We start from the raw sequence: 72089 nt of genomic DNA, 5'->3' as shown, positions 1-72089 counted from the left end.
GAACCTCAATTTCATTTTTAAACCCTTTCATCTTCTCCATCTCACCATCCACTAACCTCTGATACAACCAATAGTGTTTTTTAACTAAACAGATACTCAAGAAGAAGAAAAATTTATATTTCAGTTTCAAAAGGCTAAGGAGGGCGCTCTCGCACTTAGAAAGTGTCAGCTTAAAGATTTAAAAGTTGTATCAAGTAGCCATGGATGAGAGAAGACATACCTTGATACTGTCCTGAAAGTGAAAAGAGATCTCTTTGTCAAAATTATCAGAAACTTTGAAATATAATACAAGGCTGATACCTTCGCCATCTCCATCACCAAGGAATATGGAAGCAGAGTATGTTGGCAACTGATACAAAACCACAAATTATGTTATAAGACATTCTTTTACTTTATTTTCTTAACAGAAAAAACAACATCCATAGGAAGATAGACTTCATCAAAGGACAGGGTATAGTTTATTTCAGTTTGAAAATCAAACCTGTATATTAACAATAAGAAGTGAGGGTACTTTCTCATGTCCTTTGACAGATGGAAGTTCAAGATGCTGAGCAATGTGATTGATCTTCTTTGGGCATACAAACAAATCCACACCTATTGGAACATAAGCACTACAGTTTGGAGCTGGACACTTTTGCTTGTCACTGCAAAATTAATAGCATATTAAGTCCAAGCTTCTACGGAGACAAAATAGTTAGAAAAACAAAATACTAGATATGGTAGTCATAAACATTTAAGTAAAATTTGACAGAAAATTTTATGACATGCCTGAAAAAATTCTTCCCCCGGAGCCTAAATATGGAGGGTGAGATCATAGACCAGGATCCAGGCAATGGCTTCTCTAGAGATGAACACTGAATTTGAAGCCCTGCTCTGGGATGGTAAAGTAATCTCTCAGAAGCACCTGTCATCCATTCATTTAATATCATAAAAGCTGAGTAATGTATATGTGTTTGAAAAATTTATCTAAAATCAGTAATTGGCAACCAAGAAACCTTTATTTTCTTCTGCAAAAATTTTATGTACTTACGTAATCCAGTCTTTTCATTTCCATCAACGGATTTTCTTGTGACAGAAACCATGATAACTGTTGATTGTGTTATTTGTGATGTCTGAGGACTCGCTGCTGCTGGGGAATGATTTATGTCATTAAAATTGACTGAAGGAATCAGAACAGGCAAGCAAGCCTTTGAGTTCTTTTCTTGAATTTTCTCTCCATTCTTATAGTTACCCCCATCTATTTTGAGGTAACTCTCATAGAAACCTTCATATGTATTACACCCTGAGTTTCCAAAGCATGATGCACTTTCATATTGGAGTAGCTGAGTATTTGGGACACTCCCCAAAGTATTTCCCGCAAAAGGAAAACAATCTGCTGGCCGCAGAAGTTGAATCAGAAAGATGGCATTGGCAGGAACATATCAAAGTCACAGACGAAAAATAAATAAGGGACAGATACACTACCTACCTCCATGCACACTGATGAAGTCATCATCTGAATCAGATTCTATCATACTTACTGAGTCATACCATGCTTCCTCTTGGCACATTCCTAAAAAACATGCATTGCTCAACATGACTACAAGCTTTGTCTCTATCAGATAACATATATCCCCAAGTCATTGGCATCCAAGAATATGAGAGAGAGAGAGAGAGAGAGGATACCATTTCCATCAATTTGACTATGACTGTGATATTGTAGCTGGGTGAGATGAAATGTCATGTTGGAAACCTCAGACCTACAACCCTTGTCAAAGTCCAAGAGGACAAAGTCACTGAGAGAAAAATCACCAACATGATTTCCAGCATTGCTGAGTCTTTTCAAAGACATATCAGCAACTCCAGTGGGTATGTTTCCATGGACATTGCCATGTTTGTGCTTGTTTCTCCTATGAGCTTTGCTCTTCCTTTTTGATTTCAAGGCACAGCCCCCCATTGAAATTACCTTTTTCACAACCGTTAACATCCAATTTTTTTTCATGTAGTGTCAACTCTATTGAAATATCAGGCACGGTGTCTTTAGTCTCCCAGAGAAGCAAGGACCTACCAACCATGTCAAGTTGCCAGCAATGGAATTTTCATCAAGAAAAGGAAATGCTGAAGAATTGACCAAAACAAAGTTCAATGGCAGAATTCCAAATCTTTCGTTTTTTATGACTATTTCCCCATGCAATTAGGTAATGATTCAAAAAGTAGATTAACACAATTGATCCACTATCAGCTGCCCTTAGACTACCTGGCCTTAAGTCAACATACAGGTGGAAGAAACGAACAGTTAAAAGAAATTCTGGTTCATCCTAGGCTGCTGGAAAATCAACTTTCATGAGCTCTTTCCCCAGATTTCATATGAAACATTACCCACGAACTCTCTCTCTCTCTCTCTCTCTATATATATATATATATATATTTCCCTATTTCCCTAATAGAGCACGTACCTTTAACTGGAAGAAGCACATTTCAGAGAGAAGCATCGTATATTGATCCAAGATCAATACCCGATGGCATACAATAATCTTCTCTTGAGTATTTACATCGAGGCCGTTTATGTACACCACCAACTATGGAGAAACCCTGAACGCAGTAATGAATGAATAAAAATCAAGTAATAAGTTCTTTTAAAGGGGAAAAATATTGGCACATTTTAATAAAAACCTGTCCGAGAATTCTGGGTTGAACGGCGTCAACATGTAGGCCCAACTTCAATGATGAATCATAGCAGCAATAGAAAAAATAAATAAATAAAATAAATGGATACTATTCATTTCATACATGTTCGGCTGGCAGAGAATCCTTGTTTTGAACAGTGAAAAATCAAACATATCAAAAATGGAGAACATGATGCTGTTGAAGATTCCTTAATATAGACACATGAAATACTTAACAGAAGTGGGCCATTAATGCTTGATAAATAGGAACACCTTACAAGCACGATGAGCATCTCATATGAAATTAAAATCGACTGAGAGTATAAAATAATGAGACGCCTTTAAAGGCATATCGTCAAATACAACACATGCATGATGAAGACTAGAACCAAAAGAAAAAAAAATAAGCTAAAGCGTCTTTCTGATTCATGATGAACAGAGATGTTGGGAGCGAGCGAGAGAGAGAGAGAGAACCTGAGGGAAAGTTTCAGCATGAATGAGGAACCTCGTTCCCAGAAAGGAACTCGGATTCCTTGCGTATATGAGTTGCTCTGTTCTGGCCTATGTGGTTTTGAAGGGGAAAATCGAGAGAAATATAGAAGAAGAACAGAAAAAAGTTCTGGTTCAAATCGGATAAAGATAGAGACAGAAAAAGATTACAAAAGTTCACCAAACTCCGTTGTTTTCGGATCCTGCATGGTTGTCACTCTTCTTCAATTCTCTCCAATTCAATTTCAATGCCTCTGTCTGTCTGTCTGTCCATCTCTTCCTCTGTTTTTGGATGCTCACGAGAAATTACGCTTTGTTTTTTCTTTATAAGGGGAAAAAAAAAAAAAAAAGCAGGAGGAAGAAGAAGATTTTGTTAATGTGTTGACTGTTCACTTTTTCCCTTTCATTTCGCCGGCAAAATGATACTACCATGAGCTGCTCGTCCACGTGGCATCATGTCAGAGCTTCCATGTGTTCTGAAACACGTGGGAATTAGATGCCACGTGTTCGTGTACGACGACCAGATTTTAATGCAAAGCCTGATCACTTTTGTTTACCCCAATAAACCAACACCTAACATAAGTTCATTTATTAATTACTGTTATTAAAGGCACTTAAATCCGGACAATGCTTCACGCTTGGACCATAATTTTACCCAAGAATGTCTCAATATTTACATATAAATAAAATGTTTTTAATGAAATATCATGTACCAATAAAATTTTGTTATTAATTGAAAACACATAAAATTATAATAAATTTAATTTTATTTTTAATAATATGATAATTAATATTATGATAGTAGGTAATAAAACATATAACTAATATTTTCTTCCCTTCTCATAACCGAGACAAAAATATTTAATTACTGAAAAATATAGTTAAATTAAATATATGATCGATTGTAATTAAATTAAATATATCAACCAAGTGTGATGACTTGTGGATCACATTGTTAAATGTTAATCTTTCATCTTATCTTATTTAAGAACAATTGAGTGGCTTTCACTATATTTCTTTTCAAAAAAATTAATTATTCAATATTAATAATTTTTGACTCAATTATAACTTAATTACTAAGTTTTAATTCATTATAACTTAATTAGTAAAGTTTTAACTTTATTATAACTCAATTCTTAAATAATTCGCTACAACACAATTCTTATATTTTTAAGTATGTAAAATATTTGCCCTTGTATCTTGAAAAAAATTCTAAGAATTAAAATTACATTGACATTTAGGACCTTATTTAAAATTACTAAAAATTTTAACTTCATAAAGATTATTAAGATTTAATATTTGCAATTTTATTTTCTAAAATATTTTACTAATGTTTTAAATAATTAAAACTATAAAAATTAAATTATATTGAATTAAAATTTTTAATTAAGTTAAAATTTTATGGATTGAGTTATAACTCAATTAAAATTATGAGAACCAAGTAATTAATTTTTTTTAAATTAATTTTAGCGTAAGGCATATATTATCTGGGGAGGAGGAGAAGAGAATGATAACAGGAGCAAGAAGAAGAAGCTTGAAACGATAGTGAGGCAACTGATCGGCAATAGCTTCGGCTTGCTGACACGTGTCCCCGAGGTGAGCACCTGACCACTACTACTGATTACGACTTTTCCCAAATATCAGGTTTTTTTGATTAAAAATAATAATTTAGCCACTTGTATCTACCTCATTTTATTTATATTTTGAATCAGCTAAATTAAAAACATTACTCCTGAAAAAAATAGAAAATCGCACACAAGTATTGCTGAAACATGTTATGTTGGTTTTTTGGAAACACATACAGCAGAATAAAATTTAAAAAAAAAAAATCTAAGATTCCAAATAGATTCATTGATTTTGCTTAAATCGAATTAGAGAGATGAAACTTACCAAATTGATTGAGGGATCCAATCTTCATTTAGCAGCTAAGAACATATGTGTTGTTCATCGAACAAACACCCGTATCCACACAAACAGAACTACGAACACAAATAGCACTGCTTTTCTCTTATGTTTTTCTTGGTTTTTCACTATTTCATTATTTCAAGAATTCTAGCTTCCAAGATGAGCTCTTAGGTCTCATTGAAGAGTAAATTGTTTGAAAAATTATGTAAAGCATATATACGTTAATTTTCATTCACCAATATCTTTAATAATATTTTATAATTTTATTTAAAATATTCATTTTAAATTATGAACTCTTCTAAAGATATCATATTTCAAAATAAATCTTCTAAATATTTTACTTCATAAATTAAACTTAATATTATTATTGTCAATAATGATAATAATATATTATTTTACTATAAATAATATTATATTTTTCTAATTCAAATTAGAACATCTTTTAATATGCTCTATTTAAAAAAAAAATAGACAACTTTTTAAATTAAATGAGGACATTTTATATTTATTGATAGATTCAATAAATTTGGATATTTTTGTAATGACCTTCGTCATTAATTTCAATTAATTTCACTAACTAATAATCCTTAATTATAAGGATCAACTATGGCATTAAAGTTTTATAGTATTAATAATAAGTTCAACCTTAAAACTGGGATTCCAAAAATATTTGAAAAGATAAATATAATATTTTTGAGAAATCAGGGTATCTGAAAACATGTGAAAACATGAAATACACTACTTAGCATTAAGAATGGAATAAAAAGAGGTAGAACAATCATTTAGGAAAATTGCACTAGTTCATTTGCCCTCGTGATATGAAGCTAAGAGTGCCTTCGTTATGGCCAACCACGAATCCACACACACACTACGGCTTATGTCATGGTCTACAACTCTACTTGTCGCAGCCCACACGCACACACCCACTCGCCACGACCACTTTAGTTGTTTACCACAACAAATCCTATTATTAGCATAATGAACAGCATGCATAAATTAACTTCAAACTCGTATAATTAATCGTTCAAACCTCCAATTAGGGCTATCCAAGCATTTACACAGATAATTGAAATGTCTAACTACTTGTGCTACTTATTACTTAATTCGGTGCCAAAAGAGTATCATGAAACACTAAATGCCAGTATGAGCATTTAAGCTCCATGCACAAACACAAGTGTCTCCCTTTTATTATCAACTTGAAACTTTGACTCAAAAGTAATAACCATCATGCATGACAAATATTTCTTTAAACATATCAAAGTATAATCATAGGTCAACCATAAACATCCACACATTTGCATCATAGGCCTTTTCTCAAAATATAGGCCACCCAACAAAATCTCCAGGTCTACAAATGGGGCACACATGCAATGATCTATAATTCACCATATACAAGTAAGCATGATTAACTCATGATGTTGGCAAAAATATGATATGATTCATTACACAATGTAAGCGACTAGAAATTACAATACTATGTTCTAGCACTTGACCTCAGAAGCTTTCCCTTTGTCATTTGCCTTATCGTCACCTGAAAAAATTGAGTACTGGGAGTGAGATTAAACAATCTTAATAACTAAGAACTTAATGAAATCATATTAAAGTGTGGTAATCATATTCATAAAGGCAATGCATAACATATAGGGAGAATGAGAAAGAAGCTCCAAAAGAATTAATTAATTTAAGTTAGGTTTCAAGTGCCAAACTCCAAAAATTTACAACTTAATCTCTCAATTTTATAACTGCATTGTGATAACTTTGTAATATATATTCCAAATTTAACATGGTTGAATAATAATAAAAATTTATTTTTCCTATTAAAATTTAGGGTACAGGTTGCAAATTTATCACAAAAGAGTTGTAACATTGAGAAATTAAGCTGCAAATTCCTAAAATTTAATGCTTAAGACCTAACTTAAATTCCTAAAAGGATGTAAGCGGGTGGGTATGGGCTACTCGTGGCCGTACCTGTTACCTACTTGTTTATGGGTAAATAAATGGCCACCCACTCATACTCGCATATAACCGTTTGCACCAGTTTAAAAACGAGTGCAAAAAAGTATGGGTGGGTACAAGCGAGTCTGAGCCACCCATTTACTTGCAGCACCCACTTTTTAAAAAAATAGTCAAAACATATGATTTTCAATCGAATGTCCAATCCAATATATCATTCAAATGTACTAAAAGGGAACCTATTTCAGGTATTTCACAAATTCAAAAATCACTCATCACTCATCAGAACTTCAAGATCATGGCAAAATCATGAAAAAAAAATAAAAAGTAGGTCTTCACAAAATCACAATGGTGCACAAATCCACTAAACGCCATCATTTACAAATATTCTTTATTTATAATCAAAGATTGTCTAAGCAAAATGTGAAAGATAATGAGAGGAAGCTGGAGTTAAAGTCATTGCACTAATTGATTTAAAGTCTTGATGAAGTTAAAGCTAAAGGTCAACAAGGTTGATGAACAACGAAGCTAAAAGCTCTCTCATGACTTAGGCAAATAAGGGAGAAGTTAAAGAACAAGGCGAAGTGTGACTGGCGACTACAAATGGCAACACGAACAAGTAGACCTCTCTCGTGACTATGACTCAAGTCAACAAGGGAGAAGTTAAAGAACAGGGTGAAGCGCATCATGTGAGTGGCAACTGGCAACTGCAAATGGCGACATGAATAAGTGAAGCTCTCTCATGATCATGACTTAGGCAAACAAGGCAAAGTGCGAAGTGCAACTGGCGAGTGGTGACTGTGAATGAGTAAAGCTCTCTCGTGACTCAGGCAAATAAGGGAGAAGTTGAAGAACAAGGCGAAGCAGTGAAAGGTGAAGTGCGACTGTAAAGTGAAAACAACAGAACCAGTAGAGTCAATCAAGACTTAAGGCACGCACTCACCACTCAGTCACTCATGCGATGCAGAATTGCAGATCTAGATCGCACGCAAAGGCAAGTCGACAATGGGTGTTTTTATTTTTTTGAACTTTAAATTGAAGCCAAGACTTGGGCGAAGTGGGCACGCAGAATGCACGGGCCTGGGCTTTTGCTTTTATATTTTTGACCGTGGGCTAGTGTTTTCTTTTTTTTTTAATATAAATTCTAGGTTGGAAAGTGGAGACTAGTGTGGGGTTTTCAGGAGACTAAAAAAATAAAGATACGTAGTATAAATGGGCAGGCACAGTGGCCTTACCCATTACCCATCTGTTTATTCATATATAGGTAAATATCTGCCCATACCCATTTTTCTTCCTAATTGAATGGATATGGGTTGACCCGTTTTTGAACGGGTCAAGCGAGTATAAGTGAGTTTGCGGATCAATGGGTAAAATGCACACCCCTACTTGAATTAATTGGTCCTTTTGATACCTCTCTATCATTCTACTTAACATATATCTCAATTCATTACATAATCACATATATTCATATATATCAATGGTTTATGATATAAGCAACTATCTTATATCCCTCCTATATCATTTGACAAAACCCATAGGCTAATAACTTTATAGAACTAAACCATGTAACTGGATTAGCCTCACTTTTCAATTGTGAGAGATTACTCAGCCAAAGACTTCCACACTTACTCTCAGAATATGGGTTTTCCTTTCTCAAATTTTAGAGTGTCACAAGTGCTCAATCCACAACATCCAATTTAAGATCAATGATACTAAGCACCATGCTCAACCCATGCCATATCCGTAAGTTATTGGTAATACTAAGCACATTAATAATGAAATATGCCAACCAATGTACACAAACTCAGTAGAAGCTACATCATGTAGATTTTATCATTCTAACCTTCTACTTCTCTAGGGTGAACTCCCACCCTCATGCTCATGCCAACTCAATTTAACTTATGCAAATCTACTCATGCATATTACAATGGCCAGCCTATACTTAAACAATAGAACTTACAAATTACCACAGCTTATGCAACCACTTAATCAACACACCTCATGATCATATTAACAATAAATCCAATCTTGGCATACAAACCATCATAAACATCATCAATGATTCATAGCTAATACAAGCATACATTTCATCATATAACATTATCAATAAATTATAGTCAATTCAGGCATGCATTCTATTACATAACATCATTAATGACTCATAGACAACCTAGGCTGACAATTCATATTTCTTAATCACATAATATCTTTACCAATATAATTATCAAACAAGTATCATTATTAGGCATACTTTACATTTAACAACAATCTCAAGTTCACAGTCTCCTAGCAAATTTATGCTACTCATTTTATATCACTAATCACATAGCAATTTGATCACAATTATATGCAATAATAAGATTCCTAATTACCTCCACTCTTGGATTACCATCCTAAAAGTTTAACCAACAAAGGTTGAGTCTAATAAAATGGATTGGTTTCTCCCAACATAGTAAACCAATAAAGTCAAATCCTGTTGGGAGAGATTCCAACATTAAGCCTCCCTTTTTCAAAGAGTTGTCTAATTTATAATATTTAAAATCCTCAAATACTCAAAACAATTAATTTATTCACATTACCAAAATTTAGAAAATGTATTTAATGACACTAAAATAATTTGTTTGTTAAATAAGGACTTTCTAGACGTGCCAATATAAATATTTTTTTAATATGCCGTATAGAATATCATTGTGATTAAAATATTTTTTGCCAATGCAACAGAAATCAACAACAACGGACAACTAAACAAAAGGAAGAATTCTATGTAAGCAAATATCAAAGAACTTGAATTTTATTCTCAATTTTTTGTGCTAATAAGGTGAGTGGGGAGTCATCTGAAAGATACTCTTAAACTTAAAAATCATTTGTTGAATATCATGCAGAGATATTCTCTTTTTATTTTTATCTTTGTGCACGCACGCATATATATAGATATATATACACACATGTATATGCGCATATGTTGGCAAGAAAAAAGCGCGTGGATGACAGAAAAATCTACTTTAAATATACAAATAATAATAAAGTCTTACGAAATATAATAATCCTTCCCACATCCTTTAGAACTCCTTTGACATTAATATTTTTTGTAAAATGATTATATTATCGCTAATTTAAATAAAAAAATGGATCAATGATTAACCAATTGGCGAAATAGAACTTGTCATTTGCTATTTCAATTGGCGAAATAGAACTTGCCAGTTGCTATTTCATTATAATCATTCCTAAAAGAAAATAATTGTTACTTAAATCAAAATAATCATTAATACTTACAACACTTTGACCTTTAATGATTAAAAAATTTACGAAAGGAGAGTTGTAATTACTTATTTCATTTTAATTATTGCTAAAAAAGTTAATAGTTATCAAAATAATTACTGATATTTATAATATTTGAACTTCAATGATTAAAAAATTGGCAAAGTAAAATTTATCATTTGTTATCCCCTTTTAGTCCATACCAAAAGACAAATAGTCATTGGCCAAAAGAAAAAAAGATAAATAATCATTATTCAAATTAAAGCAGTCACTAATATTTTATTTTGGAGTCATTATAGTTATTTTACAAAAAAAAAACATTAATATCATAAAGGTCCCAATGAACTTAAGAACAATTATGAAGACTTCATTGTTATTTGTATTATGTATATTTCAAAGAGATTTTTCTATCATTTTCTTTATATATATACATACTTATATATATTGCCTTTTTAATATATATATATATATATATATATATGTTGGGTCAGTTATCACTTATCATAAATAAGAATAATTTATCAAGAAAAAAAATAGCATACATGCTCCTTCATCCTTCTTCCACCAAAAACTTAAAACTAGTTGGTCTACCTACTTATTTTATACACCAACCTATTTTGAAAAGTTATATCGGACTAGTCCGATTGTCGAACTATATAGATGTAAAGCTATTTTCTATGTTATTTTTTCTATTTTCAAAGGGACAAAACTTATATGCTTACTTTTATATATTTAATATACATTCATCCAATCAAATTATGACAAGTAAATTTTAATATGTTAGTCATATTAATAATAAAATTTTATTATGAAATAAATAATCTATAATAAATATATATGTTTTAATTTAATTAAAAATAAGATTTTAAATATATAAGGTTTAATATATAAAGTTTTCCTGGAAACTCAAAGTGGAGATATTAAATAGGGAAAATTATAATGAAGGACTCATGGAAAATAATATTTATTCGACAGGATCTTAAATATAGTAATCTGATTATTTTATTATTTTGATATCTTCATTATCATTTCTCAAATCTTTATATTCCATCTAATATTATTTTGATATTAGATACTGATTACAATTGTGATATGATTTAATTACTATTTTTGTCATTATTATTAGGGAAAATGATAATATAATCTTTTGAACTATGAAAATCATATTTTAGTCCTTCAAAATGCCATAATTTTCTTAAAGTTTTTAGAGACTTTTCTATCATTAATGAATTAATATAAAAGATCAAGTTGTCTTTGATTGAAATAAAAATTTCAAACCTTAGAATAGATATTTCGTGCCCTTGATTCGCAAGGTTTATTTTAAAATTCATAATTTTTCTTGCTAAAATCGCAATAATTCAACATTAATTCGTAAGTTCATATTTAAAATCTTGATATTATTCAAATGTTGCAAATATTAATTGTCATTCATAAACTTGATCTACGATTTACAATTTTTTCTTTTTAAATTTGTAAGAATTTAATAGCAATTCACAAGTTTGCTTTTGAAATTTTGATATTTCTCAAGTGTTGCAAATATCAATTGCCATTCAAAAGTTTTGTTTTAATTTTCACAATTTTCTTCCTAAAATTACAAGAATTCAACAGCAATTCGCAAATATCTATTATGAGGCTTGGGATATTTACTTCAATTAAAGGTAATTTGGTCTTTTATATTAATTTCTTAATAATAGAAAAGTTCATAGGGATTTCAGAGAAATTCTGACATTTTGAGATATCAAAATATTATTTAAATAATTTAAAAAAATTTTAATATTATTTTGCCTTATTATTATCTTCATATTAAAGATCTTTTTAACTTTTTTATTTATTTTACTGATGTAAAACATTTTTCTATTTTCATTTTTATTATTTTACATTTATTTTCTAGTTGTTATATTTATAACTTTCTTATTGTAAAATATATGTCTATTTCCCATTTTTATTATCTTTATTGTTCATTTTTATCATTTTATATTTTTTATATTTTTTATTTTACTTACTTGAATGAATGTTCTAGTTGCTACATTTATTAACTTTCTTATTGTAAAATATATTCTATTTCCCATCTTTATTATCTTTATTATTTATTTTTATCATTTTATATTTTTTATAGTTTTTATTTTACTTACTTGAAAGAACAGATACCCAATCATCTGAACCAATTTTATAGCTGGTCATTGTCTGTTTTGATTTTCAATATGTGAAGTTGCATGGAAAATCATCTTCAAGCTATTTTAAATGAATGATTAATTAATTAAACGATGAACTAATCAATTGCTTGAAAGAAAATTAAAAAGAAGCCAAAAAGGTTCAAGTTCAAGATATTTTAATTGCAGAGTGCCAACTCAATCATTGTGTTTTAGGGACTAAGCTGGCAAGCTGCTTTCATAACAATGTTGTCTCCCACAAAGCTCTTTGTCTTTCATTTGTTAACACACCAAACCCACTTCATTGATCTTAGAAAATATTAGGGAGAATAACAATTACTCCCTCCATTCTTATATATAAGAAAGTGTTAGCATATTTTTTAATGAACCAACTATTATACTTCTATTAAATTGAAAAGAAAAAAATAAGTACTCTCATTAATTTACTTTGAAAAAAGAGATTCATTTTTTATTTACAATAATTATCGGCAAAATTAAAATGTTATTATGCTTTTAATTAGATAGTTAACTTTTATTGATTTACATAATTCAATTAATAATATCTTATATATAGGGACAAAGGGAGTAAGTCCCAAAAGAAAAAATTAATGACAATTAGGTTCTTGATAAATTTTTTAAAAAAATCAGTTATATATATCGATTCAAACAATTACAAATTTAAAAGTTTCAATTACAGATATAATATTTAAATTCTGAATATAACAATGAGTTTCTTGATAAATTTTTTAAAAAAATCAGTTATATATATCGATTCAAACAATTACAAATTTAAAAGTTTCAATTACAGATATAATATTTAAATTCTGAATATAACAATGAGTTTGCGATTCAGATTTCTCTTTATAACTATTTGAATTTATATTTATAATGTATTTTAAAAAAAATTATCAGAGACTTAATCATCATTAATTCATTCTTTTGGGATTTTATTGTCATTCTCTCAAAATATTATTTAGACGTGACTACTCTAAATCAACTTATTTAGGACTCACTTTTCGACTATTAAATCTACTTTTTAATGTTTATTTAAGAAATCATTTGTCAGTGCACTGCCATTTTAAAAATGTTGATAAAATATATTATGTTGAACTCATCGTGAATCTCACCGAAGAAAACTACTATAAGAAAAATATAATTACTTAACGAGTTATCAACAAACTAGCTATAAATATTAAATAATCATGGCACAAAAAACTTGGCGACTAAAGGTTTAGAACAGATTTTGTATTTGATTTCTTCAGTAATTATTAGTTGTACCCGATTGGTTAATTTGTAGACATATATATTTAATAAGATGATGAAAAATAGCTAGGAGACTTTTTCTCCTTAGCTGTGGTATTTTGCATTTATGTGATAGCATTTTGAATAATCTATATTTATGTATTATTATTTTTTTATTACTCAAGATATCTCCATAAGTGGGCCGTTAAAATAATTCTTCAAGAAATTTATAGATCAGGTAACGGATTATCATCTCTCAAACAATATTTTTTTCATACAGATATTCAGGAATTCAATATTAAAATGATGCTTAAGGGGGTCAAAATACTACCATCTATGTCACACTCACTTGGTATGTATTAATATATTTAAAAAAATAATATAATTCAGGCAAAATAATAAAGAATCCTTTCTTAAAAAATAAGATTGATAGGAAAGTATATAAGTTTTACTTAAAAAATTGATCCAATTGATATAAAGACCAATTGGCATGTATTAATTATATAAGTTTTTTTGCCAAAAAATTAAGTTTTTTGGGTAAACTAATATAAAATTTATCAATTTATGGCATGTACTAATTTAAGTTTTATTCTCATGAAAATATATTGACAATAAATTTTTGATTGTTCAAGTATAGGTAGACTTGAGCTAAAGTATAAAGTCTCAAATCAGATAAATTTAAACTTAATAACTAATACTTTCTTTATTCAAAAACATAAAGTATTTTTTGAAGGATTGAATGTTTAAAAATCTAAAATATTTTTAATTTTTTAAAGTATAATTATTGCTTTTTTCTAAAAGTATCCTTATTAAATAAATCATTTTATACTTATTTTAGGGTTAAATACCCTATTAAATAGGGATAACTAGGATAAGATGAAGTTAGTTAAAGACAAGTAACTACTTTATTAGGTGTGAGATTCGATTAAAAATACCTTATATTTTTTAATAAAGGGAGTATAAAATAAAAAAATATAAACTTGAGTCTTAAATTTTTGAGTTAAAATATAATGTAATTCAACTTCTCTTGCTTGTTTGTTCTCCCTCTATTTCCAAGCTGTCTTCTCCATGCCTAACAACTAGATTTTACACTAGGTGCAATGCACGGGAATATTGACACATTATTTAGATTAAAAAAATCTGCAAAAAAAAAGGAGAAAATGAGCTCATTTTTTTAAAAAATGATAAGTGGTGCTACAAAAATTTAATAAAGACTAGGTATAAGGAAAAAGACTGAGAATAATCAATTAAAAATAATTTAGGGTAGGTTATTTCAGCTTATTTTATGGAAAAAAATCAACTTTTGAAAAAAAAAATTTGTGAGTTTTTATAATGTTTGTTTAAACTTTTAGAAATAATCAGAATTAAAAAAATTATATTTTTTATTATTTTAAGAAGTTACTTTCATATTAATTTAAAAATAATAACCAACTAATTGAAGATATAATTTAATTAAAAATGTCTTTTTTTAACAAAAGTAGTATAATTTATTTTAGTTAAGAAGATGTTCAAATTTATCTTTTTTACCATGATCTTATCACATTAACTATCCAATTTTATTATGAGTTCCAATCTATATTTGTAATCATGGATCCCGCATTCTTTTAACTTCTCTTAATCATATAAAAATAAAAATCTAAAAGAAAAACTAACCATAAAAAAAACCATGAAAAAGTAAAATAAAAATTGATGGAGGTTTACTGTTCAAACCACTGTTGATGGACTCTAAACAGATATATAGATAATAATATGTAAATACATTTATAAGTTTTGTTAAAGTTATAAGTCCTACATAAGTCTCAATTATATTTTTTGCAATCCAAACTCACCTAAAAAACATTTGTTTCAATAGTAAAGAATTTTTTTGTTAAAATTAAAAGTTAGATACATTGTTCACTTTAATTATCAATTATCATATGATGATGACCGCGAAAAATGATTGATAATTTCAAATTTTGCAAATTCATATGACAATAAACCATTCTTATACAGACTAGTTGAAGTTAAAATTTATTCAAAATCACTTAATCGAATGGCTGAACTAAGTTATTTTCCTTCAAAAACATGTTCGAAGCCATTACCTCACAGTATTACTTTACTTATTTTTTTCCTTTTTCAAATTATTTACAAAGCTAGTAGATTATTTTTAATAAAAACATGCAAATTATATCAGATGTTACAACATTAAAGGTAGGAATTGTGTGTTGGAAAATAATAAGAAAATATAAAAATTAAAAAAGTCGTATCATATTCACAATCAATTTTTTCAGATTTCATGCATTCACCGATTCACGTGATAACTTATAAAATAAGTTGTTTTCAGAAACATAATTGAAGCTATTACCTCACATTTAGTTTACTTGTATTTTTTTTTCGTTCTTCTTTCAAATTATTTACAAAACTAGTAGATTATTTTTAATAAAATCATGCAAATTATATCTGATACAAAAGGTTGGAATTGTGCATTGGAAAATAATAAGAAAATTTAAAAATCCATATTCCCTCCCTTTAAAAATGTGAAATATTTTTTGAGAAATTAAATGTTAAAAAAGGTATTTTTAGCCTTTTGAGGTGTAATCATCTTTTTTTAAAAATACTCCTATTGATAATAACTTTATATTTATTATAGGGTATTTAATAAAAATAAATATAAAAATATAAGATTAGTTAAAAAATAAATAACTATTTTATTAAAATTGAGATTTAATTAAAAATATTTTATATTTTTAGATGGATAGTATATCATTATTCATTCACAATCATTTTTTTCAGATTCCATGCATTCACGTGATTAGTCATGAACTATGTTGTTTTCAAGTTCAACTACACACACATATATATATATTTTCAAATCTCATACAAAATATTGGGCCCCACACATCAAGTTGCAAAGTGCAATAAAAATAATACTAATAAGCAATACGTGCTCTTCAAGTCATACAATGTGCGTAAGAAATGGGAGACAGCTACCTTATTACTAATGAAGTAGGACCACATTAATGAAGGTGTCCCTTGCAGGTTCATGGAGAAGGAAAAAACTAATCATTTCAACTTATAATTTTAATTCAATTAAAATTTAATTTTTGAATTTTGATTTATTGTAATTCAATATTTATGTTTTAATTTTTTATAATTTAGTTTATTAATTTTAATTTGGTGCAACTCAATTCCTTTAATTTTAACTATTTAAAATATTAGTTTTTTTATATTTTTTAAAAATAAATTATAAGAATTAAATTTATTTCTTAAAATTTGAGGATTAGATAACTAATTTTTTCAATAAAAATGGCAGACCGATATATTTACAATCATTAGCCTTACTTATTTTTAAATGGAATTATAATATAATAACTACAAAACTTAGTTGAAAACATTTAATGTTTTGATTTTTTTTGAATTTCAAACAAATATGAAGCTCAAATATATGATGGCTGTCCATCTATTATCCTAGGAGACGGTGCTTTCCAATGTAACCAGAGAAAAAAAAATTAAAATAGTGTTTATTAATTTTACAAAAAAAAAAGAGTAACATTTATTAACATTTTTATATAATATACCCTTATTTACTCTAACAACTTCAAAAAAGGTTTTTTGAAGCTTTAAGGACAAATCTGGCAATGTCCTCAATATTTGTACAAATTAATTTCATTTTTAGAAACTTTAAAAGACAAAATATTTTAAAAGAGAGTAAATATAAGTTACAACCTAATTATCAAAAGTTTGTTTATTGAAATGAGATTTTTAAAGTGACTTTCTAATTTTTTTTTTAAGAGTTCAATAATTGCGTTGCGTTGCTACTTTTCACAAAAGGTCTTTTAGTATGCACAATTTTTTTTTCTTTCACGCTGTCTATATATATATATATTTTATTTAAAAATATAAAATATTTTTAACTAAATCTCACCCTCAATAAAATAGTTATTCATTTTCTAACTAATCTTATTTTCTTATATTTACATTTATTTAATAAAGTATTTTAATTTAAAATAAATATAAAGTAATTTATTCAATAGGAAACTTAAAAAAAACAATGATTATACTTTGAACAACTAAAAATGCTTTATATTTTTAATGACTAATCCCTTAAGGTGTGTTTAGTTCGAGGAGAGATGATGAAAACAAGAATTTTAATGTTACCTTATTTGATTTTGTTTGAGGGAGGGGAGCGGAGGAGTTGTTAATGATCCTTTGTTTGGTTTAGGAGGGAAGATAATAACTAATTTAATATCATATCCCTATATATTAGTTTAAAATTTTTTAAATTTTTTCTTGTAGAAAATAATTTTACAACTCAATTTAAATTACATAATTTTTTTAAAATTCACTCTCATCCTATCATATTATCAATATGTGATAAAAAAATTAAACCAATAATTATAATGATAAATTTTTTTTATAAAAAATAAATAATTAAATATATAACAAAATATGATGAAATATAACTTTAAAAAAAATCCAATGAGGTCAGTCTAAGTTTGAGAGTGAAGTATAATCTGATATAAAAAAAATTTAATTATGAGTATACTTAAAATATTAAAAATTAAATAAAAAAAATAATAAAAAATTAGCTCCCCTCCGAAAAATCTCAATTTCAAGGGGAGCAGTATGAGGAGAGGGAATGGTTATTTTAGCTCCCCTCTCCTTCAAAATTTCTTAACCAAATGAGGGAAGGGAAGCATCTTCCTTTACCTCTCCTCCAAAAATCTCCAACTAAACACATTCTTAAAAATATTTTATATTTTGTAATGAAGAAAGTATATTTTTAAGAATAAGGAACATGCTATGCTACAGTAAATGATAGCTTCTCCAAAATATTGAGAATAATGGATAAACATATTTTTTAATTAAATAAATTGTTATATATATATATATATATATATAAGGGTTGGGATTCAAATTTCCAACCATTTATTTAAGTAATAAGGGCCTCAACTAGTTACAGTATAATAATCCTTTTGAACTCACCAATTCCAAACTATATATTAATTTTTTTTATATTTTATATAATTTAAGCTCCCACTAATTTACGTTCTTGCATTCATAGTTGGTTATGAATGAACACAAAACTTGGTTAAATTCGTAAAGGGGAATTACTTCACAAAGTGGTGGACCACTTACTTCTGACTATAATCTCCAATGTAATTTCATCACTGATGTTTTTTTTTTTAAAAAAAAAAATCATGATTGATGAGTCCAGAGAATTCATGCTCACAAGTCATAACAGAGATATGCGCAATGCATGAACCTTTTGAGGGGAAAGGGAAAAAAAATCAAAGCTTGTTTGGTTTTTATTTTCATTTTTTATTTTTTAAAAACTATTTTGTAAGACAATTTTAAAAATTATTTTCAAAATAAAATAAAATAAAAATTCATTTGATTATATCAATTAAAAAATACTTTAAAATTAAAAAATAGACTAATAGTAATGATTATAAGTAGTTAATGATAGTGATTAATAATAAAAAAGGACCAAGGTAATTATAATTTTCAATAATCAAATGTAATGTTTTAAAAAAAATAATACGAAAATAACTTAAAATTATTTTTATTTTTTTAAAAACATAAAAAATAAAAACAGTTTTGAAAACAGCTAAATGAATTATTCAAATAAATTTTTAAATTTTTTTGTTTTCAAAATTAAAAAACAGCTTTTTAAAGGAGAAAACAAATAAGCCCTTAACCTCTATATTTTTAGAGCATGCAAGTATTTCACTGCCATTATTTACTACTTAAACTAATATTTGTCCATAATCTTATCTTCAGGGCAATCTCAATGTCTTCATTTAAGAAATGAAATCGATAACCTACCTCTGTCTCACTCCCTTTTTAAATTGCAAGGGACGGAAAATTTGGATTAAAAAAATATAAAACGAGGAGATTTACGAGCTTGTTTGTTTTATATTTTTAAAAAAATTATTTTTTAAAAATAAAAAAATTTAAAAACTTGTTTGGCTAAATGTTTTTGAGTTAATTTGTTTTTAAAACTGCTTTCTTTTTTTGTTTATAAAAAGAAAAAATAGAAACAATTTCAAGTTATTTTCATTTTATTTTTTTTCTTATTTTCAAAATGCATTACATTTAATTACTAAAAATTATAGTTATCTTGACAATTTTATATGATAAATCACCACCACTAACCACCTATAACTATCATGATTAGTTTATTTTTTAATTCTAAAACTGTTTTTAAATTAACATAACCAAGTAGGTTTTTATTTTATTTTGTTTTCAAAAATAATTTTAAAAATTGCATTACAAAACAGTTTTTAAAAATAAAAAAGGGGAACAAAAATCAAACAGTTTTTAAAAGACCCTATTAACTACTTTCGTGAGATTAAGAAAATAATTAGAATTAGTTAAATGTCAAAAACTTTTACATCTTTTTAAAATTATCCTTTAATCAATATAATTTATTATTGTGAGGGAGAGCAAAACAGTGGAAAGAATGATGCAAGGGAATGTTTCATTAGATTTTTTTTTTAATTATTTTTATTTTTGTTTTACATTCTTACATGCACACATGCTTTAATTATTTTTATTCATCAGCTTTTGATATTTGGCCCTAGTTGTTTCAACATTTTCTAATGAAAACAGTAACCTTCTGTTTAAAAAAATATTTTTAAGAAATTGTAGAACATTTGTTCAAATTTTAAAAATAATCAGAATTTAAAAAATATATTTGTGATAATTTTGAAAATATATTTCATTTCCGTTTAAGGATCTTAATGAGACAACATTAAGTTGCATATCAATTAATGATACTCCCTTCATTAAAAAATATAAGGTATTTTTAATCGAATTTCATTCCTAATAAAGTAGTTATCTACTTTCAAATTAATCATATTTTTTCATATATTTCTCTATTAAACACCCTACAATAAATATAAAGTTATTATCAATAGAGGTACTTTTGAAAAAAAAATACAATAATTATATCTCAAAAGATTAAAAATGCCTTACATTTTTTAACATTCAATTACTCAAAAAATACCTTATATTTTTAAATAGATAGAGTATTCTCTTTTCCTTTTACTAGGTTTTTGTTCTATCAGGTTTTCTCTAGTTGAAATTTTTTAATAAAACATATTCTTAAATTTTTAGATATACAAGGAGTATCATAATATAGACATTGTGTGGATGTTTCATTTCCCCATATTACGATGATATAAATGTTCATCTCCTTTACATTTCACATTCTTCAAGGTTGTAATTCAGAGGATTCTTAATATTCATCTTTTCATAGAATAAATATATTCTTTATAATTCATCATTGGGTTAAAAAGCTTTTTTTTTTGTTAATTATTTGTTTAGGACCATTTAATATCCTAAACTTTCATATGGTGCAATTCCTTCCTTCAACATTTGAAAATAATGATTTGAGAATCCTACTATTAAAAAATTAAATTTTAACTATTAGTTGACCAAAAAATTATAAAAAAGACCTAAAAATTACCAAAAAAAAAAGGATCCATAAAGTTGCAAATAAGTACCCTACAAAAAAATTAATATTGACTAAGTCTTTAAAATAATGGTTGGTAAAAATCATATTTTGGCCTTTTATGTGGGTAAGGGATAATATTTATTTTCTATTATTTATATGTAATTTAGGAGACTTAATTGATATTAATTTTTTATTGGGTACTTATGTTTAATTTTATGGGTCCTTTTCTATTATTTTTAAAGTTTTTTTCTATAATTTTTAAGTTAATTAATGGTCAAAGTAAACTTTTTTAATGGAAGGGGGCTCAATGCACCATTTTTAAATTTTGAAAGGTAAAATTGCATCAGATGAAAATTTAGGATGCAGATGTTCCTTGGTGAATAATTGAGGGGCAAAAATGCCCTTTAGCCCTTCATTTTTTCACAATCAATACCATTGAAATCTTTGAATTGTGAGTCTTTGCCTCTAGAAAGTATTGCATTTGTATTGAATGAATGTAATAAAATGCAAGACTCTTAATTCTATTGTCCTTCCTTTTTTATCTCTTTCTTATTTTGATATCTTTTTTGTTTTTCAATTTACAATAATTTTAAAACAATTCTATCAATTTTTTATACATTTTTAATTAAAAAATAGAGATCATATATTCTTTTTCTATCACTCATTTTCTAAATACAATTCAATTTTTTGATAACACAAAGTTTAGGTGAATTAGTGGCTCACCAAGATCAATGCATGCTTCTAAATTTAAAAAGCATTTATGTTGACAGCAAGATTTAATTACACAATCTTTATTAACTATATCAATGTTTGTTCGTCATATACAATTCAATCATTCAGATAGGGGGAATGCTTCTCGTCCAAAAAAAGCAAAACAATAAGGCGAATGCCGAAAGATTATGGGCCTTGAAGGTCATTAAGAATACAAGAATGAAAGGAAATAATTATGGGCCAAAAGCCCATTATGCGAACACCCAATATAGGCCCGTACGTGTAACATTTATACCTCAGAAAAAAGATTTGGTCAAACAAAAAAAGTTCTTTTTGTTAGTGGTTTCAGTTTTATGGGTCTTAAACGGAGATCCCCAATCCTCCATTAGCATATATATGCATGCGTTTTTATATTTATATATATATATATATATATATATATAATATATATATTGTGATGAGTATAAGCCTAAAGGTAGAATCCATAAATTCAAAAAGAAAGTTTATCTTAAAAGACTAACCTATTAAAAGGAGAACCTCTTAAACTTATAAATCTCACACCACTTGTGAGGTTTCCTAATATGGGACTCTAGACAATGTTAACCCATCAAGAATCTATATCCCCAGCGACTTTACTCCATGGCAATTCACTCAGCACACCACTTGTGAGGCTCTCCAATATGAGGTTGATGTTCCCAATGACTTCACTCCACAGCATTTCACTTGACCTTTTGCCGGTCATAACCCTCTATAGGTAGTCTTTTTTGTGATACCAGCCTTTCAATGAAAGTATCAATGTAATGAACACAAACCTAAAAGGGGAGCCTATCCCAAAAAACTAACTTATTAAGAGGGAAAGCTCCTTGAACTTATAAACCCCACATTATTTGTGAGACTCCCCGATGTGAGACTCATGACAATAATGTGACGAGCACAAATCCAAAAGGAGAGCCTATCTCAAAAGACTAGCCTGTTAAGTGGGAGAGCCCCTCACACTTATAAACCTAACAACACTTGTAAGGCTCCCCGATATGGGACTTGTGACAATGTCACCCTATCAAGAGCTTATGTACCCGGCGACTTCACTTCATTGCACTTCACTTAGCCTTCTGCTAGTGAGAACCCTCCATGAGTAACCCTTTTCATGACACCGGCCTCTCAATAAAAGCACTAATGTGACGAGCACAAATCTAAAAGGAGAGCCCATCTCAAAAGACTAGCTTATTAGAAGGAAGAACCCTTTGAAGTTTGAACTTTTAAATTTCACACAACTTGTGAGGCTCCTCGATGTGGGACGCATAACATATACACACACATATGTTTTTGTTTTTTTTAATCTGAGCATGCATATATATATTGCAAGTCATAAAAATATCTTTCTCTGATATAAATATTTTAGTCTGTAAATTTTGTATGAGTCGGCTCTTATAATTTTTTACCTGATATATATTATTCATTTGTGTAATAAATTACACATACATGCATGCATGCATGCATATTAAGGGGTAGAGTCATGCAAGTAAAACATTCTAAAAAATAAAAATAAATATTTAAATTATAAAAGTTTCAGTACAAATGATAATTAATTTAAGTTTTTTGGACCAGCAATAATTAATATAAGTTTATTAGACGGAATTAGATACCTTTAAAACAAGACCTTATAAGGCCAAAAAAAAAAATAGACCTTACATATAAGGTTTCTGGGGGCTAGTAAAAAAAGTTTTGCAGAGGAAAAAAAATTATATGAGGAAGAAGTAATTCCTGTTTCGGATATATTATAAAAATATTTTAATTAGATAAAATATATGAGATATTCTAAACAGTAGTTACAAAAATAATTTCCCTTCTAGTTGTTAGTGTTATAAGCCATATTTTTATAAGTTCTATATTTCAATTTATAAGATTTTCTATATAATGTTAATAATTAATGTTTTTATTTGGAAAAATGCCACAAAAAATTTAAAATATTACTTGACTACATTAATTTGGTTATTCCTTATTGAATTTTTAATTAAAAAAATTTAATTACTTGGTCCTATATTTTTTACTTGATTATAATTCAATCTATTAGCTTTAACTCGATACACTTCAATTTTTATAATTTGACGTTAAATTTTAACTCTATTCTTGAGTTTTAAGTCAATACAAATTCCTATAACCTTAGCAATTTAACATATTAGTTCCTTGACTTTAATTATAATTTTATTTTTTAAAATATAAATATCAGTAGTCAAAATTTAGAAATTAATTTGTAATCAAGTCAAAACTATAAGATCGAGTTGCATTGAGTAAAAGTTTAGGAATTGTGTTTTAATTGAACCAAGTGGGTATGTCCTTATTTACTGGAATTAAAAAAATTAAAACTCATAAATTTTTATAATTTTTAACTTTATTTTTGTTAAATATAAAATATTTTAATAAAACACGTTATCTCATCAACATATAATGGGATAATAGAGAAATTTTATGAAAAAAAAATTTAATGATGTAATTTATTAATAGAATTAAAAAAATTATTTATCTCTACCTTATAAATACTCCCTCAGTTTGATATTATAAATCATTTTCAAAAGCATTATGTTAAGAAATATAAAGTATTTTGTATTTTTCAAAATATAAATAATAATTTCATAAAAATACCCTTAATTAAGAGATGTACGAAAATTAATAAGATTTTTTAATTGAAACATTGTACTCCCTCTATTCAAAAATATATAAAACATTTTTAATAAAATTTTATCTTAATAAAGTAGTTACTTGTCTTTTAACTAACATTATTTTTTTATATTTATCCTTATTTAACATCCTAAAATAAATTCTCCATCCATTTAAAAATGTAAGTTATTTTTAATCGAATTTCATCCTCCAATAAAATAGTTACTTACTTTCAAATTAACCTATAAAACACCCTACAATAAATATAAAGTCATCATTAATAGGGGTATTTTTGTAAAAATGACAACAATTACACCTCAAAAGACTAAAAATACCTTATATTTTTTAACGGAGGGAGTATAAAATAATTTATTTAATATGAATACTTTTGAAAAAAGGTAATAATTATATCTTAAAAGACTAAAAATAACTTACATTTTTTAACAGAAAAATATTAAATAAAATTCAACATAAAAGAATATATAATTTTAACAAATAACTAATTTATTAAGAAGTATTATTCAATTAAAAATATTTTACAATATTATTTAGGGAAAATGAAAATAAAATTTCTCTAAAATGTATAAATAATAATTTGGTCTATCAAAATGTCGTAATTCTGCTAAAGTGCCTAGGGACTTTTTTATCATTAATAAATTTATATAAATTACCAAATTACTCTTATTGAAAATAAATAATTCATAAGTTTTATTTAAATATTTACAACTTTTTTTTATATTCATAACCAAAGTTGTTAAACTCGCAAGTTTAAATAAGCTCATGATAGAAATGTAAACTTGTATCGCAAACTTAAAAGAATTTACCTCTATTAACAAATAACCATTAAAATATAACTGTAATTTAATTTAAATATATTAAATTATAAATTATTAAAATTAAACTCATCTACATGGATAAATTATCATCTATAAGACATATAAATTTTAAAATAGAGGAACTTACTTTAGGTATTTTTTGTTTTCTTTTTTATTAGTATTAGTTTTTGCATTTTAAGTTTTTTTCTTTGAATCAGATTCTATAACTTTTATGAACTAAATTCTTTATAATATATATTTAATTCACTTAATTCAAAAAAAAATTTGACAAGCTTAACAAGTTTAACCAAACTTGCATCAAGTCTTAATTTATGAATTAGTTGATACAATTTTATAAGTTAGAAATGTAAAAATGGTAAATTCAGAGGTAAACTCACAAATTTAATTGAGTTTGTATCTAATCCGAGTTTATAAGTGAGTTGACACGATTTTGTAAGTTAGAAACGTAAAAACGGTAAACTCATAGAATCAATTCGAGAGTTTAACAACTATGTTCGTAACAATGTAACAGTAAATAAAGAATTAACATGCAAAGTTATGATTTGCTATTGCATTGTTGAGAATATAAGAAAAAAAGTTTTGAATATTTAAATAAAATTTATAAATTATTTTTAATAAGAATAATTTAATAATTTATATAAATTTATTAATGATAAAAAAATTATAATATTTTAAGAGATTAAATTATTATTTATATATTTTAAAAAAAATTTATTATATTTTTTCTTAATTTGTAAAAGGCGGAAGTAATCAAGTAACAACATGTGCATGAGAGTATGTTTCTAATGTGACTTGATATTTAAAGAGAAAAGGAATTAAATTTGTCACATTGAATGCAGGTGAGTTAGTTTGGAGCAGAGAATTACTGCATGTTAGTTGGCAGAGGAGGTGGGACCCGCGGGATTTCAGGGATTTGGGTCACAATTAAATGCATCACATGTTTCTCCAGTCCTCTGTAAACTATAATGAGCCCTACCCACCATCCCCTCCTTTTCATTTGTCTTCTTTTGGAACATACCAGTGTGCTTTCCAGACAGATAGCCCGTGCTCTTTTAAGTTTAAATTATAAAATATTTTTAAATAAAATTATATATATTAATAAAAATTATTAAATATACTTTACAATTTTATTTTTAAAAAAATAAAAATTTTAAAATTTAATACTTTATTTATTAAAAAAATTAAAGAGGAAAAGTATATAAAAATGATAATATTAAAAAAATTATTAATAAAATTTTATTTTTATCAAAGTGTTTTATATTTTGAATTATCAAATCTCTCTTAAAAATATCTTGTAATTTAAGATGAAGATAGTATAATTTATTAATGTGATAAATTATATTTTTATGTTTAAAAGTATAAAATATTTTGAATGGAGTTATGCCTTCATTAAGTTAGTTCACTATTATTAGGCTAGCATCATCTTTTTATATTTGTTATTATTTAATAGAGTGTTTTTCATAGAAGTAAATAGTTAAGTGATTATTTATTAAAAAAATTTAAAAAAACTCATGAATTATACATTAAAAAATTAAAAATATTTTAAATTATAAAACACTTTTAAAAAAATTTAATATCTTAAAATATAAGTCACTTTGATAAAAATATACCTTCCCATTATATTTTCTCTATTTAATATTCTTTCATATAGAGATGGAAAACCAGGTGAGCCTAACCCTTAAGAGTTCAAACTCTAAGGCTCGGTTTTCTAATTTTTTATCTAATCCTGAGACTTAGCCCTTATTTAAGGGGCTCAAGGCCAAGCCTACAAGCCCGCTTTTGAAAAAATAAAAAAATTAATATTATAATTTAAATAAAATATTTTAAAATTTAACATAAAATAAATCAAGATTTCATATTAAACAAAGACTTAAAAGTCTAAATTCAATATGAAGATTAAAATTTTAATAAATCTAAATCTAAACTCTCCTCATCATCATCATCTAAAAATAAAACATTTGATCCCTCATAAGTAGGTCCATTTGTTAAAGATGAAGGTAGAAGTTCAATATTAATTATATCTACAACTTCTTTTTCTTCATTACCCACAATAAATATTAACAAAATGTGTCATTATCAAATATTATACATACATACATATCAAAAGATAAAATATAAAAATCACCATAACATGACACTAAACTATTTAACTATAGGTAGAAATCAATGCTTGCACATTATTTGAAAGGAAGCAAAAATGATACTTTGTTAGAACATGGGAGCTTATGCTAAAAGCTAATTTACTAACTACTGTAGTGATTAAAATATTTAGAATATCGTATGTCGTACTTGAAAGATTGAAAAGTTGTTGATTAGTCTTCCACCAATGCGACACGTGTAATTCTGAAAACCAGTGACTATTAAATGAAGCTTCTTCCAAAGAATAATTTAATTCATATTTTCTAATGGGAGAAACATTCTGACACCATTAATTTAGAAAATCTTACATGTTTTGAAATTCTAATCTAATCATATGGTGAGTTTTTAGTTTTTTAAAAAAATTTAAAAAAGTTATAACAGTGCTTGGAGGGCTGCCCGAGCCTAAGCTCTTTTTCAGGGCTTATCAACATTGGACCCAAAAGCTCGGTTACCCTAAAAAAAAATCCATTTTTCAAGCCTGATTCTTTATTTAAATAGGACTTCTAAACCTGACCCTTATTCCCAACTTTACTTTCATAAATGAAGTATTAAATGAAAGAAATTTCTTAAGTTTACATTTTTATTTTGAAAAAATAAAATTATAAAATGTATTTAATAAGTTTTATTAATGTATATAATTTTATTTAAAAGTGTATTATAATTTGGGATTGAGAGAGTAACTTATTTGGTCTTAAATATAGAATAGAAATGTAGTAATTATTATAGGAGTATTTATTAACTAAAACACTACGACAAAATTACAGAGAAAGAGAAAAAAAAATGCAAATGATGTAGATCTTAGGGAGAATGACAAAGAGATTTTAAAAAGATTAATTAATTCAAGTCAAGTCTTAAATACCTAACTTCAAAAATTTGTAACTCAATCTCTTAATTTTATAATTGTGTTATAATGAATTTATAATTTTTTTAAAATTTTAATATGGTTGAAGAATAAAAAATGTATTTTTTTTGTTAAAATTTGAAATACAAATTACAAATTCATCGCAATAAAATTTTAAAATTGAGAGATTGAGTTTACAAATTCTTAAAATTTAATATTTGAGACCTAACTTAAATTAATTAATTATTTTGAGATCTTTATGTCATTCTTCCCAAAACTTATTGCTATAAGAGTACAAGAAAATATTATAAAATTATAAATAATAAATTATTTTCATGAATGAAGTCTAAAAATCATTTTTTATTATTTCAACTAAATGAAAAATAATGAAAGAATGATAGTATGAAACAAAGAAATAACAATTTGGTCTCAAGAAATTTCATTCAAATTAAATTTTTGTATAAAATTATTTTAGTTACTCTCTACAATTTAGAAAGTTATAATTTTTTAAATTATTTTAGTCATAGATTGAACCAAACTTATAAATATTTATATTAAATTTGTAAATAATATAAAATTAGTTAAATTTTACTGATAAAAAATTATGATTTTTAAATCATTTTAGTCACTGATAGAACTAAACTTAAAAATAAGTTTACCAAACTTGTGAACAATATAAAATTAATTGAACTTTGTTAAATGAAGAAAATTGTCAATTAAAAAGTTATAATTTCTTAAATTATTTTAATCATTGGTAAAACCAAACTTAAGAATACCTATGCCAAACTTGTAAACTATATAAAATTAGTTACAAACGGGTACTAAAGTAATTTCACATAAATTTAATCTCAAAAAGATCCCTTGAAATCTTAAAGTCATTATCACATTTCATGGAACTAAATTCTTATTTTCTTATTTTAGAGGGATTTATCTATCACTCTACCTTAAAAAATAATTTTTATAAAATAATATATCTTTTTTATGAAATCTCTTAACGGTCTAAAAATTATTTATTTTTTAATCTTCAATAAAGGCAGTTTAAATTTTAATTAGGATTACTGTTGGGAACTTCTTGATCGTCACCTTTTTTTGTCAAAGTATTATACTACCTCCAGTTCAAAATATAAGTAGTTTTTTTTAAAAAAATTCATACGCTAATATATTTTATGATCAGTGAGAGATAAATTTACATAAAAATTTAGGTTAATAAATATAAAAAATAAAATGAGAAATTTTTTTACATGTACTATATTCATACTTACATGTTGAACAAAAATTAGTTGAACAAAAATTCTTATATTTCGGAACAAAGGGGGTATATTAAACAAAAAGAGTTTAAGTTCACAAAGTGATCAACTTTAATACTGTGTTTGGCAAAAAGAAAAAAGTAGAGTTAAAGAAAAGTGGAAAATGACTAAAGAAAGAAAGGAGAGAGGTCAAAGAAATTGGGAGGAAAATAGAGTAAAAGTCATGCCCCTTCTATTTTATCTTAATTATACAAACTCTTTCTCTATTTTAAAAATATATAACTTAGTCCAATCAGTTAACTCCATTAGGAGTATTCTAAAAAATCCATAAAAATTATTTTTAAATTAATATTTATATTAAAATAAATTTTATTTAATAGTTTATTTCTTAATAAATTCTAAATTATATTATTTTGGTAGTTACATGATTTCACTGTTAAAAGCCTGTTTACAAATTTAAAATTTAAATTATTTATATAATATCTCAAACTTATATCATTTTATGTTATTTCATGAACAAAAATATGTATTTGAAATATATTTTTAACAATTGGCAAGTTTATATTTTTAAATAATTCTTATGTTAAAGAGGGGTATTTTGATCAAATTAAAAGTTTAAAAATCAAACTTAATGATTAACTATCAATTAAATAGACTGAAGTAAAATCTCAAATGTCAAGTATAAAGAAAAGGTTTGTGTAATTAAGACATAATAGCCGTAGTTAGCATATTTTATTCAAAAAAATAACCACATGTTAAAATCTTTATTTTACTCATTAATTTTTTTATATTACTTATTATAGTATTCCTTCCAATCTTACTTATAAGACATCTTTTAAAAATAATTTTTAATTTAAAATATGAAATACCTTGTAATAATTAAATCACTTTTTTAATTTTAGCCCTTTTTAATTAGTGTAAAGATGTTTAATATAATTATAATATTATTTAAAGTTAAGAATAAAAATAAAAATTCATTTCACTTTTTATAATATCGACAAAAAAAGCTAACATTCTTTTATATGTGTGAAATAATTAAAAATATCTTATGATAAGGATATGATAGAGTATGTTGTAACATGTTAGAAGAAAAATATTTTGATCATTTTATTGCAGAATTTTGTTTCAATTAAAACGCAACATCCTACTGTAATGGAATTTCAAATTATATTGGCTTGATTTGAAAACATATGAAATTTTTCAAAAATAAATAAATAACCCTCCAACCCCGATCATGTGAAGCCTTCTCGTCGAAACCCAAATGGCGTTTAGCGGTTTAGGTGTCAGTTGGGGGGCGGGGAGGGAGGAACATGGAGTCCAAGATTTTTAAATTCGTTGGATCTGTCTCTGTCGTTTATCGAAAAACTTGAAGCGCGCTGTTCCGAGCTCGGAATATATGCCCTTTTCCTTGTCCCTCTTCGGTTTCGTCGTATCTCGATTCCCAAACACTTCCTCTTCGTTGACTCTAGAGATTCCCTGCGGCCTGCACCACCCTTTTTTGTAGGCCTTTTTTTATTTTTTTATTTTTTTCAATTTCTTCAATAAAAAATATACAATATTTTTAATTAAATTTTATATTTAATAAATTAGTTATTTATTTTCTAACTAATTTTATTTTTTATATTTATTTATATTAAATATTTTATAATAAATATAAAGTTATTATTAATAGAAGTATTTTTAAAAAAAGACAATGATTATATCTCAAAAAATTAAAAATATCTTATATTTTTGAATATTCAACTCCTCTAAAAATATTTTATATTTTTAAACAAAAAGAGTATATTTTTTAAATCTTTTATTAGAATTTTTTAAACATTTTCATAATTTTTTATTCTTTTCTATCATTTTAATCTTAATTAACTATCAAAATTAATTTTTATTAATGACAGGATCTAAATTGCACTCTTTTCAAAATTTAAGAAAATAATTTACACAATAAATAAGTTTAGTGTTTATGCTGTGATTGAATCTAAAGTTCAAAGATAATTTAGTTATTTGTCATTTTTCTTTCACCATAGAGTACATTTTTCTTACTCTCGAAAAAACTTAAAAATATTTTTCCTTTTCCTTTAAATTTAAAATTTTTAATTAACATGTTTTAAAAATATTTAATTTCCAAAAAATTAAAATAATAAATATTTATTTAAAAAATTTAAAATTTAATAAAACACTGCATAACTGTTTAGTTTTTTAAAACACATATAAAAAATTCTTAAGAAATCAATGTAAATTCTTATTTTTGACCAACAATCAATGTAAATTCTTATAAATAACAAAATTTTAACCAGAGTTGGTCCCATTTGCAGTACAAAATCTAAAAAAATAAATGAATTTTATTTATGTCTTTAGAATAATTCCACTCCCTCCTTCAATATTATAACGTATTTTAAACTAAATAACACCTTCACGAGTTAATTAATTATTTTTAAAATTATGCACTATTTCTGTGTTCATTTTTATTTAATATGTTGTTTCAATTTAAAAACTTTTAAATTATACCCCTAATTAAGAGTATTTTAAAAAATATCTTATTAATTACTCCATATGTTCAAAAATATAAGACATTTTTAATCGAATTTTACTCCTAATAAAATTGTTACCTACTTTTCAACTAATTTTATTTTTTTATATTTATCCCTATTAAACACCCTACAATAAATATAAAGTCATTATCAATAGGGGCACTTTTTAAAAAAAAGGCAATAATTACACTTCAAAAGACTAAAAATACCTTATATTTTTAAATATTCAACTCCTTAAAAAATGTAAAAATATTTTTTAACAGAAGGAGTACATTTTGATTGGCTCAAAATATGTTATATTTTTTAATATTATATATTAAAAAAATGTCTCATATGGAGGGACTATTTATTAGAGTAATTATATTACATATATGTAAATGTTTCATAACTTGTATCGAGAAAACTTGTGCATAGTATAACTTGTGGAATGTAGAGATTGACATATTGATTTTGAACCACCATTAGCATTGTGAGAGGCTGGTTTAAAGCATATCTTTTCATATGTTTATAACCAAACACAACTGATGAGAATCTATGCATTAGACAAGGGGAGATGAGTGATCATATTATAAATTTCGGAAAAGAAAAGAATATCTTAGTGAGGAATCAGAACAAGAGGAAAGTTCCAACAAGAGAGTAATCAGAAATCAGACTTCGAAGATGGAAAAGAGTTGACTGTCCTGTATTGTCAGCAGCAATCCACATCTCCACACAAAAAATAAAAAATAAAAAATAAAAAATTTGCCACAATTCCACATGATATATTTATCATTTTATCTATGTCCATTATATAGATTTTTTAATGCATTTCATAAAATTATTGGGCTCCACACTCTATACACAAAAAAATATAATATATTAATTTTGAGTTAAGGGTTTTTTTTTCCTAAAATATATATGAAAAGTTACAAATACTTCAAAATTTAACCATGAATCAATTTTATCTCCTAACTTTAAAGACATTATCATCTTATTATTTTTTCATTATTAGTTAATTGTTAGTGGGCTCCACATTATTTTTAAATACCTTTTTATTATAAAATATTTAAGTTGATGGCAAAATTGACCTTTTGAATAAAAGTTAAGGGGCAAAAATAACTCTTAACTTGATAGAAAATATTAAAAAAATAGTAAAATTTATTGATAACTGACAGACATTAAATGTTTTTAATGTTATGGTAATGATTGAAGAAATCTTTAAAATTGAGGAATAGAATTCACCCATAATTAAGTTTAGGAATATTTATGACCTTTCATGTACAGTTTAAGAATAAAAATAACCCTTAAGCCTATTAATTTTAAATAATTTGAATTCTTTGTAAACTATTTGAGAATTTTATAAAATGGAAAGTAATCCAGTTTAAAATTTGTTATAACATGGACTTATGTTTTATGTAGAATATGAAAGAAGTTGTTTGTACTGTAGAAAAATGAAATAAGTTGTATCATATTTGATTTATAAATAGTGTACTCCTTACTTCATGCTCCCTCCGTTAAAAAATATAAGACATTTTTAACCGAATCTTACCCTCAATAAAGTAGTTACATACTTTCTAACTAACCCTATTTTTTTATATTTATTCCTATTAAATACCCTACAATAAATATAAAGTCATTATTAATAGGGATATTTTAAAAAAAAGGCAATAATTACACCTTGGAAGACTAAAAATGCTTTACATTTTTAAACATCCAACTCCTCAAAAAATGCCTTATATTTTTGAATGGAGGGAATAATTATAAAGTACTTTTAACAAATTTACATGTTTAATAAATTAGTTGATAACATTTAAAATTAGAATAAGCAACTTTTAATCCTTTTATTTTGTCTCAGTTATCAATTTGATATCTCAAGTCTAATTTTTATCAATTTAATTTCTTAAGTTTATTTTGATTATTGATTTGGTCCTTATTATTTTAAAATAAAGTTATACTGTTAAAATTTATTAACATAGATAACAAAATATTGATGGTAGTTATATACATTAATTTAAAAAAATATAATTATTTAAGTATAAAAACACAATTTGAAATTTAAAAAAACAAGAGAATAAAATGCAGTATAAGAAATTATATTAATAAAAATTAAATTAATTTAAAGGTTAATTTATTCTAATTTAACTACGTGTATACACACACACTAAGTTATCAATATACTTTATACATTAAATTATTTTGAGAAGCCAATTTATATTTTAAAACTTAAAAGACTCACATGATAATTAAAAAAAATATAAGGGATCAAACTGATAAAAATCAAATTTTAAGGGGCAACTAATATTTAAGACAAAAATTTCATTACCCTACTTTAAAATTACATATTCTTTACATTTATTAATTAAGAAAATTTTCAGAAACATCTTGTTAATTACATTTTGAAAGGCTTAAGATTTCTCATCTTTTTAAACATAATACTTAAAAAAATGTCTTGTCCTATAATACCTAAGGAATGAAATATATTTTAATAAAGTTTATATTAAGATATGAAAAATCTTATGCCATAAATGAAGTATGAGACTATGAGGTATACATTGCATTATTTACAACTCATTAATATTATTGTGATGTGATTTCTTATGAATTTTAGATTATATATTTATTGTATCAATGTATATGTTCATGTGAATATATGTGTGCATGTGAGATAAAATCTACAAGTTACAATATTTTCATGCCATAAACAATAAAGCTCATTTTTTAGATATTTTAAAAAACAAATCTAATCATATAATTTTTTTTGATACAACAATAACAAACTTTATCTTACTAAGTGAAGTAAGCTACATAACTTATACGATATCACTGTGCTTTATCCTTTATTTATTAAACTTTTAGAAATAATACTAAAAGCATACATTAAACTTCAAATACTTCTTCTGTTAAAACATTTTTTAAAGGGTTGGAAGACATTTTTAACTTTTCAAAGTGTAATCATTATCTTTTTTTCAAGAGTGCCCTATTAAATAAATCACTTTATATTTATTTTAGGGTGAAACACTTATTAAATAGGAGTAAATATTAAAAAAAGATTAGTTTAAAGATAAATAACTTTTTTATTGGAGGGATGAGATTTGATTAAAAATATTTTATATTTTTAAATGGAGAGAGTATCTTATAACTCATCAAGTTCAATAAGAGTGGAGGATCCCTCATCATTCTCCAACACTTTTTAAAAATATAAAAATTCATATCAAAGGTGTAAGAAAATTTAGCAAATCTATCAGCCATTACATTCCTTTCCCTACAAAGATGAGATAACTCTTAAGTTTCAATCTTTATGAAACAACATCCTTGTGTAAGCAAGAATGCATTTGAACATTGCATCCCCTGGTTATTAGATTAATGGCCTCAACACAATCTAAAAATGTATGAACATTCCCTTAACCATAGCTCCAACATATATTAAGTCCTTCTGGCATAGCAAGAATTTTCTGCAATAGCTGGAAGTACAATAACAGTACATTACGTATGTAATATTTTAATAATTTAGATAAAATATAAAGAGAATATTTACATAAAAAACTGTATTAACATGTTTAATATAATTTTTTTAAAAATTATAATAAATTTACTTATATTATTACAATTTTAGTCCTAGTGATGTAATTATTATTTTTAGTTATTTAAATTATTAAATCTTGCATCTCTGACTTTAGGTCTTGGCTCTACTATTGGTTCATCATGTACTCAAAAAAGATAATCAATGTACAAACTGGCTAGCTAATTGAAGTTTTGGTCAAACTTAATTCAACTGTTACAAGATCCTATGGAGGGCCTGGGCGAAATGTTGTTGCCCATCCTATATTAGTATGGTGGAGATGGGTTTAATACATGAGAATGATGTGAAATAAAAAAGTATGGGAACAAAATTAAATAAATTTGGAAGAAAGATAATAAAGTCCCCAAACTTAAAATTTATGATAAATAAGTCTCTAATAAAATTTTCTAAAAAATAAGTTATAAATATTGATTCAAACAATTACAAATAGAGAGTTATATTTAAAATATAAATGTCTCATTTGTAGTCAAAACTCTAAAATTTATGACTATTTAAATCAACATTTATAAATAATTTTTCAGAAAATTTTGTTGGAGATATAACTATCATAAATTCATTATTTTGACACTTTACTGTCATTTTCCCGATAATTTTTAATTTTCAACTCACCAAAGTAAAACTGAGTTTAATATGAATTAACCTATTTAACCCTTCACCCAAGTGGAATGACCTATTATTCTTAACATATCGATTCTTCAATAAAGAAGTGAAAAGATAATTTGTTTGTATTATTGGGACAAGATAGATGCAATGACTTGGGTCCAGATAATGCAAAAAAAAAAAAAAAGTGGGTGCAATATGAAAAAGAGAGAAAGAAGTTGTTTTATTAACCCAAAAAGAAGATAAAAAGGGGATTCAGAACTAAAATGAAAACTGGTTTGACACAAAAAAGAACAGAATTTTGTGGACACCCATTTGGGTAGTTAAAGTTGTTGGGAGATATCTTCCATACGGATTGTTTTGTTGTCATTCCTTTGAGACAGAGAACTGCCAATCATACGCATTTCAAAATTTGAATATACGTGTAGGGATATTTAATTTTCTGTTTACCTTTATTTTTATAAAAAAAAAATTATGCAACTATGCAATATATAAAACATTGTCTAATTCATTAAAAAATTTTAAATAAGAAAACCATTATCAGTATAAAAATATATAACAAGTTGTTATATTGATCAACCCTCATTAAATGTTGGTGAGGTAAAGTACATTATTAATATAGATATATATATATATATATATATATTTAATAAAAATAAAATTAAAAACTTATTAAATTTTGGATAAATAAGTAAATTATTCTTGAACTTTAGATTCAATAACATTATAGATCCTGAACTCATTTATTATGTAAATTGTTTCATCAACTTTTAAAAACGGTGTAATCTGAGTTTTACCATTAACAAAAGTTAACTTTAATTGTTAGTTGATCAAAACATGACAAAAAAAGATCAAAACTTTTGGTCATTGTTTATAATTTTTGATTTTTTATTATAGTTTTTTGGTATTTTTTTTATAATTTTTAAGGTCATTTTCTAATTAATTAATGATCAAAGTTAACGTTTATTAACGGTAGGGGTCACATTGCACGTTTTTAAAAGTTGAAAAAATAATTTACACGATAAATATGTTTAGAATTTATGGTGCTACTTGACTTAACACATAGGAAGTAATTTGCTCATTTATTCTTAAATTTTTAAAGAGATTTAATGTATTTTAAAATTTTCTTCAATTTTGATAAAACATATTAAGTGAATTGTGAATAAGAATAAAGAATAATATTCCATCCCATCCATTCAATACTATAAGACATTTTTTTTTCAAATTATCATGTTAAAAAAAAAGGCATTAAGGGTCATACAAGGTACAAATAATAATTTTTTTTAAAATACCCCTAATTAGGGGTGTAACTAATAATATTTTTTTGGTTGAAATATCTTTATAAAGGTAAACATGAAAAGAATGAATAATTTTAAAAATAATTAAGGGAGAATTTTAACTAAAAACTAAGGATATGATTTAATTACTAGTGGGTCTTTAAAAAAAAAAAACTTCATTTCAACATAGGAGGACTGAAATGAAAACAATTTGATTGTTTGAAAGGATGAGAATCAAATGAATTAAAAAAATAACAATAAACTAAATCATCATTCCTCCTCATAGTAAGCATGAAAAATTTATTTAAATAATTATGAGGATAATTTAGTTGGCTAAAGCATATTTTTGATCCTCTAACTTTATACTCCCTCTGTTAAAAAATGTAAAATATTTTTTGAGAAGTTGGATATTCAAAAATATAAGGCATTTTTAATTTTTTGAGATATAATAATAATTATTTTTTCAAAAGTGTCCCTATTGATAGTAATTTTATATTTATTATAGGATATTTAATAGAAATAAATACGAAAAGATAGGGTTATTTTAAAAGTAAATAATCACTTTATTGGGGATGAAATTCGGTTAAAAATGTATTACAGTTTTGAACAAAGGGAGTATGAGATTTTAATTTAGTCTTTTAATTTTGTTTGATATTTTTTAAGTCTTTTAACTCTAACATCATTAATTTTAAATAATTATTTTTTATATTAATTATTATTATTTTAAAAAAATTAAATTTAATATGTCAACATTTAAAAATATTTTATCAATATTTTATTTTGAAGTTTAACGTAAAAATTGCCTGTGATGAAAATAGAATTAAGGGATTAAAAGACACTTAATAAAATTTAAGAGCCAAAATAAAATTTGATATAAAATTAAAAAGATTAAAATTATACTTTAACTTGCTTTAGTTCAAATTTTTTAAATTCAAATATAATTATTATATTTAATTTATTTTTTTAAACTGTATAGTTATAATACATTGATTATTTTTTTTATATTTAAAAAGGACGCAGTAAAAATAGGTGCCCTTTCCTTTTACGGTCGAAAAAACAAGTGTCCGACTGTCCTTCATTCATTATCCATATTTCCTCTGTGAGAGAGAGAGAGAGAGAGAGAGAGAGAGAGAGAGGCGCCCAACATCACAAGCTTTTAAGAGAGGTTGTTGGCGATGACAGAAGCAATCACAACACCACAGCAGCGATCCGGTCACAGAGAGAGAGAGAGAGGCCTTGGAAAAAGCAAACTCTACCAAGCAGCTACGCAGGCACCGAATTTCGCTTTCACCTTCGCCCACCATTACATTAGCAAGCTACATTTTACATGTAAAAAAAAAAAAGAAAAAAATTTATATATTTAATGCTTTTTTTTGGCCAAAAAAATATGCTTAGTACTTTGATTTAATTTAATCAGTATAAGAAAAATTCTCAGTGTTAATAATAATAATAATAATAATAATAATTTGTTATATAATAAAAATAAAAATATATAAAAAACAACATCAATTAATTTGATTGGACATAAGCATCTTATCATACAAAATTAAGTGTATAATATAAGATAATAAATTGATAAACATTAAATTTAAGAGACTAAAACAGTATTTGAGAAAAACTTGAATAGCTAAAAAATTTATTAATTAAAAATATTAATTATATAAAAACTAAATACTTTGTGGATTTTAATAATTTCATACTCCCTTCATTTATAAGGAAAAAATATTTTTTAATTGAATCTCACCTTTTAATAAAATAATTATTTATTTTTAAATTAATTCTATCTTTTTACGTTTATCCCTATTAAACAGTTACAATAAATACAAAATCATTCATTAATAGGGTTACTTTAAAAAAAAATAATGATTATATTTTAAAAAATTAAAAATATAAATATTTAATTTTTTAAAAAATATTGTATATTTTTAAACGGAGTAAATATATGAATGTATTAATTGATTTTTTATTTACTAATTTTATTTTTTTACGTAATTTCCGAAAAGTGAAGGGTAAATTTCGGCATAAAAAAGAGGAAAACAACAGTTCGTCTCTTCCGCACACTGTCCCTCGCGTCCTCACTCGCACTCACTGATCTCTGCCAAATGACACAGGAAAAAAGCTTTGCGAGGAGCAACAAGCCAAAACCCAAATTCCATAGGGTCCATTTCTCTCTCTCTCTCTCTCTCTCTCTCTCTCTCTCTCTCTATACCTTCTTCTCTGTCCTACTGTGCCTGGGTTGTCCTTGATTGAATCAGACAAAAGGCTTCCTCACTGTATACTCCTCTCTTCTCCCACCACCCCCATGCCATCTCTGTTCTATCTCTATCTGCCAGCTCTCTAACTTTGGTTCCTACCAATGTGTCTCTGTAAGCATCTTTTGGCTGTTGCCCCTAGAGTAAATCGGTGAATTCTCGCTTCTTCTCATGAAAATGGGTCGAAAATGCTGGATAATAGTCACCGTTTCGTATAATTCGGTGTAGTTCTCTGTGTTTTGTGTGTTCTGCGTCGCTCCTTTACTACCCTGTGCAGAATCAAAAACCTGTGAAAACAAAATGAGGAAGCATGGATGGCAACTTCCGTACCATCCTCTCCAGGTGGGTGATCTAATTTTAATTTTTACACGGTTTGCTTCTTTTGTTTCATGGGGTGTTATCGTTTGACGTAATTACTGTTTGAGTTCAGGTGGTGGCGGTTGCTGTGTTCTTGGCTCTGGGTTTTGCCTTCTACGTGTTCTTCGCTCCTTTTGTTGGAAAGAAGATGTTTCAATTCATTGCAATGGGCCTGTACACACCTCTGGTAACCCGACCTTCGTTTCCCCCCTTTTTTCTGTACTCATTTTGCTTCATTTCTAAGTTGGTGGGTGGAAGGGATGAGATCTGCAAGTATTGCTTTTTAATTCGTGTTTGAGTCCGTGTATGGGTGGTCTTCATCGCTGTTTGGATTCCTTCATGTAGCTAGATAACTTAAGTCGGCTGTGGAGTGCTGTAATGGTTATTGACGAAGGCTATATATCTGGTTGTTAATTGTTATCACTCCTGAAGTCTCTTTCTATCAACTCCTACCCCTTAATTCTCCACCCCCCTTTCCAAAAGAAATAGCCATTTCAAGGTATGCATGCTAGAATTGAATTCCTTGTAATTTTACGTCATCATCCTGATTTCCAATTCCTGTGTCCTTCTCCTTTTCTCTGAATAATAATATTGGACTTTCTGTTCATCGGCTTTCCAGGGACAGACATGCTATAAATTCTCAATAACTTGAAGTGTCAAACTGACTTTTGTAATTCCGGGGGGGCTGAACTATTTGATATCAAATGCACTTCTGAATGTCTCAACAATCCTGGCAATCAATCTTTATGTATCTGGAAGAAACCCTTTGTAGAAGGACTAAGCTGATTGGAAGTGCCTGTTTATGTAATGACAATATAATTGTGGGTGATATCAAATTTTGTTTTTCATTGCGGATATGAACAACCAATTGGTTTTTGATACCCGGCAACATATGCTGCTGCCTGCTGGGTTGACTTCTTGATGCCTGGACTTACATTACTAAAGTTATTGAATGAGACATCCATGGATGGTAGTGAAAGCTTTATCTGTAGGTGGCTGCCCACAACCATGACAAAATCATTTGCATATCCTGAATTTTTCATCATGATGAGTTATGGAACCAAATGGAAACAACTAATAGTTCAGAATATATTATTGCTGAATGAACTTGGATGATTGTGAGTAACATACCATTCCAATTTCTATTAGGTCAGCCAACTGGCCCAAATTGAATTTAAAAATATTCCCAGGGGGGTTGAAACTTTTGGATTTGTTGCTTAGAAGAGGTAGCACAGATATTTTGCTTCCAATTTGATGGCCTAGCCATGTGATTTGTGATACCAAATTAGCAAAACTACTGTGATTTACTAAGATTTAATGGAAACCTATGCAATAATTGCTGTTGAGCTGCTTATTAATATGAATTGTTTGTGTGGATCCCTGATCATGAGATGCAATAAAATCGTTGATTTGGACTGAATAATCAGTAACCCCACGTGGGGATGATTCAGTGAGTTGGTTGGTGAATTGTAGGTTTTCTGTGAACTGAGATGCAGGAGGAAACTAATCAGCAATCAAAGACAGGATTATAAATGTCTTTGGGAAGGATTTGGTGTAGATTGGCTACCCTTTGTTGTCTCTTCATGTCTTTTAGGAACAAAGCTGCATTAAGTCTTCATGGTGAAAGGAATAAACAAGTTTTTTTTTTTTTTGGGTACGCATGTGCACACACGCATGATCTGTAAGCAGCCAAGTAATATCTTGTCTTAGACACTAGAGCTTTACTTTCATTGTTAGTACAGATTAAACATAAAATAACATTTGACATACGGCTGGAACTCTGAAGAACATGATTGATATTGGTCATGTCACATGTGGTGTAGTCTTTTTCTGTTCTTTGTTTTGTTCCTGTTTCGTTTTTTATTTCCTCTTGTGTGTGTATATATATATATAAATTGACTTCTATCTAATGTGTCATGTGGTGTAGTTCTTGTTCGCACTCTTGCTGCTCCTGCCATAAAAAATTATGAAATTGATGTTGCTCCACATCATTCTGTTAGAACTGACCGTGATCTGGTTGTTTAAGTGCTTGAAACAATTAATTGTAAAACATTTTTATTCAGTATTGTAACAAGTATGTATTTTATTGTTCGAAGGGACTTGTAAAACAGAATGATGGTTACTTTGCCTTTATTTTAAACTGCATGGAGGTCATGATCAGTTTATCATTTTTCAGTTATGTTTCATCTTTTTTCCAGATTACTTGTGTGTTTTGGCTATACATTTGGTGTGCGGCAGCTGATCCTGCAGATCCAGGGGTCTTTAAGTCCAAAAAGTATCTAAAACTTTTAGACAATAAAAAGCTTGCTGTGCAGAAAGATTCTAAACTTGGGGGGCAATCAACTTCATCAATCCATGATGCAAATGCTTCTACTGTTGAAGGAAAATCTGTTGATAAGGATGCACTGAGCACAGAAGCAAGTTTGAAAGATACAGCTACATCAATGGAGCAGAATGCACCATCACCTCGTTCATCCTGTTTAATGTTGGTGTGCTCTCCCTGTGCTTTTATCTGCGGGTGCTCCAGTTCAAGTGAGGAGTCCTCGGATCTGCAAAAAAGTGAAGATGGCATGTTTTATTGCAGTTTGTGTGAAGCTGAGGTCTGTGAAAGCAATTTTTACTTAGATTTTGTTCATCCAAGAAAATTTATGGAATTCACTTTATAAAACACAATATGGCTTACTTCAACAGTCAGATGTGCCATTCAGGCATTCACGCTCTCTGATATCACGGCTCACTATATTACTTATCTCATGTTTCGCTTGGAATGCATGTAAAGGAGTTTACATTTTGAAAGTTTCATCCTGACAATTTTGATTAGTAGTTTACATCATAGAAGTATATTATTGTTTCAGGTCTGCAAATTTAGCAAGCATTGCAGAGTTTGTGACAAATGTGTTGATCGCTTTGATCATCATTGCAGAGTATGAATCTGATCTCTCATTTCTTTCCATATTATTTGTTGTGTGATTTTAAGACCTGTTTATTTTTTTGGGTTTTTGCAGTGGCTTAACAATTGCGTAGGGAAGAAAAACTACAGACAATTTTTCACTCTTATGGTTGCTGCTCTCCTCTTGGTAAGCAAGATTGTTCACCCTATGCCTTTTCCATGAGACCTGCCTCTGGTCCTCTGTTTAAAAGTCTTCCATTCTCAATAAAATCTTCAATCCTCTCAGAAGCTTCTTTAGTCCCCTGTTAGAGTGAATGAAGCTCATGACATGGTTTGTGAGAGTATAATCTTAGATGTGGTTTGGATAATGAAGAATGTGCGTTTTGATTTATAATTTTAGGTTTTCCCGTCACAAGAGTGTATAATGTGCCTTGAAACACACAATCTCCCTATTCGTCTTTTGTCTTTGGGTCTTATCAAGTTCAAATTCTTGTCTCTCATAAGGTAGTTACACCATCTTATATCTGTCTGTTGTTCTTAAAAGCAACATGCCACAACCTGAAGGCCACCTCAGAGGCTCAGAGTAAGCTTTTAGTTTTCCTGGTCATTTTCATTTGATTAATTATTGACAGGTATATACATGGTTTGTGCACATTGGGCTTGAGATTGCAGTTTATTCTTCAATGGTCGACTGGAGTATTTGTGCTTATCCGATGTTTTCTTGAGAGGAAGCAATTTTCTGTGGATGTTAGCTCCAAGTTGGGAAGCAGTTTCTCTCTCGTACCATATATTATTGTGGTGGTTAGTATTCTGCATATCTTTTTGATGCATGTTTTGTAAATACTGCTATTACAATGGGTTATCTACTTCCGCATGCTGTTTTTTCAGCGGTTCTTCATGTCATCTTTAGCTTGTTTCTTTTTGAAATGCCCTTGGCTGCCATTTCCAACAACAGCATATTGTTTTCACAGGTTGCCTGCGTCATTTTGGCTATGATTGCAACATTGCCTCTTGCTCAGCTTTTCTTCTTTCATATCCTTCTGATTAAAAAGGTAAGATTGGTAGCTTCTTGTTACTTTTATCTGATTTTACATTTCAATTCAATTGCGAAGCATTGTTGTTATTCATGTATGGGGCTGCTTGTTTCTGAGTTTCACTGTCTGGGATGAAACGGAGAATACAATATAATGATGGCTCGAATTTTGTAATGTGGCTGTAAAATTCTTGCAGTTGCTTAAGCTTTTAAGATGTTATACAAGAGGCGACATATTAGTTTACCATCATTCCAGTCCTTTTTTTTTTCCCTTGTCAAGTTTGTTATTGTATTTATGCACAATGATATTTTAGTGAGCTAATTATTGAATTTGTTGTTGAGCAACACAGGGAATCAGCACATATGATTACATTATTGCCCTGAGAGAGCAGGAACAGGAGCAGCAAGGAGTTGGAGGCCAGCAAAGCCCTCAAATGTCACCTGTCAGTTCACTTACTGGATTAAGTAGTGCAAGCTCCTTTACTACTTTTAACCGTGCTGCTTGGTGCACACCCCCACGCCTCTTCGTTGAGGATCAGGTATTTTTTATGATCAATGCAAGTTTGCTTTCATATGATTGTCTTTAAGGTGTTTCTTTTCTATACTACCAAAGGACTTATTCTTCCTAAACCAGTTTGTATAACTTCTTAGAGCAAAGTAAAAATATTATCTATTATCTATATTAAGTGTGGAGTTTGCTGCTTTGTTCTGGAGGCTTGAACTTACTGTGCTCCTTGCAGGGCAGTTTTTTTTTTTTTTTTTTTATAAAATTCTTTTGGCTCTATTTTTTAAATTGAGTTGGCAGGAAGGGGTCCTTGTGCTGCCAGCACAGGGTCCACTTTTAGTTTCTTAGATACTGCGTGCAAAAGTATGAGCATAACCTTGTGTATCTGCTTCATAAGTACTTAACTTTCTTCAATGGCGCTTGGCTCTTGATGGGATGCATTATGAATGTGCAATTCTTTTTTAAGCAGAATCCAATTAATGCCTTCCTGGTAGTGCTATGTGCTGATTTATTACTTGCGTTGTTTAAGACACTTATGGGCCTGGTGCACTCACACAGAGCTATTACATGGTTTGACATTTGGTATAAATATAGCGCTTGGCTATAATGATTCATGATAACTCAACAAATTGCCAGCACTGTGTCTGCGACACATCAATCAAATTTCTGCCATGAATATATTATTAATAAAAATGACCCGTGATTCTGCTTGTCTTTTCTTCTCCTGGTTAAAAAAATGTTGCCCCTCTCCCTCTTAACATTTCTTTTTCTTTTTTCTTTTTTTTGGGGTGGGGTTGATAGTTTGACGTAGTGCCCCCAGAAACAGGTTCAGTAAGTTCATTCGGAAAGAAGGCAATGAGAGAAGAGGCAGTTAAGAAAAAGAATCCTGGAGCTGTCAAAATTAGTCCGTGGACATTAGCACGATTAAATGCAGAAGAGGTTTCCAAGGCTGCCGCAGAAGCAAGAAAAAAGTCCAAAATTCTGCAGCCTGTGATGAGACAGAACGATGATTTGAGGCTCGAACCAGACAGCACATTTGGTGGCAGCAGTCGAAGAATGGTCCCCAGAATCGATAATAACAGAAAACGAGCAAGCAAGCGGGTTCGCTTACCAGCTGAACTACCAATGGGTTCCCTGGCAAAAGCTTCTGCCAGTAATTTTGGCAAGGGCTTCAGTGGAATGTCAAGTTTAGCTCCTCTCCAGTTCGAAGCACGTAGCGCCTTTCAAACAAGTCAAACAATATCCAGCTCTGTGGGTGGTGTTGTTTCTTCACCTGAAAGCAGTTTAGACTCGCCAGATATACACCCTTTCCGAGCATCTTCATCAGGTACTGAGGAAACAAGACAGCTTGCCGGTCTTCCAGCTGTGAGTGCATCAGCTTTGAAGGGAATCCGACAATCGAATTCAACTAGTGATGGATATGAGGCCTCCGGTGGGGAAGATAGTGATCAGGTTCAAACTAGAATTGTTCAGAGATCAACAAATTGGACTAACCTTCTCTTTGGTGCTGATGAAGATGAGAGGGCTTATAATCCAAAGTCGTCGTCATCTTCTAGCCTGGTTCAGATCAGAAAGCTGTGACTGATGTTTTTCATTACTAAATTGATGGGAATTGATTGCCATTTTTTGATTTGTGAAGCAAGGTTTTTACTTCAACATCCCTTAACGATCAGCTTTTGGAAATCAAAGTTGAGCCTTTGAGAAATTTTGGAATAACCAATGTACAGAAGTTTTAGGTCAGACTTCAGAGGGACTGACAAGGGCTTGAAGATACTTACTGCTATTTCCCCTGTAGTTAATTAAAATGTATGAAGCATTTCCTTATGGATGATTTCTGCTGACTCCTGATTTTTGCAATTTATGACCAAGACAGGTGACTCTATTAACGATGTACTCCCCCCACAACACTCCCCAAAAAAATAAAAAAATAAAAATAAAAATAAAATCTTTATGACCGTGTTGAAATTGTCTCCATCTGAATGAGTAAGCACACTGTGACCGGTTCAAATCTCTTTGAGATAATGTTGGCTTGATGGATTTGAATTTAAATGTGGATTTATATATTTGGATTGGTGGATTTAAATTCAGTTAGAGGTTGGGGATATTGTTGTGAAAGCAAAAAATTTAGATGTTGGATTTAAGTTTTTATATTTAAAATTTTATTTAAAATCCATGTATTTAAAGGGTTATATGGGGAGTTGGCTCTTGCGTTATAGGTTTAGAAGTATTTGGGACCCTGTCCAATTTTTGCAAATAATACAATGTTGTTTTTATCATTAACAAAAGGTAATTTCAATTGTTAATTGAGAGAAAGGGGTAAAGAAAATTTCTTGGTTGTTTTTAGAAATTTTTTGGGTTTTTGTTCATAATTTTTGAATTCTTAACTATAATTTTCTTAGTCTTTTTTATATGGTTAACTAACTATTGAAGTTAACTTTTATTAATGATAGGATATTGTTAAAGTTTATATTAACTTTGGCTTTGATTTCTTAAAATGTCTTGTAAATAAGAACATAAACTATCTAAAAGTGGTCTTATAGAAAGAAATGGATGGAGTAAATGAAGTTTATAACAAGTCCTTATTTGTGAGACAGAATAATGTAACTTCAATCAAATTCTATATAATGCATGGGGAAATATAATTAATTAAAATTAAATCTAAGGGAAAAATTATGTAATCTCACAATGAATGGTAGTATGTTAATGACCTTACCTAGTATTTGAACAAGTGATGTGAAATGTTGGTTGACTTATTTTATATTTTAAGGTTAAGGGTCAAAAATATCATTGAAGTACACATGAAGGGTCACAAATGACTTTAAATTCAATATTGAGTCATTTATATCTCTTAACTTCACAAAATCATTGCTCTATTACCCTGATGTTTAGTCACTCTAATGATTTTGTCTTCGTGCTGATGTGTACAAGTTTGGTTGACCAACCATGTACATGTGGAAAGTTGAGAAAGACACATGGATGATCTGCGTAGAGGAGCTGATCGAAAGGGGTAAAAAACCTTAGTCCCTCTAGTATGTTCTTTCTCTTTCTCTTTCTCGAGTATAGAGGAGAATCAGAGATAGAAGAAACATTTGCACGAGCGAGGATGTGAGGACAACACATGTGAAATCTAATTGGTGTGCAGAGAATCGTATTAGAAATCAAGGTAAGAAATATGTAAATTTCGCATATTGATTTCTCATATAAGCCCTTGAGTTTGTGTTGGTAGTTTTCATTATAAAGATGGGTCCTAGCCGTGATAGGACATCTAACAATGGCGGTAATGTAAGTCTGCATAAGTTGAGTGTGGAGGAGTACTTTTTGTTAGTAGATGATGCAGTGAAAATGGTTGAAGCAACCAAGAAAAGTTTTGTGCATAAGGGTTTAGAATTAGAGAAAGTAGTAAAGATAGGTGATTGAGTCGAGGAAAGGGATTAAAAAGTGATGGGAGTGTCAAGCAAATCTTTGATGAGGACCATGAGTTTGAGAGAGAATTTGATAGCTCAGATGTTGAGGGGGATGATGAACAGAAGGGAGTCAAAAGAGGGGGAGATGAGATTGAGGAAATTGATGCTTCTCAATTTACTGAGAAGGATACATTTGATGATAAAGTGATTGAAGCTTACTTGAATTGGCATAAGAAGCATGAGAAATAGTTGGAGAAGACAAATAGAAACATAAAGTATTCATTTGCTGACATAGAGAATCTGAAGAGAAGTATTGGACAAAATTATATGATTGATGAGGATAGTGGAGGTGAAGAGGAGGCACTTGAAAGTGAGTCAACTTGTAAAGATAACACTAGTGAAGATAGTGAATACATTGGGCATTAAGATTAGATCGATGTAGTCATAGTGAGGACAATGATGATCAAGAGGAGGAAGTGGGAGATAAGATGGGCCCAAGCAATATAGATAGGCCTGGATTTGATGTTAGAGGGCTTCAGGATGAAGACAGGCCTTTCTTCATGTTAGGCATGACGTATAACAATAGAGAAGAGTTGAAGTAGGCCACAAGCAAGTATGCCATAACCAAGGATGTGAATGTGACCTATATTAAGAGTGAGCCATCAAGGGTCAGGGCTAAATGTATGGAAGGATGCCTATTCTTACTCTTTGCTTTTGTGGATTGAAATTCACTTGGATTGAAGATTAAGACCCTTTGTATGGAACAAAGATGCGTAAGGGTCTTTAAGAACCTTAGAGCCTTAGTTAACTGGATCGCAGAGTGCTTCAAAGATAAAGTCTAAAAGAAGCCACAGTACAAGATTTCCAACATGAAGAAAGATCTAGAGCATTACTTCAAGTTGAGTGTGAGCCTGCAGAAGTGTAAAAGGAGGATAATGTATGAACTGGAAGGGAGTTATAAGGATGAATTTTCAAAGCTTGAAGCATATTGTTGTGAATTGAGGGATTCAAATCCTAGATCTGACATAAGCTTATAGTTGAGCAAAGAAGCTACAGATCAAGAAAGGAGGGTCTTTAGTCGTATGTATGTATGCTTTAATGTATTAAAGGTATGGATTTAGACCTACTATGTGTTAAATAGTTTTCTATTTTAAACTAGGTTACAAGAGCTTACTTCACATGAACTTTAGTGGGTTGGTTGGAGAGAAGGGTATAGGCATTTCATCAGGTTAGATTCTAAATGGGAAAGCAAGAGGCATTCTACTGACTGCTTGTGGTTTAGATGCTGATGATTCCCTCTACCTCATTGCTTTTGGTTTAACCCAAAAGGAGAATACCCATAATTGGAGTCTGCAGTGGCTTCAGATCTTCCTTGAATTAGATGATGGCTTATCTGTCACTTTGATGTCTGATATGCAGAAGATAACAAAGTATTTTTTTAGCCTAATATGATTTGTACTATATTGACTTATTGAGTACTTTTATAGGCTAATTAGAGCAAATGATGGAGGGGAGAGCAATTGAAGAAAAATTTCTCTGTGTAATATCCTAATTTTCTAATTTGGTAATTAGCTGTTGATAAGGGGTGGATTAGTAATTAGTAAATGACTAGAAGTTTGAATGGTTGTTTGATAATTTGACTCCTTGAGATGTCGAATGGACAGAAACGATTGGAAGAATCACGTCTTGAAATGAAGCATGTAGGCATAGTGAGGATTCCCCTCATTGTGCCATACGTCGTGGCACAAGTTGCTTGCATTGTGGCTCATGACAAAAAATACAACTTAATAAGTCATGAATTGGCATGAGAGTTTAGAAGGTAAGGGAAGAGAAACACAAAAGAGAGAGGAAAGGAAGGCTTTAGCTATTAGGGCAAGGGATTCAGAGTATTATAAGGCACTTTTGACTAGTAACTTATCAGGCATGCTTTGTATGACTCTTACCTCCAATTCTATTATAATTTCTCTTGGTATGAGTTATAGAGAAATTGAATCGGGAAAATTTAAGGGGCTAGTTTCTTATCCTATAGTAATAAAAGGTTCTCGAGTTAAATTAGAGCTTTGTGATTGATTTAGATTTAAATGATAAAACTTTAAACCTCTAAGCTTAATTTAGCCTTAAATCAAAGGTAAAATGGGGTGGAAATGGTGTAAGGGTAAAATGGGACTGTTTAAAGTGATGTAAAGTAGCAATTGAATGGTGATGAACTTAGATTGGCTAAATGGAAAGAAATGAATGCTTAGTTATAGCTTAACTAATAATAAAGTGTTTTTGGTCAATTGGATCAATTAATTAATAGCGCCAATCATGTGTAGATTGACATATTCCTCATGTAGAGTAAGAAGAGAACATGGTAGAGACAAGTAAGCGATTGAGAAAGTACCACGGGTAACCTTTCTTGTGATAGAAGAGTTAAGGTAACCAAATAATTTCCTCTGTTTGACTATCTAGTTTATGAAATTATTTTAAATTAAGTATGTTTTATGGCATTGCGTGAATGTTACATGAAAAAGGGCTTTTGATCAAATATATGAGTAAAAACATGTGATTTCATACTACATGTGTGTAAATATATATATATATATATTATGTATTGTGGATAAATGTATAAATGTGAATGTGAATTATGAAAAGCATGATCATAGAGGTGGGAGTTCACCCATCTGGAGTGCAGTGAAAGATTATATAGCAGTATTCTCCTTAGTGCCCAACGGGGTGTGGTGTTGGAGAATTGTATCTCCTTAGTTCTTTTCAAGGTGCGGTATTGGAGATTATCTCTTAGTGCTTATTGATGTGTGGTTTTGGAGATTTGGACTCTTTAATATTAATACGATACAGAGTTAGAGTCAATGACACCTCATTATGTGTATTGGGGGAAACCATAGTTTGAAAGTGAGCTCAAGGCTAATGAGAGTCTATATTAGTTTAAGGCGAGCCTATAGTTTCAAGTTGGAGTGATTTGGAGGTTCGGTTGGTGGTGATTATGCTATATGCTAGAAAAGTGGTGAACAAAGTTGTAAAAGAGGTAAAATGATACGTTAATGTGATTTAAAGTGAAATATATGTTATATGTTATGTTTACATATATATTACTTGCTTATGATTGCATGTCATAGTCAATAGTAGAGTTATTTTATTATTGAAATTATTATCTCACCTCGTGATTACATTTTTACAAGACAAAGTAGTGATCAAGGCAAGGAAAAACAGTCAGCATCGGCATAATGGTGTCGTGGCTGTGATATCTTTGAGTTTTGTGTAATGAACATTACTCTTATGTATATTATTTATATAAGTTATCATAGGAATTGCTGCATGTTTAAGTTGTAATTTTAAGGAAATTGTAGTGATTTTTGTGAATCTTAGCCCATACATGAAAATGTATGGTGAAATAATTAACTGGGGATAAGATATAGTTGTGAACATGTTGTGATTATATAAAGGAGTGACTTTCTAGTGAACTTGCGGTGATTATGGCTTATGCCACATTAATACACTTTGTAGTGAAAAGTTTGTGTATATGAAAATGGGCTGTTGAACAGCCAAATTGTGATAAATGTGTATAAATGATATGTATTTTAGTCAATCAGGTGTATTAGGTCCTTTTGGACTTAGTTCAAGGCCTAGAATGGTTTAATGAGACAATGTGATTGATTTGAGCACTTGAGTATGCTAAATTTTTTATAAAAAGTAACTTTTTGCACTCAGTTGTTCAAATTTTAATTGGACTAATGAATCATGACTAAAGTTATCTCATTAGTTAGCTTATTGGACGTTGTATGTGGAAATAGTACATACCAAAAGTCATCATTTGTGCTATCAAATGATAGCTGCAGAAATTGGCATGTGTGTCGCGGCGCATTGCACATCACGTCACAGTGCATGGTACAGAGAAGGTTAGGGCATGTGGGTTTGTGTCATATGTTACGACGCATGCCCCATAATCTAACCTCATTTCCTTATTTTAAAGGCATGCAATGATTGATATGAATGCATATGACTTGTTTTCACTATGTATGGCTCTCATATGTTAAGAGTTTGTTAATTTTCAGAATTTAATCTTGGGCTCAAGCTTTTTAAACAAAATATTTGAATGTATAGTTTGGTATGTGTGAGTGGTGATTGTGTTAATCCTTTCTTATATATGGTGGATATAGGGAAGGGTTATACTTCACTTGTGGTTATAGTACATTTGAAGAGATGTTTAAGAATAACCTAGAGGTTGTCGGAGTACTAAGCAGGGCAGCAACAAAGGCTTTGGTATCATATCCTCTACAATCCTCGGTAAGGGCCTACTTCACAACTAGGAGTAGGACTTGGGTAATTGACAATAATACTTGTGAGAGCCTGAATGCTTGGATTAAGGAGTTTAGATACCTACTTGTAATTAGGATGTTTGAGGATATTAGGATAAAAATGATCACCAAGTGGGTAGATAGTGGTAAGATTCTAGAAAGACAGACTTTCAATTACAGTCCAAAGTGTAAAAAGCTGTTTGAAACTAACAGAGGATTGGCATGTAAGTGTCAAGTGTTTTTAAATGGGGATGAAGGGTATGAGGTAACTGAGGGGCAAGATAGGCATATTGTGTTCTTAACACGAAAGACATGCACTTGCAGGGCATGGGATTTAATTGGGATCTTATGCCAACAAGCCATATGTGTAATGTATCATGCTAAAATAGCGCCCCAATCCCATATATCCCACTACTACCATAAATTAACTTATATGCATAGCTATGAAGTTAAATTCCAACCTGTAAGAGGTCAGAAATTCTATAAGCTTAAACAATTCAAACCTATAGAGCCACTACTAATGAAGCCTTTCCAGGGAGGCCAAAGAAGAAGAGTTATAGGACTGATGAATATACAAGGAGGAGGAGAAGAGGTAATTCATAGCATGTTATCAAGGGTGATGCAAGCTCTGATGTGCCTACACTTCGAGTGGAGAAAATCAGTAAGAAGTGTGCTAAAATGACTTATAATTATTGTCACAACCTAGGTCATAACAAGTCACATTGCAAATAGGTCAGTAATGACACTTGTCTTTTACATGAAATGTAAAATATTCTCATTCCACTAAACATAATTAACCTATATAACTCCTAGTAATCAGAGACTTAACTCAAAAAGATAATCACCAAGTTTTAGTGCAAATTCAAAGGATCCCAAGGTTTTAAATAAAAATGAGTTTAAATCAATCAAAAACTTTTATATCAGAGTAAAAATAAGTTATGGAAGCATGAAATACCTCAAAGGAGTGAAAGAAGTCAAAAACAAGCAAAAAACAACTCTTTCCTTTTTTATTTCGCATATGATAAATTGCAGAAAATGGCCATGCGCTGCGGTAGCATAGAGAGGTCCTCCCTCGTTCAGGAACATCTGTGCATCGCAGCGGATGATCTTAGTGTGTGGCACAATAACATTAACTCTTTCTTTTCTTCTCCTTTTGATGCCTGGGTGGCCCGCCTTGATACCGGACCTACAACTAGGGCTGAAATATCATCAAATATGATTATTAGACACACATTACTTTAACTTATTTAATTACCCTAATTAGGTTTAATTAATTAGGGGATTAAAACTCGAGATGTTACAAAATGCCTTCTTTTCTGTATAGTTTATTTACACTTCACCATTTATGTGTATAATGTGCAAAGACCTTATACTAGTGAGGACCTAAAACCAAAAAAGGCTAAGGGATTTATTAGCCAGGACTACCACCCACTTATATACTCTCCTAGCAAGAGCAAACTAAGAGCAGTCGTAGTTCTCAACAACTTGTTAATGACAAACCTCCCCCACCATTCACTCCTGCAACTGACACTCATGTACTAGTTATGACACTTTGCAACAGGGAAATTTATCAACCAAGGATTGAGGTTGGCATAGGGATCTAAGTTGATGAAGCTATAAGAAGGACGATTTACAATGTAAGTTTAATTTATAGCTTTGTAGTAGTTATTGACTAACATTTCCTTAGATTTTACACAATAACACACATGACACTTTACATGTGCAGCCTAGAATGCCATCTAAGGTGGTACTTGAAGAGGGCACATCTAAGGAGAATATGCATCAAAATGCTAATCTAGAAACAAGGTTCCCAATCCCAAATGAGAGTCAACTGCGAAGAGAGAAGCAAATAGTGGCTAATGCACCAATTAGAAGGATTGCCTTAAGAGGTTTAAGTAGAAATGTTAGTCAATACTTAAACCTCCCATTCAAACCGTCTGGTTTAAGATGGCAGGGGAATCCTAGTGTCAGTGGCTCCTATCTTGAAGGTCAAAGGCAATGGGTGCTTGGATAGCTGAGATCAAAGGGAAAAGAGACTGTCATTTAGTGTGTTAGGCCTACCTTTGGTATGTTTCGTAAAGAGGCATTCTGTATATGGCAAAATTTTTTGTTGGCACCATTCTGAGTTTTGTATAGACCTATGGCCTTGTTATGCCTTTTGTATGTTGGCCTTGTTTTGTATGCTATCTATCATTTAGCTGTGGCCTTGTTTAGCTGCTTTGGCCTTGTATGGAGTCATCATCTAAGATATTGTAATTTCATAACAATATTAATTAATGTTATTATCTTATTGGCCAACCTTTAAAGGCTTCTTTGTCTCCTTTTTCTATTTTAACATCAATTTATCTTGTTCTATCTTCATCATCTTAGTTAGATATGTATGGGTGTGTACATATGGTACATATAAACATGGCTAGATATGCCATCATCATAAATGCATAAGGACACAATTCTTCTTAGAAAGGAACATAAGCATAAAAGGTCCACATGACCAATCCTTCATATATACCATCTTATTATAAAATTCCAAAAATTCAAAGGTCCCAATTAATTTAATCTTCAATGGTCTCAAACAGAAGCATAAAGGGTCTACATGACATTATAAAAATATACTACATTCTCATAAACAAAGGAGCAACTAAATATATTACAAGGAACACTTAAAACAATATTAAAGCTCCTATTGTCATCTTCAGCTTCTTTATCATCTCATTCAACCCATGTGTAATGTCATCAATATCTTCTTCCTTCTTATACCATTGTTGATTAAAAGATACTGAAAGTTCTTGGAGAAAATTTTTTTGATTATTTTTGCACCTTAATTCTAAACTTTTTTCTTTTCTTTTCTTTTCTTTCTTTTTTTTTTTTTGGTTTTCACAGGGAGGTGCAACCTATCAAGTTTGAATGGCAGCTTCTCCCATGTGAGGTAGTTTGGGGCCATTGAGCCATTAATGCTTTGACACATCTTAATAAATTTGCCTTTAAATATGCTTGTGTAGTCAATAAATGATTGACTTCGTCCAACGATTTTTCTATTTGACTTTTTTTTTTGCATTTTTTTAATGTAAGAAACTTGTAATTGAGTTTATGATTTATGTTCCAAAAGTAATCTTGATTGAAAAGAATGAAGCTGGCAATGCAAAGAATCGATGGCCTCTTTGTATTTAATTTTTTGAGCAGCAAGATTGCGTTAAGATGAAGAGATAAAATCACAGAATCTTTCGAGGCATGAGATCTTTTTAAAGCACAAGTCAGTTCTTCTCAAATAACCCCCCCCTAAAAAAAAGAAAGAAAGAAACAAAGAAAAGAAACACATGCTAAACACATTTCAAAAAATCAAACAAGAAACCTTTCAACACATCTGAAAGAATTACAAAAGAAAAGTAGCACCCATATAAGAAGAAGAGGACGAAGACAATGATGATAATGTCCTATCCCACCAAGTGATGTTGCCTATATGAATTGTGTGGCTCATCATCCTCTATCTCATGTTTTTAAAATGGGATTGGATCTTAAACTAGAAACATTAGCATGTCTTTGATTTTTATAGTTCAATCAATTAGATCGATACTGATAACGTAATAATTAAATAAAATATATATATATATATATATATATAAAAAGAAATATGATATGTCTAGTCGTTAATAAAATAATACAACATGGCTACAAATCAATAGTAATATAAATTATAATTTTATGACTTGTTAAATATAGATAGATCTTGATTAAATTCGATATAAGTAAACTTGAAAGTATATGTATTTACATTTATAGCTGTCAATATCTTTTAAAAAAATAGTCCCAAATTATATTATATACATATGAGGAGTCCAAAAGTGAAGCGGTCTTTTACTAGCATCTAGCTCAACTTTGGTTTCTAATTCAATGATGGTTCAACTCTAACCCAACCCAATTTAACCATAACAGTTTTTTAGTTTAAATGGAGTTATTACACACTACAAAAAACTGGACAGAACTTCCAGAGGAAGCATGCCACGGGAATTTGCCAAAAGTGATAAATGGGAGAGGTTTGCCATTTATATAGGCATGGTTGTTGGTAGCGGTTTTTTAAGAACCGCTGCTACAACCATGACAAAAGGAAATGTATACAATTCTTGGAGCCAATTTGTATAGTTGCTTGTTAATGTGTGTATATATATATATTCTTCATGCTTCTTTTACATCATTAAGAAGAAAAATTTGGCCATAATGTAGAACAGTTAGCTTTGTTAAAGTTGAGAATGGATGAAGACAGAAAAAGAAGCTGCCACAACTAACACACACAAGTCACGATGGAAAAAAGTTGAAATTTTCTCATCACATTTCATTCATCTCATTGTGTTGCTTTATAGTACAGATTTTATGAATGAAGGTTAACTTGCACACAAGCAACATCTTTTTCATCGTCTTGCTTGATTTGATGAGGGAATATTCCCATGAAGATTACGTAAAACACAATTAATTCTTCAATATAATTTCCCAAAAGGAGTCAATACGGAATTCTTCCTTGCTATTCAAGTGGCTATACATTAGGCAAGCTAATTTTGGCAAAATGACCACCAACCCATTGACAATTTAGATTATACCAAAAAAAAAAAAGTTTCTCATGGCATCATCCACTCTACTTCACTAACCACTAAATCCATGTTAATCAAAACATGTGGTTGAATCCTACCAGATAAAAAAGTTAAGGCTGCATTTGAATGCATGATGATTAATATTTGAATTTGGATTTAAATTAAATTCTTTATTTGAATATATAACAATTAAATATTCATGTTTTATTATAATGTTTTTCTAATTTTATATTCTATCTAGACTCTAGTTATTTGAAATTTTATATATTTCAACTCTCATTTTCTTCAAAATTTTACTATTGATACCTCTGTTATTCTTGTCACTCCTTGATCTTGTCTCTCATTGATTGAAAAATAGAGATAAGCTCATTACTTTCAATTTTTGTTTTTGTTTTGAATTTTAACTTATCTCTCTTTTATTATTAAAATTTTTTACACTCTCTAAATAAAGAATTCTAAATGCATGGATTTTGAATATCATATTAGGAAAAACTAATACTCTTGTTAACTACATTAAGCATTAATTTTTTATACTGGGAGCTTCCCGCTATTCCTCCAATATGATTAAGAATAATGTGCTTCCAAGTTTCAGTTAATTAGTTTTTGCATTCTTTCAACACTAGCAAGCTTCTCGCTTGTAATTTAAAGAAAAATCCATTATTGAATCAAAATATCCAAATTTTCTTTGGAATCTGTACAAATATATCATGTTTGAGTAAAGCTACATTAGATCTTAATATCAATATAGTGGTCGGTCAAATTAATGTATACATGTTATGTCCTGGTAAAGAATTGGTGTATTAAGATCTGTCCGTGTCACGTTGTAAAATTGTACAAGTAAAACAATCATAACCCCCAATAAAAAATACTCCTTTAATTAGCTTCAAATTATAACATATTTTTTCTGGTCAAATTTGTTTTAAAATGCAGGATATTTAGTACTTCTCAAAATTATTTTTCCAAATTTATTCTTGTATTAATTAATGTGGAAGTGTCATTTTTTTATGGAAATAAGGAAATAACTACTTTTATTGATATATGAAATATGATTGGAACTATCTTATAATTTGGAGCAAAAAGAGTATAGCACACTTATAATTACTTTGCAAAGATTAAGAAAAGTAGTAAAAAGTAGTTTATATTATTAAAATAGTAAAAAAAACTATCACTACTTGCTAAGATTACCCTCCAATTAAAATTAATATATTTTAATTATCTTTAATTTATTTCTTACATAATCTCTATCTACCGTACAATTAATAAGAGAAAGAAGAATTTAATACACAACTTTTTGCAAAATTTAGGTTCATTCAAAGCAAGTTCACCACGAACCATCCTCTCACCAACATTGTCGAGAAGATCATGAATCTTGCTATATGAGATTAGATTACCACCTTCGAACATATATTTATAAAAGCTAATAAACATGTAGATTGGGTAGCTCGTTGACCTTCAAATGATAATTTTTGTATTAAAATTTTTTAACATCCATCACCTGAGTTCAAAAATAGTATGCATGATTTGAAAATTTTTTCTTGCATAATTTTCCATGGCTTTGTATTAAAAAAAAAACTTTTTAGAAAGTGCCATATATTTTCAATCAACACTAGGCAATAAAAATTGTCTTGTAGTTGCAAGCAACGAAAATGTCTTATAGTTTGTCGAATGAAGTATATATTTAAATTTTTTTTGGATGAATTCAAAATTCTTATATCTTGCTATGTTAATTCACACATGTTGATTAACATTTTCAACCCTTTTCTTTTGGGTTGAGGAAGCTCCAACTATATGGAGGTTAGTACAATTAATGTCTATTTTCCCACATGTAAATTCATATTTGTAAACCAAAATCTTTTGAAGAAAGAGATAAAGGCCAATATAATTAAGAATAATGAGCTTCCAAAGTTTCCGTTAGTTTTTGCTAGCTTATTAATTACTTACAATTAAAAGAAAAAAGAATTTAATAACTTTTCCTGGTTTTGATGCTTGTGCCAAGGAGTGTAGAGCACATTTGGTGCTTTGCACAATTTACTAATTTACAAAAAGTCATCCATTCTAACAAGTTTCACATAAGCACTAGAAACAAAAAATCACATGTAGGCACCAACACTTCTTTTTTGCCAGAGTGTGAATATTATTGTGATAAGGATGTAAGGATCCTGTCAATTACAATAATTGAAGCCTGAAAATTGAAAACGGATGCTTCTATTCCAGCAAGAACCTGAGTTTTGGAAATCCTCTGCTCCTTTCAAATTTAATTCTAGGCCCTTAATATACTCACTTCAACCAGGTAAAATGGGAGACAAAATAAAAGGGGCAGAAAATAAAACATTGCCATATGATATACATTAATTCACACAAGTCTCACATCTTGTTTTTTTTTTCCAGCTTCAATAAATTGTACAGAAAAAACCTCATTCTTTGTGTGATTTTCTTTCCTTTTGTATATATAAACCATATTCAACTATAATAATAATAGTAACTATAAAGTAAGAGGCCTCATGACAAAACCACTAACCCCCAATAGGAGGTATGGCCATTTAGGATCGTTTAAATGCAAGGTCTTGTGTTCCAACTCATGTGGATATTGAAAATGCTTTTGAGAGAGTTACTTTCAGTTGAGCTTTACAACATTTGAATCTGATTGAGTCAGATAGTTGCATATATATACAAGACCAGTAATCTCATTCTCATAATCTTTCATGAATTAATGACACAATATGAGGAACTTATTGATGATCATCAAATGGCAAGCTGACATAAGTGAATTCTCCGGCAATCTCATAAAAAAGGATCAATAACCACCATAAAGTGTTGATCCTCATAATAGAAATGACTATATAACTGTTTAAGTATGAGGTCTTGCATTTGAAATCATATATATGTGAAAAATGTTTTTGAGAGAACTGCTTGTGCCATACAATGCTTGAATCTTACTCAATGGGATAATCATGGTAGGAGAAAAAAAAAAAAAACCACTAACCTCATTCTCATTGTCACTCATGGATTATTGACACAACATGAGGAACTTTCCCATGATCATCGAATGGCAAGCTGACATAAGTGAATTCCTCAGCAATGTCATGAGCAAGCTCACCATGAATAGTCTTACAGTACGCATATAACACAGCATTGGACGCAGTTTTGTGAAGCAGGAGCAGCATGATGAGAGTGGAAGCTACCACAATTTGAACGATCAAACCCCAATTCTTCTCTTCATTATTATTTGAACCTGTTGATGAAACAGAACTGGTCCAGACCAAAATCCCAGTAAACATCACAAGAAACAACAACGAAGAAAGACCTATTTCTTTCATTGCCTTGATCAAATCCACACTCCGTCTCAACGCCGTCAGGCTCCAATTGAATTCCACGACCACAATCACAGACACTAAGGTCCAATTAACTTGCAAATTCACCAACACAAACAAGAAAGCTAGCAGGAAAACAGCAGAGAAACCGATGAAATAAGGTGAAGAGTACTCAATTTGAACACCGACAAGCTCAATTCCACGGAAAACCAAAATCGAGAAACCCCCAAACACAAGTGAGATTAAGCAGACGATAACTTGTGAAACGATGACGGTTCCCAGTAAGGGTAAGAACGAAGTGAATATTGACTTGATAGAGAATCGGAACTTGACGGGTTGGCCGGAGAAGCGGTGGAAGATGCTATAGGTGATGGTGGCGACAGCGCAGAGGGAGAAGACGAAGACGAAGAATGAGTAAATCAGAGAGAAGAAAAGCACATTGGAGTTGATATTGTGAAATTGGAAGATGTGCCGTAGGAGAATGTCGGAGGTGGTGGTGACGAGATAACGGAGGAGACGGTTGCGGCGGAGGGTGAGGAAGACGATGAGAGTGAAAGAGAGTGGGAGGAGGATGAAGACAGAGAGGACGAGGAAGTGACGACGAGGGTGGGCATTGATGATGCGTTGCTTGGCTTCGATGAGGACACCCGAGGGGCCAACGGGTGGTCCTTGAGGCGGCGCCGACATGGCCGACGGTGGCTTTCTCTTCTGGCGATGAGAGATGGAGAGAATTGGTAAATAGCAGAGTGACGGCAGAAGGAAGAAATAGTGTGGTGCGATACAGAGGTGGTCTCAAAACAGTGTGATGGAGACATGGAGTTAGTTATTTAACTATCTTTCACTTGTGCGCCCACGCGCGCGCGCATGTGACCAGTCTAAATTTTGATTTTCATTTATTAAAAAAAAATTTACATATCTCCAAAAGTACACCCAGGCCAACCGTAACCCACCCAATACATGATGAAATAAACCAAATACAACCACCTCATAGACATTAAAAAAAGTAAAAGGATGATTGACTGTTAATTTGATTTTTGAAGTTTAATTTTTCAATCAAATCCTTAAAATTTCATCACCATATATATTTAGTTGTTATGACTAGAAGACATATAATTATAGATATACATGGTGTAATTTTTAATTTAAGGATGATAAGCTATTCATGAATTGTAGAAAGAATTGCTCGTGTGATGAAATCAAATATTACATATGAAACTGTAGGACATGATTCATATAAAGATTAAATTTCAAGATCAAAATCGACATATAATTGATACTAACTTAACTTAAGAAACTAATCACTACAACATTTTTTTTCTTTTAACAACATTTCACTTTGTAACAATTCTAAAAGTTTTACTTAACATGTAAATAAGCAATATTTTCTAAGCATTGTAATTGATTACCATTTTAAGTAACGCATATTTAACAACACTTGAATAATATTGCCTAATATAAAATAGACAACACTTTTAAATCGTTGAATTGTATTTTTGAAATAAGTAACATTAGAGTTGTTGCTTATAAAATGACTTCTTTTTTTCAAAACAAAAAATTGGTCCCTTTCTAATAGGCAACAATTACATAACTATTGTTTTTAAATATTTTTTTGCAACATTTAATAACCGTTGTGTGTTTTGTTTTTATATATAAAATCTACTATTTACTTTTACACTTTTTAATATTTTTTGTTATACTTTTATTAATTAAATAATTAATTGATTGATTTTTTAAATTATTAATTAGTCAAAATAAAAAACCACTTTAAAAATAATCTATATTTGGAAAATAATTTGCACCAAGTGGCATGCTAGGCTTTGGAAAAGTGGTAAGAGTCAGATATGGATAGAAATTTTAAATTTTTCCTATTTTATATATACACAACAATTCTTGTTATTTATTCTTAAAATATAAGCAACAATTTTTGAAATGTGTGGCTATAGAGTGCAAAAACTGTTGCTTTTTACAATAGGTCACATTGAAATAGGTATACATTCAAAAATATTGCCTTTAGTTTTTGGCAACAATTTTCATACCTTCAACTATAATTTTCAATTGTTGTTATAAGACAAAAAATGTTGTAGTGCTTTATTTAAAAAAAAAACCACATCTAGCACACCTTAAACAAACCACACATGAGCAAGACAAGATGATGATGGTGATAAACAATATATACAAACAACATTGGAGTTTCCGATTGTGATTATTAATATTAGAGGCCAGAGGGCTTGGTGGATCAATATCTCTCCTAGATTGGACCATATCAAGCGCAACATGAATTATAACCCAATATGCATTTAGATTTCCTATTCATATTGTTAGAGCAAAAATTGAGCATTCTTTTTATAAAATATGAATGATATTTAATTAATTTTATTTTAGATATTTACACAAGAGATGAGGAAGAACATGTGAAGCATCTTCATACTGTCCTATAGCTTTTAAAAGACAACAAGCTGGATGCCAAGCTTAGCAAATGTGAGTTTTGGCTAAGAAAAGTGAAATTTCTGGGTCATGTGGTATTGGCAGAAGGGATTGCCATAGATCCACACAAGGTGGATACTGTTTTGAAATGAGAACCACCTACCTTAGTGATAGAGATAAGAAGTTTTCAAAGATTGGCTGAATATTATCATCATTTCATTCAGGGATTTTCTCAAATTGTGTCTCCATTGACTAAGTTGACTCGAAAGGATTAGCTATATGTGTAGACTGACAAGTGTGAGTCGGCATTTCAAGAATTGAAAAGGAAACTGACATCTGCCTTAGTTCTAGTTATTCTTAATCCTTGATTACCATATATGGTTTATACAAATGCATTGGTGAAGGGCTTAAGGTATGTCTTAATACAAGACGAGCAGGTTATTACTTATGCCTTGAGACAATTGAGACCACATGAGGAGAATTATCCGACTCATGATCTGGAGCTATTAGTGTTAGTTTTTGCCTTGAAGATATGGTGACATTATCTATATGGCTTACTGTTTGAGGTATTCAGTGATCACAAGAGTTTGAAATACTTAGTGGATCAAAAGGAACTGAATATGAGGCAACATAGATGGATAGAATTCCTCAAAGACTATAATTTTAAGATCAAGTACTATCCGGGTAAGGCTAATGTCATAGCAGATGCACTAAGTTAGAAGGCAGCACATGTCATTCATATGATGATATAAGAACATCAACTTTTTGAGATTTTCTTAGATACTCAAAGGAAAGCGCCTTAGATGATATTGTGCAATGTGTATTCTACAGTGGTGATCAATGAATTCTAGAAGGAATTGTGAGTTGCTCGATTTGAAGATGAGTATTTATTAGGAATCTATGACGATGTTGAGGAGAAAAGAACCACAGAGTTCGAATTCAATGATGATGGATATATGACTTATCAGGATCAGATTTATGTATCGAGTGATAAGGGGATAAAGAAGACAATCCTAGAAGAAACACACCGTAGTAAGTACACTATTCACCTTGGCGTCACCAAGATGTATCAGGATATAAAACCAATGTGGTGGTGGCTAGGAATGAAGAAAGATGTGATAGAGTTTATTGTTAGGTGTCTCACGTGTCAAAAGGTTAAGATTGAGCACCAAAGACCTGATGGTGTGTTATAACCATTAGAAATTTCAGAGTGAAAATGAGACAGCATATCAATAGAATTTATCACTAGATTGCTTAGAACTCAAGCGGGCTATAATGAAATATGGGTGATTGTGGATTAGTTGATGAAGTCAGCATATTTCTTATCGGTGAAGATGACTTATTTGCTGGAAAAGTATGCCGAGGTTTATGTGAATGAGATCATGAGGCTTTATGGAGTATTGAAGGACATTGTCTTTGATCGTGATTCAAGGTTCACATCAAACTTTTAGAGAACGTTGTAGAGAGCAATGGGTACTAGATGGAGGTTTAGTATGGATTATCATCCACAGACAAATGGCTAGATTGAGGACCATTCAGACATTGGAGGATATGTTGTGAGCTTGTGCACTAGAGTTGAGGGGTAATTGGGATACTCATCTACCTTTGGCAAAGTTTGCCTATAACAACAGTTATCACTTTAGCATTGAAATGGCTCCATATAAAGCTTTATATGGAAGAAAGTGTTGATCGCCTCTGTGTTGGATGGAACTAAGCGAGAGAAGTTTGTTAGGTCTGGATTTGGAAGATTAAACCACCTAGAAGATCTAACTGATTAAGTAGAAGTTGTTGATAGCCTGGAGTCGACAGAAGAGCTACACGGATTGACATATGAGGTCGTTGAAATTCTTAGTAGGTAACCTTGTGTTCTTGAGGGTCATGTCAAGGACTGGCATCAAAAGATCAATAAAAGCTAAGAAATTAAGTCCTATGTTTATTGGTCCTTTTAAGATTTTAGAGAAGTTAGGACCTACGACATATCGAATTGCCTTGCCACCGAGTTTATTAGGTGTTCATGATGTTTTCTATGTGAGTCAGTTGAAGAAGTATCACTCAAATCCTTCTCATATCATTAAGCTAGAAGATGTAGACTTGTGAGAAAATCTGACATATAAAGCTGAACCTGAGCGGATTGTGGATGTAAAAGACTGATAGTTGAGAAATAAGACTATTCGATTGGTTAAGGTCTTTTGGAAAGACATGGCGCCTTGTGATGCGACTTGAGAGACTAAAGACAAGATGAGGTAATTGTATCCTCACCTTTTCTCGCAGGTATGTGACTAGGTGAGATTTGCATTTTAAGGGAAAAATTCCTAAAAGGAGGAAAGAATTGTAACATTTTGGACTTTAATTTTAGGAATTTCTATTATTTATAAGGGTATTTTAGTCAAATTAAGTGGATTTTTGGTTAATAATATTTTCAGGAAATTAATGTAGCTAATGGATCCTTGGATAGTCTTAAAAGAGGGCTAGATCAAAGTATGAGCGAGCCATGACATGGAGAGAGATTTAAAATGAGTGTGGAGTTCTCTGTGCCATGCACTATGGTTGACAAGCCATGCATTGCGGCACATGTTCAAATTTTTGCGTTTATTAGATCATAAAATTAAACGGAAAATGAGAAGTGGGATAGAGAGAATGCGGAGAGATGACAGGAGACGACTGATGGGCACTAGGGCTCGACCATTAAACCATATTGGAAGCATTTGGAGCAAGATTTAGCTCTGGGTAAGCTTCCTTCACTTCTCCTTCTCCCTCTATGCAAGTTTTTCTAATGATTTAGGTATTTTGGGGCTATGATTTCTTATTTTCTTAGGTAATGGCTGAACTCATTATCTTAGTTAAGGTCTTGGGGAGTTAAATCAAGCCTCTAACTCTAAGTTTATGGGTTTTATAGTGATTTAAAATTTTTGGTTAAGGTTTGGACGAATCCTAGGTAGAAATTCGACGATTAAGAGCAATGTGGGTAATGTAATGGTGTTGTTTATGTGTTAGGATGTTAAATAACGTTAATGTAGTGTGTTGGAAGAATTGTTAGGGCTAAATTAAAGTTTTGAGCATAATAGATACCCCTAGTTGTGCTATTAAGTGGGGTGATTAGTGAGAAGATTTGACAATTAAGGGTTTAATTATACATATTAACCTTTGATCAAGTATTATGGTGCTAGTGGATGCATGTGGAGTCATTAGTTGACCATAATAATTCTTTCAATGACAAAAGGATTGAGATAACTGGATTGTCTAATCCTCCTTTTTATGTGTTTGGATGGTAGTTTGTTCGATTTAGAAGCTATGTTTTGGTTTAATACTAGCCTATTAATAATATAAAATTATGATTGTGAAATTATGTGAAGTGGAATGAAAACCTCTTTTAATGCTTTTATATTTGAAAAGCTAAATGCTATTTTTATGTATAATTACTTGTGAAATTCAATGGTTTAAGTGGAAATAAGAAATTGTGATAAATGATATGTTATAGATATGCGTTGGATGTATTAAGCATGTTTGGCATGATCATTGTGAGAGGGTGGGAGTTCACACTAGTGTGTTGTTGGGACATTGTTTGAAAATCCATATGGTACACTGGTACTGTGGAGGCCTCAGTGTTTAGTATTATATTATTTGAAAGTCCCAGTATTACAAGTGGTAGATTGGGCAATGACACCCTTAGGAATTATGGACAGGTGGAATTTGTGGTCCATAATGGGTGAGGGCACTCTTGATCGAGGTTGTCTCTTACTAATGGTGAGCTTGGGCCAGTCCAGTTATATGAATTTAGTCTTATCGAATTGTCAGCCCACAAATTCAGTTAGAAGACATAAGGAGGGTATAAACTGGTATATTAATCATGCATATCATTTTATAACCATATGTTTAGATTTATGACACATGTTATATGTTTTGCTATGCCACTTTACATACTCACAATTGTTCTCACACACAAGTAGTTAATTAGACTATTTAATTACTGAGTCCTTGACTTATCCTGTAGTCCAATCATTAAATTTTACTTTGTAACGAATATTATATGCGTATGCCAACTTAGGACATATTTATATAATTTTGTGATGCACTTGCATGAATTCTGTTGTGAATTATGGGTATCTCAACCTAAGTTTGGTATATTTGTGTTGAAATGGCTGTGAGAGGTCAAGATACTAGCGCAAATGTTAGTTTTATATTAATTTATGTGTTAGATTGGTTATTAGAGTGTTTATGAGAACTTGTTACCCTTTATGAAATTATGTTGAAAATTGAGGTTTTGGTAGCTAAATCTTATTTGGACTATTATGGTTGTGATTTGAATGCTTGAACATATTGTTGGTGGTTCACTTGAGTTGGGTCAAGTGGTTCTACGATTATTGGCATTTGGTTTGGGAGTTTGGGCACCTTGGTAGTGTTTTTAAAAGAAAATAAGCCATTTTAGGTTTAGATGTCTAAATCTCATTTGATTCATTGTTTAGGTGTGGGACCAATGCCAATAGTTAGGTAACTTTAAGAGCTATGTGTGGATACTTGAATCACTCAAATCGGATATCAAACGGTGAAATGGCTTGCTTTGAAAGTTGGCTTGGAGAGCTATCATGACAGTGGTCGCGCGTTGCGGCACATTGTGCCTATACGGCTAGAATATTTTATTTTATATATTATAGCTTAATGAATTTCTTATGCTTCCATTGTGTTATTTAATTGGTTTTAAACTATCGTTTAAGCTTAAATGATCTTTTAAAAGGATTTTCCTCGAGATTCAATTTTCTCAAACATTTTTTAACCCTTGTGTTATGATGACTATTTGTCTTGGGCTTAGACAAATTTCAATTATCGTAACGGTGTTTCATGTTTGGTGTTCTGTGTGTTTGGTAATGTTAGGGTTGACATTACACCAAGTGTCAATGTGCATATATCCAAGTTATGAAGGATAATACTATGAACACTCTTGGATATAGAATTAATTTAAGATAAGGAAAAATATGATGGTATAAAATAGCTTTGATATATAAAAATCATTTTTTCAAATCTAATGTAATAGGAAACAACATAAATAAAAAAACTTTAAAGCACTTGTTTCATAATCATAGTTAACTATTATATATATAAAAACAATTAGGCATAAGTATAGTTAACTTATCTATATTTGTCATCATCAAAACTTAAACTAAACATAATGTCACACGCCTTTATGTCAAACATAAGACACTTCCAAACCAATTCACCCTTTTGGTGGCATGCTTATTGCTTATTTTCCATCACCTCCAAAATCCACAGACACCTCAAAATCTACAGACACACCCAAATCCACTGAAACTCCAACATTTGAAAAGCTATATGAAGATATAATTGACATGAGTGTGACCAAACTTATTAGTAAACTTACTTAAAATGTTGGAGAGCTAGCATGCCCATAGCTTCACTAGCCCTTTTCTCTGTTCAATCTGTAACTAAACTTTTCAGAGGAAGAAATCCATTCCAAAACACAAATAAACCAAGCCTTCTCCAAGAGCACCTGGTTGTTGAGGAAGCAATTCTTGAAGAACCCGAGGACTAAGGTAATGAAGACCAGCCTCAGTAGACTTAAGTCCTTCTGACTATTGAAGTTCAAATTAATGATCTTGATCCACAGCTTGCATATGATTCACCACAAGCTACTGAAGGCTCTACTGCATTGGATCCCCTTCCTGCTATAGATCTTAATGTTTCTTCCACCTAGGCTATGGTTCTTGCTACTCAATCCTTTAATCCAGGTTCTCTGTCTCATAAAGAAATCCTGGAAGCTCATCTCAGATATCAAGTTTCCACTCTCTTAGGAAGGCCTGCATCTTTTTTATGATGCTAAAAGGGGAGATATACTGGAGAAATAGGCTAGACTTAAGGAGGAGTTGTAGTAAGAAGAAGAGCCTGTATAAAAAGTTTTGTATTTTCATTGATAAACTGTTCTGTCATTTCTTGTACTATATCTTTTATCAATAAAATATTTTAAGTTACACATTCATGTCTTCAAGCTATTAATTGAGTTTAATTTTTCTGCACTTTTAATCTTTAAAATCTTATATCTGATTAAGGGGGAGTTTTATATTGAACAGAACTAAGAATCTTGATCTTAAGATTTTGTTATCATTAAAAAAGGATAGATTGTTAGATTATATATTTTGATGATTACAAAACCTAGAGAAAAGTTGTTTGTTATATGTGTAGAGAAATAAAGAATCACAGATGAAGATAAAACCTCAATAGCATAAAGAATCAAGAGAAGAAGAAGATTTATAGGATAAGTTATTTAATTCTCTTAGATTTAATGTGAAAACTTTGAGAGCTTAATCACATTTCATTATCATTAAAATGAATGCATCATTTTTAGCTTATAGGTCTCAATTATGCATATTAAGACTCATCTTAGTGATCCACGCGTGCTTTTATTTTAGCTTGCAAGTTATGTCATTTTAGTTTGTAGTGATTCATAAAAGTTGAGTTTTTCATTGACTGAAGAATCACACGTGATTCAGTATGGTCACACACATGATTTAACATGTTAGGCACACCAACTGATGTTTCATACCTGAATTAGAGAATAATCCATGCGTGATTTGTCACTTGTATTTGTGTGATACCTTGATGTTGCTTCTGTGCTCTAAAACCACGCAAGCAACCTTTGAGTACACACGCTTGAATTAGGATATTGTGTTTCATTACATTATTTCAAGAGCTATTTCAACGTGAGTGCAAATGGTAACTATGCATGATTTTTCAATAGTCCTTTTGAACACATATTGTCAAAATTAAGTCTTAAGCCATTTCAAGCCTGGTTCAAACCTGTACCTTGTGTGATCTGTCATTTATTGTTTCATATCTTTTGATCATGCATTTCTTGCTTGAGTACTTAATGGTTCCACACATGATATGGTTCTCAGAATGGGTGATGTTTTGTAACTTGTTATTCCATACTTGAGTATTGTTGTGTCCCATACATGATGTGTCTTCCTGAAAAGGTCTGGGTTTGAAATAAGCCATTCCATATGTGAGAGCATGTTAGTTCCACATAAGTTTTGTTATACAAAACTGGCTTGGCATTCTATCAATATAACCATGAGTGAGAGCATGATGATTCTGCACAATTTTTGTCACACAAAATTGGTTTTGGCTTTTTGTAAGCCAAACTACATGTGAGAGCATAAATGTCACACGTGAATTTTATCACACAGAATATGTTGCATATTCTTATACTCAAAAACACGTGTGAGACACCTCGAGGTTTATGCTTGAATTGTCACATATGCATATCTGGAAATTTGTTAGCCCTATTTTATGTGTGATATGTTTGGTTACACACAAGATATGTCACCAATGATTAGATACACTATTCCAATGGTTTGTCATCTGTCAAAACTATATATGTGATACAATTTAAGTTTAAAATAGAGATTCTGATCCTTAAGTAAACTTTTCTTTATCTAAGCATTTAAAAAGCTTTCAAATTGTGCTAAAAATTTAGCATTCATTTATCATTCTTGATAAAGTTTATCAAAAAACTCTTACAAGTTTATAATCTTTCATTTATAATCTATCTACTCTTTAAGAGATTTTTTTTATGAAAGTTTTTTTGATTCATCTGAAATCTTGAAAAGAAAATTTTCAAGAATTTGTAACAACTTGCTGGATTGTAGTAAGGATTGTTGTTGAATTAAGACAAGTTAAGTCTTATGATTTGTATTGTGGTGGCAAGCACCCATTGAAACTTGTGATTTTAGTTGAAAATCTCAAGTGTGATCTTGAGGACTGGACATAGGCCAAGTTTGGGTTGAACCAGGATAAATCTCATGTGTTTCATTTCTTTCCTTCTCACTCTAGTCTTACACTCTTTAAGTTTTCAAAAATTATTAAGTGTCACCCAATTCACCCTCTCTTGGGTGCTAGCATATCCAATATATCTATCTACCAAACCTCCATGCTCCCTGACTATAGAACAAATTCTATAAACATTAATCCGAGTACACCTTTAATGACAGAAACACCCAGCCAAAGGTATTTTGTCCCATTTCAAGACTATGATTTTCCCCTTTTACACACATATGATTGGGTTATCATTGACTCTTAATGCACCCTTATGAGCATCAGGGAGTTGCCAGAATATTCAAATGTCCCATAATAACAATCTTCATTATATTGCTACACTGGAGGTCTCATGGTGCTAGCCTGACCATATAGATTTTACTTTCACACATCTCTACATACTCAAGGTGAACTGCTACCCTTTAACATGATCATGTCAAACAATAAACTAATTAATAAATATAATAAATTATTTTATTATCTCAACCCTTCTATTTTTAGAAAGGTTACCTGTGATACTATTCACTCTCTTAGATTTTTCTTGTTAGATCAACGTATAATTCATGGTAATCTACATAATTAAGCACTATTAGTCAATTACCAAATTGACCAAAAGCACTAATTACCATAATAAATCACAATTAACCACACAAACACTTTTAGTTATCTATCTTAGGTCCTGACTATTCCCTTTAAACTATTGAACACTTTTATCATCTTAGACACACCTCGTTCTAGCATTTCACCCTTTAAAATTTCACAATTTAGGCTAAATTAAGTTTATAGATTTAAAGTTTAGTTGTTAACTTTCAAATAAGTCACAAAATTTTAGTTTAACTCCTACTTTTTATTACTAATGGGTAAGAAAATAACTCCTTAAAACTCCCTAATTCAATTTCTTTATACCCTAAACTAAGATAAATTAGGGTAGAACAGGAGCTTAGGGTCATATGAAACTTATACGATAAGCGACAAGTTAAAAATATCTTCTAGTGGTGCAATGCTTCTTACCCTAGCATAGACAAACTCCTTTCTCCTCTTTCTCACATTCTTTTCTCCCTTCCCTTTTGTTATCATGAGTTAACCAATGTCAGGTTATTCAAAAATCTGTGCTATGCATTACGGTGCATATAGCGTATGCCGCTGCGTATGACATAGTAAGGAGAATCTCATTGTTTCTTACATGCTTTACTTCGCACCACCTTTCTTCTACTTGATCCTATCGATTGAATATCTAATATGCCCAAAACATCAATTTACCACCCAAAAATATAACTATTTAATTAACCCACTAACTTAATAATTTATCTCTTAATTAACAATTAGTTTCCTACTTAAGAAATCAAGATGTGACACTACCCTTTTTGGCAATAGCTTTAAACTTGTTACATATAATCCTAAAAGAGGTAATATTGAAAGTGGCCAACTGTTAGCTGTACTTAGGCCTTATCTGATCAAGAAACTGCTTGGCCTTCTAGTGCTAATCATCATATGGCATAGGTAAGTAGAGTACTTAGATAGCTCATTAAATTTAGTCACGAACTCTATTTCATTCATATTTTCTTGCTGGAGCCTATAAAATTTAGACTCCTTCTTAGCTCTAAAGGAAGCGGGGAAATAATGGGCAAAAAATCACCTCTTGAATTCCTTCCAAGTTAAATGATAGCTGTTCGCCAGCTTCACACTTTCCTGTCACTGCTTAGTTATGTTCTCAAGCATGAAAGTAGCAAGAAGAAACCTT

General features: G+C 29.7%; 3 protein-coding genes across 4 annotated transcripts in view; 1 reads left to right on the top strand and 2 right to left on the bottom strand.

Annotated features, from left to right (window-relative positions):
• The window catches only part of LOC129322893 (uncharacterized), a 6149-nt gene extending 2700 nt beyond the window's left edge, over positions 1-3449 (bottom strand). The window contains exons 1-9 of the mRNA XM_054969349.1: positions 3120-3449; positions 2436-2571; positions 1666-2043; positions 1469-1552; positions 1031-1372; positions 769-904; positions 482-644; positions 221-349; positions 1-58 (exon numbers count right to left, since the gene is read on the bottom strand). The exon at positions 1-58 is cut by the window's left edge and continues 137 nt beyond it. Of these exons, the coding sequence (XP_054825324.1) occupies positions 1-58; positions 221-349; positions 482-644; positions 769-904; positions 1031-1372; positions 1469-1552; positions 1666-1981 (1228 nt within the window). The 5' untranslated portion in view covers positions 1982-2043; positions 2436-2571; positions 3120-3449. The remainder of the gene's footprint in view (positions 59-220; positions 350-481; positions 645-768; positions 905-1030; positions 1373-1468; positions 1553-1665; positions 2044-2435; positions 2572-3119) is intronic.
• Positions 3450-39601: 36152 nt separating this feature from the next.
• Positions 39602-46399, top strand: LOC129322946 (probable protein S-acyltransferase 22). Of its 2 annotated transcripts, XM_054969412.1 has the most exons (9): positions 39602-40067; positions 40156-40269; positions 42281-42682; positions 42938-43006; positions 43088-43159; positions 43645-43773; positions 43944-44024; positions 44356-44544; positions 45312-46399. In XM_054969412.1, the coding sequence occupies exons 1-9, from the start codon at positions 40026-40028 to the stop codon at positions 46089-46091; spliced, it is 1878 nt and encodes a 625-aa protein (XP_054825387.1). In that variant the 5' UTR covers positions 39602-40025; the 3' UTR covers positions 46092-46399. The 2 variants fall into 2 exon arrangements, with proteins under 2 accessions (XP_054825387.1, XP_054825388.1); XM_054969413.1 differs by lacking the exons at positions 39602-40067; positions 40156-40269 and adding an exon at positions 41180-41200.
• A 12383-nt stretch (positions 46400-58782) lies between these two features.
• On the bottom strand, positions 58783-60872 carry LOC129284420 (uncharacterized). The gene has a single exon (XM_054919898.1). It carries the CDS (start codon positions 60785-60787, stop codon positions 59786-59788), a length of 1002 nt encoding a protein of 333 aa, XP_054775873.1. The 5' UTR covers positions 60788-60872; the 3' UTR covers positions 58783-59785.
• Positions 60873-72089: the final 11217 nt, after the last annotated feature.

This window comes from Prosopis cineraria, unplaced genomic scaffold, assembly GCF_029017545.1.
Source record: "Prosopis cineraria cultivar Desert tree isolate PC_DT_omini unplaced genomic scaffold, ASM2901754v1 PC10, whole genome shotgun sequence".
NCBI lineage: Eukaryota > Viridiplantae > Streptophyta > Magnoliopsida > Fabales > Fabaceae > Prosopis > Prosopis cineraria.
The sequence above is the reverse complement of the archived record's forward strand: the minus strand, read 5'-3'. Positions and strand labels throughout refer to the sequence as shown.

Coding starts and splice junctions, on each gene's coding strand:
- LOC129322946 (XM_054969412.1), top strand. CDS start 40,026: ATGAGGAAGCATGGATGGCAACTTCCGTACCATCCTCTCCAG. Junction 40,068..40,155: donor TTCCGTACCATCCTCTCCAG/GTGGGTGATCTA, acceptor GTTTGAGTTCAG/GTGGTGGCGGTTGCTGTGTT. Junction 40,270..42,280: donor TGGGCCTGTACACACCTCTG/GTAACCCGACCT, acceptor TCTTTTTTCCAG/ATTACTTGTGTGTTTTGGCT.
- LOC129284420 (XM_054919898.1), bottom strand. CDS start 60,787: ATGTCGGCGCCGCCTCAAGGACCACCCGTTGGCCCCTCGGGTGTCCTC.